General features: G+C 44.8%; 1 protein-coding gene across 1 annotated transcript; it reads right to left on the bottom strand.

Moving 5' to 3' along the window:
• Positions 1-5,137: 5,137 nt before the first annotated feature.
• IDH2 (isocitrate dehydrogenase (NADP(+)) 2) lies at positions 5,138-37,132 on the bottom strand. Its single transcript, XM_066592762.1, has 11 exons — positions 36,892-37,132; positions 24,192-24,283; positions 21,516-21,681; positions 17,345-17,505; positions 17,126-17,269; positions 13,609-13,745; positions 11,772-11,923; positions 10,597-10,709; positions 9,895-9,992; positions 5,731-5,823; positions 5,138-5,485 (listed from the first exon to the last, which is right to left on the bottom strand). The coding sequence occupies exons 1-11, from the start codon at positions 36,998-37,000 to the stop codon at positions 5,398-5,400; spliced, it is 1,353 nt and encodes a 450-aa protein (XP_066448859.1). The 5' UTR covers positions 37,001-37,132; the 3' UTR covers positions 5,138-5,397.
• Positions 37,133-62,651: the final 25,519 nt, after the last annotated feature.

The following is a 62,651-nucleotide window of genomic DNA, read 5'->3' as shown; positions in this document are numbered from 1 at the left end:
ATGCACTGATGCCCAACCATATTTTTCCTGCAAAAGAGGAAGATGAGGATTGGTCAGTGTACGTGGTCAGCCCTCCACAGGCAATGCTCACTGACAGTCCACTCAGGACAAAACGGAAGTGCTTGACCCAACATGGATAGACAGTCATAATAATTCTCAGGGCTGGAGGAAGAGGTGGGCGTTGTGAGGCAGCACAATACTAAGACAGGGAGTAGGGTGTCACAGACAAACATAAGGGCTGCACCATCAGCATCAGCAACTACTTGCAACAGCACCAACATCAGCTCCACAGCCAAGTCTCCTCATAGGACGTGTGCCGCCTGGGCATTCTTTGAAACCGCACATGGTAAGAGCAGTCATCTGTAAGCGCTTAAACCGTTGCAAGAACAAAGAACCTTAACACAACATGTATGAGCAGTCACATGCAATAATGCCACCCGCTGCCTTGGAGAGTCCAACTGGGCTTGAGGGCAAAGAGTTAGCCCTATCCTGCTTCCTCCATCTCCCTCCCTGTTCATGCAGTAGCCTGTCTACTTCAGGCCTCTCCTCCATTGACAATTGGGCTGCAGGCTTCAGAGCCAGGAATGGGAAACAGAGCAGAAGTTGAGAAGCTGTCACCATTACTACTCCTTCATTGCCATCTAACCCCATATTTCAGAGTGCCCCAGGTCAGCAGCCAGTCCTCCATTCCCCAGGCAAAAAAAAAAAAAAAGTTTACACATACACCACCCCAGCCTACAAGCACATAGCCTGAACAAGAAATGCTTTCCACAATGTGATGCTCCATGCTAACCTACATACCAGATGCTCAACTACCATTACTTTGTCCCAAAAGCCATACAAGTGATATGTCCCTGGCATTGAAGAATGCGGTCAGCGGCCGGGCACAATCGGACATATGGTCCAGCAAGCAGGGGTTAATGTCCAGCAGGTGAAGCAGGAAGCTGAAGTGGTAGTCCATATTTCATTGTGCCCCTAATGCTGGGTTCCCACAGGACGGCTTCGCTGCAGAAGTCTTGCTGTTTGGCTGCAGCTTCAAAAGTGAGATTTCCATGGGATAAGCGCAGCTTCAAGACCCATGGCACTTAGCTACGGGTTTTGCACATGCTTTTCGATTGTGGCCACCTCTCCCATAGAGAGGAGCGAGGCCGCAAAAAGGAAAAAACCCACAAAAACCAGACATGCTGCGTCCTGGGAATCTGTGCCGCAGCACCAGCTAATGCTGGTTTTGTCGTAATGAATTGTCTGCTACAAATCTCGTCCACATGGCTGGCCAATCCTGGGATTAGTGGCCGGATGGGGATTTTGCCACTGTGAAATTCTGTGGCAAATCCGCCCTGTGTGAACCCAGTCTAAGAGTTATGGGACATTCATCCGGTCTGTCCCAACCTCACCCCTCTACCTCTTCATACCACCTTTCACATCAGCACAGATCTGTATGTGATGAATTCCAACCTCCATACAGAGGTGTACATAGTAAATGTGAAAATGCGCTAAAATACATATATGTCTAGAGGAGTGCAGCCACATGGCTGAAGGGTTGTTGACAGCTCCACAGGCCCAGGCTAACCCCACACAATCTGCAGCCATGCAAGGTTGTGTGTGACACTGGTAAATAGGAAAAGAAAGCAGTGGAGCGCCTTATGTCACTGTGTGAAGGAATTAGGCTTCCTTATGGATAGCGGGATAGGCGGTGAATGTCCACTGTTGCCAACCTTGTGAAGCAGGGCATGGTAACTAGACTATAGGAGTTGTGCCTTTTAGGCTTTGTTCACACAATCGTATATTAGCTGCCGTTTTCACAGCCAGCCGATACACCACCATCTGATGCATTGGATTCCAGTGCAACAGATCAGACAGGCGATTTTCCACTGCATAAAAGCGCCTGGCCAAGATGGCGCATAGGTGCTTTTATGCCAGCCAGGAAAGTAGTTCAGGAATTAGCTTTCCCAGCCGAAATACGGCTGCTGCCATAGACTCCTACAGGAGCCTATGACAGCTGCTGGAGAAGAGGTGGGAGGGAGTTCAGCAGCATATCTACTAAACTCCCTCTGCCCCTTGCTGGTCGTCTGCAAGTGGAGGGGGAGGAAGCTAGTTGCCAAGCTCCCATCCCACCCCTTTCCATTGCTGGCAGCCAACAAATGTCGGAAGCTTAGCACACTAGCTCCTGCCCAGTCCAGAGAGCTGGCAAGGGGAAGGAAAGGGGGAAGGCAGTTTAGCAGAGCTGAACAGTAGTCTCCTGCCCCACGGCAATCCGGGCTCGGCGTATATGCACCGGGCCATCTGAACTGGCGCACAAACTGCAGATTTGTGTGCCTGTTCATGAGTTCGAGCGCCGGTGAACACATGTAAAAATGCCTATGCATGTGTGAATAAGCCCTTACTCAAAAAATGGATGTAATTAACCCAGTTTTTTGGTAATTACAAACAGCCAATATCAATGCATTTTTCCAGGGACAGGCTCTTCCTCTGAAACTGCTGTGACAAGTACTTTAAAGTTATTTTACACTGTAATTTACCTACTGTCTCACAGAATCCATAGCCCGTCCGAAATGCAGTTGCAGATGGGCCGCGGTTTGGATGGCTTCCATTGACTTCATAGGAAGCAGTCCGTGCGTGGACCACACTGAAATGGAGCATGCTGTGATTTTTTTTTTCTGGACCAAAAGGTCTGCAAATCAAATCCACATGCTTTATTTCAATTTGCGGATGCCCACGTTTCCCTATGTGCGGATTGATTCCACAAATCAGATTCGCCTGTGGACATTAGACCTTATAGGAGTTGTGCCTTTTATGTCCCACTTTACTTTTTTCGAGTGACAATTGGGTCAAACTGATGACAGCTTTTCACCTTGACAAGCTCACCCATGTGATGAACCTGGTTTAGCATCACTTTCTAAAACAATTACCCAGGTTTATATCCAGTGCTTGAAAAGGCGAAGAAACTGGTTGCACCATCTCATCTGTGACGTGCCTAGACTGGAATTCCACGTTGCAGAGGCCAAGCCAACAATTAGAGTACCAAGTGGTGTATAAAGAATTTGCAATGGCAGCCTAGACAGCAAAGTTGCAAATTTCTGCACAAATCCACACTTGCAAACTTAGTCTTTTTACACCATAAACTAGTGTAAAAAGGTTTTATGAATCTCCCTCCCCCATATACTTACTGCAGAAGTAACTCCATTCAGATGAACAGGCCCAGGTTTCAGCAGCAGAACTATGCCACATTTGAATACACCCCTATATGCAGGCATAGATCTATACAGCCATGTTCTGTGAATGATGGCATACCTTTGTTTTCTTTATAAGCCAATATACTTTGTTTTTACAGTTCCTTAAACCCAAGGATACTGATATAACAGAGGTTTCCTCTGACAACTTATAAGCTATCTACAGTGACATAGAAAGTGGTGATCCCAATTATAAGACACTGAATAATATGCAACGTCAGGGTATTGCCTTTCCTTTGTGCATACAGGACAGGCATGTTACTGTCCACATATGGTTCTCCACCCTATTCCAAGGGGACAAGTGCCTTAAATAAAGCACAATGAAATATTTATCATTCCATATTATAAGTAGTTAGCAAATCGAAGAAATATGATTTCCATACATGTTTGAAGATAACAAATTGATACTTGCTGGTATCAAATTGCAGGATTGAGCCATCAGGACTTTCTGAATATTCCCAAAATAGTCAGGGTGAGGGCCCACAGTATCAGTGATATGGTCAAAAACCACACAATTCGTTTGGGGTGGGGGCGTAATCCCTGCTTCAAGTTTCACTACACCACTTTCTGGAGAAAGAACACTTCTCATCAGAACGGCTCTTCTGAAACTTTAATTCGAGAAGGGTTATAAAACTCTAGACATGCCCTATATTCAACTGGACAGTTCTTACTACACTGCGCCAGTTCTGAGACCCAATACTGGTACCACCCCTGGCATCTGTCATTCTCCTGCCCCTATGACGTTAAAGTGTGCAACCCAATGCTGAACTGGAAAGAACCTGAAAATCTAAAGTGAAAGTTGAGCCATTGTGTTCTTTACAAGTCATGGGCAGCATGATCTGTCCAAGAGATCAAGATTTGGCAGTAGAGCTATTTTTTTAATCTACGAGCCAATATATTAAGCTATTTTGCTGAATTGGACTTAAATGAGTTGTCTGCATAATAAAGCGCCTTTTAATAAATCTGTGCTGTAACAGTCAGCCGATACTCACCTCTTCCCCACTGGTGACTGATGATCTGGCAGATGTCACCTCACAGGCTGCAGTCAGCCTGAGCCTGTTGACAAACAAGTTGCTGCAGCCAGTGACAGCGCTCCGCTATGAGTGGTCATTGGCTGTGTATGTAGCATTAAAGTCCTCAAACTTCTATAAATTGCATTCTCACAGGCTGTTATTCAAGCCTATTAGTGTTGGTTGCATACAGGCCCAAGTCTTAATACTTTTTAAAAACATGCAGACAATAGGACTGTAGGCCCAGTTCACAGCATATTTTGAGCATTAATTCTGACAGGTTTTAACTGAGTGCTAAAATTGTGCACAATCTATGGAATCCATTAGGCCAGGCTCTCACAGCCATAAGTAAACCACTGTGGGGTCTTGCAGTGATTTGCAGCTGTGACCCTATGCACTGCCGTGTATGGCAGCGAAGTTGTACTGCGCATGACCACGTACTCACATATGCTGCCATTTTTGTTGCATGGATTCCATGCAGACGGCTTCCATTAAAGTCAATGGAAGCTGTCTGATCTGCAGCCATTCCACAATTGACATGTGGAAAGGCTGCAGATTCAGTGTCATCGCTAGGCAATGACATGGAAAAAGCAGGAGTTAAAAACTGCGCATGTCTGATGGCGAGCCATGCGGATCATCCACAGTACAGATGAAGAAAAAGCAGATATGTGCGGATGGTACTGCTTCCAGGGCTGGATTCCACATGCGGAGTCTGACCTGCCCGTGTGCAGGTGGCTGCACACATTTACCATGGCATGGAGCCAAATCTGCATGCAAATCTGTGGCAGAACTCCAAGGCTCAGCCTTGTATTTCTGCTACAGATCATATATCAGCTCTACATTGGAAGAGGCCATATGAACATTCACTTCTATTCAAACAAAACCATTCTCAACCAATTTACAAGGAGAAGTTTGATGTTTTATTTGCTTTACATGGCACCATTCGGGCAAGATGACATACAAAAGGTGCAGTAACCTGAAGTCAGGCAGTAAACAGGCAACAGACTTGTCCCATTGCTGCAACTGTGCAGGGTGTTAAATACAACCTGCATTAAACAGGTTAAAAAGTTTGTTCCAAAGTCACTCTAAGGTGACTTGCTATATTGAAAAGGTTAAAAATGAGGTAAAACTGTCTGGCCAATGAACTAGTGCAAACTTCATTTCTTTCCCAGTGCTTTGTCCAGGTTGTTCTTGATAGCGTCCAGGAAATCTGTTGTGTTCACAAAGTGCTCGTTGAGTTTGACACTGTAAGAGAAAACATACAGCAGTGAAACAAAGGTTTGACTTAAGGGTGCGTTCACACGTAGCAGATTTGGTGCATATTTCCTGCAGCCGAAACTCTGTGCAGACTTGACACCCACCAGCAGCAGACTTGGTCTCTTCAACTAAAAGTGACGTTTGCTGCGCATCTGTACCAAAATCTGCCACATCTGAACGCACCTTAAATGTTTTTGCAAAAACTTTGATGTCTTAAGTGACCAATCACTTACTTGCTTAAACCATGAATACAGGCAGCCAGATCCTTCGTCATTACACCACTTTCAACAGTCTCAACGCAGACCTTCTCTAGTTTCAAGGAAAAGCTGCAAGAAAGGAACATTTAGTTTAAAAACTGCATTGAGGCAGAAGGAAAAACTTCCTAGAATCTTCAAGTGTCTAGCTGGTTATTGTAGCAGTTTAGCAGCTTTGTATCCTGATGGCCATGAACAGCTGCAGACAAGCTCACAAACTATAGTCGTGTCCCATTTTAGTAAGTCTTAGTTTCTTCATTGCATAGTACATTAGTAATCCTCGGTTTTGATTTCTCATTTTAAAGAGACTCAATTTCTTAAATGAAAACCAGATACAGAAACATTACATTTATCTAATTTTTATTTTCAGATTGTAGATTTGTTTTATTTATTTTTAATTGGTTGAAGATACATGATTATGGGGGTGGCCATCTTGAGCTGCATTTCACAGCACTCAGTGGTATGCTTTACAGCTGTGTCATGGGCAATTCACACAATGGACAGAAGGGGACCCATTGACTTGTATGGGAGACTATTGTAGACTTGCTCTGACCTGTGCAGGGGTGATTTTGCAGGGAGGAGAGTAGATAGTTACAGCTGATCACCTATTGAAGGGTGGATGCTGCCTTATCTACATATAGGTGTTACCATCCTGCCAGTGAGGTTTGAGAGAGGACTGCTGTAAAGCTTCCCCTACAGATCAGGCAGCATCAGAGTATAGGGCTCTGCAGTTAGTGTGAAAAATGCAGGATTAAAGGGGTTGTCTCGCGAAAGCAAGTGGGGTTAAGCACTTCTGTATGGCCATATTAATGCACTTTGTAATATACATCGTGCATTAAAGGGGTTGTCCCGCGCCGAAACGGGGGTTTTTTTTTTTTCAAACCCCCCCCCCCCCCCGTTCGGCGCGAGACAACCCCGATGCAGGGACGTACAGAAAGCTTACCGGAGCGCTTACCTTAATCCCCGCGCTCCGGTGACTTCTATACTTACCTGTGAAGATGGCCGCCGGGAACCTCTTCCTCCGTGGACCGCAGCTCTTCTGTGCGGTCCATTGCCGATTCCAGCCTCCTGATTGGCTGGAATCGGCACGTGACGGGGCGGAGCTACACGGAGCCCCATAGAGAACAGGAGAAGACCTGGACTGCGCAAGCGCGGCTAATTTGGCCATCGGAGGGCGAAAATTAGTCGGCTCCATGGGAACGAGGACGCCAGCAACGGAGCAGGTAAGTAAAAAACTTTTTATAACTTCTGTATGGCTCATAATTAATGCACAATGTATATTACAAAGTGCATTATTATGGCCATACAGAAGTGTATAGACCCACTTGCTGCCGCGGGACAACCCCTTTAAATATGAGCCATACAGAAGTTATTCATTCACTTACCTTCCCTGCGCTGGCGTCCCCATGGCTCCGTCTAATTTCAGCGTCTAATCTCCCGATTAGACGCGCTTGCGCAGAAGGGTCTTCATCTGTTCGGCCTGGCATGAGCTGCATTCTGGCTCCACCCCCTTCTACGCGTCACCACATAGCTTCGCCCCCCGTCATGTGTGCCGATTCCAGCCAATCAGGAGGCTGGAATCGGCACGTGACGGGGCGAAGCTATGCGATGACGCGTAGAAGGGGGCGGAGCCAGAATGCAGCTCATGCCAGGCCGAACAGATGAAGACCCTTCTGCGCAAGCGCGTCTAATCGGGAGATTAGACGCTGAAATTAGACGGAGCCATGGGGACGGGGACGCCAGCGCAGGGAAGGTAAGTGAATACTTTCTGTATGGCTCATATTTAATGCACGATGTATATTACAAAGTGCATTAATATGGCCATACAGAAGTGCTTAACCCCACTTGCTTCACGAGACAACCCCTTTAAGGTTTTTTAAATTTGGATTGTAACACAAGTGTGATTTATATAATAGGTCATTTTCTGATGATGCTTTCTCTTCCAGTTGAATGGGAACCTTTCACCAGAAGTTGAAACCAACGTCATGCCATCTCTGTACGTAACATTAGCATCCAAGTCTGGCGTTTCCTTCACCACCCATATAACGAAAGGGATGAGGAATTGAAACGGTTTCAAATCTTTCAACTATACAGCGATTCTCTGCCCATGTAAATACACCCTCATTTAGGAGAGGTGCATAGATATTGCACAGAACCATTTTTAAGTGTGTATTTACATGGGTTATTTTCCTCTGATAGCAAGAGAATGGGGGGGGGGGGGGGGGGGGACGTAAATCGCAGCATGTTTTATTTCTTGGTTCCAGAATTGACCATTATGCCATAGGGAAGGGGGAACATGACTAAATGCAACTTTCATGCTAGAATGATACCATGTAGAACATGCATTTTTCATGTGCAGCTATGTGTTGCAAGGCACATTGCATGTACAATCACCGATTTAAGTGTGTGAAATCCGTTTAAGTTTCTTACACCAATATTGCACCTGCCTGTGTAAATACAGCTTCATTCAAACGAGACTGGAAAAGTCCTTCACACAAATTATATAGTAAAAAAAAAACTACTCTAGGATTTGTTTAAGAGCTTAAGAGGGCTTTCTATATTTATAGAGGTGCAGTACAACAATTGCAAGTTTATAACCCAATCACAGGAGACCCCCACCGATCTGGAGAACAGTACACCCGTGTCTGGCTCTGTCACTGTGGGCATTAAGAGTGAACAGCTGCAGTCAATGTGAACACTGTGAACACTGATTGCAGCTGTTGCTGGCAAGCGACAGCTGTCAGATGGCTGACACCCTGCAGTGTAGGGAGCAGGATTGCCTTCCAATGCCAATCAATACAAACCCCCAGCACCCAGGATGTAACTATGCTCTGGGGCATGACGGGGTTAAAGGGTAGCTGTCATACAGAGCATGCTGTCCAGTCTGCTGGCATCCTCTTCTGGGAATTACCATTTACAACTTAATTTATGGAGTTAATCCCCGCTTATATTAAGTTTAGGAATCCAGTGGAAGTTCCTACTGAGTGACAGCTGAGCCAAGAATGAGCAAGAACTTACATTACCAGCTACACAGCTACTCGCTCAGCTCTTCTCTACATCATGCTGCACACAAATATGAAAGGAACACGGTCATCTTGAAAATCTCATTTTAATTCTTTTACCTTAATCTGAGCAAGTCTGGATGCACATGAGGAAAAGCAAGTCATGCTTGAAGAACTCAGGCACAGCTTGTATCAGACAGAGCATTGCATTTTGTCTGTGAAAACAGCAGAGTATGGGAAATGGGGCAATTCTCTCTTATTTTATATATTTCCCTGGACAGCAGCTTGATAAATAAGGGGTTGTCCAGTTGTAAAGTGGTCTGTCCTTAGGCCATCAATGTAGAGCTCAGCAGAAGCATGCGGTTCGGGACCTCCACCAATCAGCTGTTCACTGAACCAATGTGCTTAGACAGACCATTTTTGGAGAAAAGTGGACAGCTCCATTCCCACTACAGTGGACAAATTTGGTATTCCAGGCAAAGTTCCTATTCACTAAACCTGCCACTGCAGTGAGGATGGAGCCATCTGCTTCCTGCAAAGTCCCCTCAAGAAATCTCAGCCACACTGTAGAAAAAAATCTGCAGCGTTAGTTGGCTTATTACGGATCTGTAATTCTTTAAATGAGGGTGAAGTCTGCAGATTATCTGTAAGGTGTGGCCACACACTAAGGCCAACCTCACATGGATGTAAACAAAAAACTGTGCAACGTTTGTGCCATGAGGCTTTTTTCGGTGTCCATTTTACTGTACTTTCCACCCACAGTGCATGTTCGTTTCCATGCAGGAAGCAAATGCACCAGTTGAAATGGCCAATTTATTCCAGATTTTTTTCTAACGCAATTCTGCAGAGTTTCATGCATCTCCTTGTGTATTGAGCACCCATTAACTTCTCTGGAGACCTCTGGTGCATAAATATGCAGAAACAGCATGTTTTGTGCAACCAAAAATGTACATGCAAAATATGTGCATGTGAACAAACCCATTGAAAGATTGCGTGCACAATACACAGTGAATGGAACCAAAGGGGTCCATGTGAAGGCAGCCAGAGGGTTCTGATTATTGTGTATAACACTATGGCAACCTTTGACCGCTAAAATTGCAAGTCTTTGTAAAACTACGAGATACATTGGAAAAATCCTTACTCAATCAGTTCTTGACTTCCATCCAGCTTTCCTCTGTGCTCTAAGCCCCGAGTCCATGCAAAGATGCTGGCAATAGGATTTGTACTTGTGGGACGGCCCTTTGTGTAGGAGGGGGAAAAAAAAAATTTAGTTTGTGAAGGTTTTCAGAACTGAAGGATAACTTGTACGTGCGCATCTCATCTAAATCTGTATTTAAGCTATAAGGTTTGCAGCTTTTCCCATATAATAACTAACACTAATCCGAAAGCTTTAAGACAAAGAAATTACCCAGAATTAAAGCTCCCATCTCCCTCCCAGACATATATGCTCATATATAGTATTATGCAAACGTTTTAGCCATGTGCATTTTCAAATACGCTGACTAAGCTTTCTGCAGCAAAATAACCCCAAACCAAAGCCAACGTCGTCAAGAAGCATTGGCAAAAAAAAAGAAAAAAAGAAAAAAGCTGAAAGTGATGAAATGGCCCCACAGAGCCCTGATCTTGACAGCCGGTCTGGGATTACATAAAAGATCTGGCCAAGCCTACATCTACAGATCTGTGGTTAGTTCTGCAAAGTGTTCGGAACTGATGCAGTTTAATGCAAAGGTGGTCACACTAAATATTGATTTGAGGTTTTGTTCATTCACCAAAAGCAAAACAACTTTAAAGCATTCTTTGCAGCGATCACTGTACATCTAATTGTCTTAGTTATGGAAGGCACCTTCTGATGTTCCCGGTAATGACGTGTAACTGTTCCGTGAGCAGCTTCTGCTTCAATGGTTTTTCCATCTGGGCACACTAGGACAGATGTCATTAATCCAAGGGAACCAAATCCTGGAAGAGACAAGTAAACCATATTTAGTACTATGGAATGAAGCATGATTGACCCTTCTATGAGGCACATGAGCCATCAGCCATACAGCATAGATGGTCCCCCTACACATGCATTCAGAAGACAATGTAAAGAAATGGCTCCCTTTGCAGTATAGAGCGATACGTGAAAGGTGGCATCAGCGTGATGAAACTCTTCAGAAGTTAGCAAGTTTCTAGTGAAGATGGTCCTTGTAGCTAAAGCATAGATTTTTTTCCTCTGAATAAAAGGTTCCTGGCAGCCATTTATCAGCCAAAGGCCGCCTGCACACGGGCAGAAATCCCGCTGCGCGATTTCCCGCGGGATCTCCGCCACTGAAAGCCTGCATAGGAGTGCATTACAATATGCACTTCTATGCAGACGGCCACGGTTTGGCCACGCGAAATGTCATGCGGCAAACAAACCGCGGCATGTCCTATTTCTGTGCGGGGCTCGCAGAGCCTCGCACAGAAACGTCACTCACCCGGCCGCCGGCTCCGGTCTGCGCCGGCACATGAAAGAGCCGGGGCCGCCGGGCGCGGGTGAGTATGCGCTGCTCCCTGCAGGGTCTGGGGTCGGGTCCTGCGGCGAGAATTCTCGACGACGGATCCGACCGTCTGCAGGCGGCCAAAACCAATCTACATACTCCTTAACATCCCCTGCAAGTCCACATCACTGGAGAGGATGTGCTACACCGTATGGCCGCTACAGGCAAACACCGCATTGCATACTGCTAAAGCGGGGCCCGGCGATCATTTAAATATTTTATAAAAGTGTCTTTAAGGCCTTTGCCAAGAATATATCGTCTCAAACTATACGTTAAAGTTAGATTCAGTCTCCCAAGTTGAGAAAACTTGACAGCCAAGAGAGCTTCCTCTTAAGAGCAGATCAGCATGGCACACTAGAAAATGCCACTACAGAGATCTTAATTTTTGAGCCATGTTTAATGTGGTTTTCCTAGTTACATTGTCAGATCGTAGTTCTGATCACTGGGAAGCCAAGTGTAGCCATGAACAAATAGATGTTAAGTATAAATGCAATCCTACCTTGAGCAAGGATATCAGATTGGACATCTCCATCATAGTTCTTGCAAGCCCAGACAAAGCCTCCAGAGGACTTGAGAACTTGGGCTACCATGTCATCAATGAGCCTGTGCTCATACCAAATCTTCAGTTTATCGAAATCTGGTTTGTAATGTCTAGAAGAGAAAAGCAGGATTAATTAAACATTAATGGACATACTAAAAACCAAGTGACTATCGGCCTATGTAAACAGGCAGTCATTAGCCTATGAAGAGCTGCCTGTTGGCAAAGAATGGAGCCGAGCAGGCCAAAGATCTCCGGCGCACTGCCTCCATTCAGTGAACGACTACCGCTTTTGTTTAAAAGCGCAGGAGCCCCAGATGTCCCATGTAAAGGTACCTTTAGGTTGGCAAAATCATCCTCCACTTATAGGAACACTAAGGCTAGAAACGATCAATAAATGTAGAAACTGGGGAATCTCGTTCACAGCTTTAGGCTAGTTTTACACAGGCCATTGAGATTTGTCCGCAAGAATACACAGGCTCCATATGGACATGGGAAATTTAAAAAAAAAGATAGGGCATGCTGTGATTTTTTCTTTAATCCCTCATCGCATCAGTCAAAACATTGCTGATGGTAAGAAAACCATTAGTTTCCTAAACTGCTTTTTTTAACTAATGCATCAGGTGAAAATCACGCAGTTTCTTGCTGAGGGCAGGGGTTAATCTCCTGCTGATCTGTTCATTTTTCACAGGGAGACTACTAAAGGGACAAAGTCAAGGAGATGCGGCTTAATGGCGTAGGCCCCCTGCACACAGCCAGATTTCTATTCTGAATTCCACAGCAAATACCTGCCATAGCATGCTATGGAACAGCAGTTTTTCCTGCCCATGAGCAGAAATAAATTGCAGCATGCTTTATTTTTAGGTGGATTCTGTGTGGAAGGCTTCTATTGAAGATAATGGAGGCAGTCTGACCCACAGTCCTTCCACAATCATTGCGGAAAGGCCACGGAATCTCTGCCATCGTCTAGCGACTGTACGGCATAATCTGTACTGCGCAGGGCCGGCACATCTGCAGTACAGAATATGAAGAATTTGGACAGGTACGCAGGGTCGCCGGGTCGGATTCCACTGCAGGATCCCACAATCCAGAATCGGACCTGGTTGTGTGCAGGCGGCCTTATCCTACTGCAGACAGGGCAGAGCAGGGGGCTCCTGCTGCAGCCAGTCTGCCCTACAGCCAGCTGTAGAATGTGAGGAGGAGAGCTACACATATATATTTAGCTTTAACCCTTTCCAATCCACTGACCTCTGAAGACATTATGATTTAAGGCTGCACAGCTCCGATGTTGGAAGACATCCATCGGGAGTTCTCTTACTCTATATTGCCAGCCTCTCTGCTGTCAGAGCCTATCTAACGTGTCACCTCATGCAGTACTGGCTTTAGTCAGCACATAGTGCTGTTTAACGGCAGAAAAAGAGTAAGCCCCCTAGGAAAACCAGAATACAAATTGGATTGGAAAGGGTTAAGTGTAATTACGAAAAAAAGTAAAATGAATGCACAAACAATCCCGCTTGTTATTCAGGATACTAAATGAACACTGAACAGATTGTGTACAGTAGCTTGAAAAAGTTTCCTAGTTGGACATCTAGGTTTGTCACCATCTGTCACCTAGAAGGAAATCCCAGAGGTCCACAGTCCCTCAAACACAAAAGACCATTTCAAAAAGATATTTAATGTGACCTAATTTTTTTCAGAAGGCAGAATAAAAACCCCCACACAGCTTTGTGAGTCATTCAAAGTTTGCAATTTGATACCCAACCAATATGTGGAAGAGTTTGATTCCTTTTGTACGTACTTCTCAAAGATCTCCTGGAAGATGTCCTTGAACCTGCCATCGTAAGCCTTCAGTATGGTGTTCTTTGTGCTCATGTACAGAGGCCATTTCTTCTGAATAGCATACTGGAAGCAGCTGTGTGCGAAGCCAGAAATAGACTGCAAACAAAGCAAAGTTTATATAGCTCAAAGTCAATACAGATTTGATGCTAGAAACTTGATTTGATGACAGTTTTAAGGCACTCCAATTTAGCTTCCTGAAGTTTAAATTTAACAAAATTAAGTTTACCTTAACCCTTTAACGCTATGACGTAAGTTTATGTCCTGGCGGGGTGGTGAAGTTTACGTCCTGGTGCACCAAGTCAGGTGGATGGTGCAGGATCAGAAGCGAGCCCGCACCATTCTGTAGTCAGAGCCAGCTGTGACAGATACCCATCTCCGGTATTGCATGGAAGGTTGGCTAAGAACTTCGATCTTTGCTGGTAACCCCCAACATACTGTGATCTGTTTAGATCACAGCATGTAAAGGGTTCACGGAAGGCTGACAGGTCACCAAGGCAACCGGATGCCAGATACAGATGTCACGGCTTGCCATTGTTCATCAATTCTGGCATTTTTTTTTTTAATCACAGAAGTCCTGCAATGCATTTTCACAGCTGTTAGGCCTCATGTCCACTAGGGCATTCAGGCCTGCGCAGATTCTAAATGCAGAATCCTGCAGCGGGTTTCACCTTTCCTGCATACATGAGGGCTATAAATTAATAATACTCACCTATCTGGACGCTGCAGATTCCTACCCGTCATGGCCAGATCTTTCCTTCTGCATGTGCATGCGCCGTGCCTTTTTTTGAACCACTGCTTTCCTACGGCAGAGCGGAAATTCAGCTGCGTGTGCCGCGGATATGGACGGCTTCCATAGGCTTCAATGGAAGCCTGCGGGAGCCGTCCATGGGGGAAACCACAAAAAAAATTGAGCATGCTGCGGGTGACTTCCCGCACGTGAGATCCGTGTGGATTTGTTAAATCCATTTTCCTAGTGAACATGAGGCCTTAGGGTTTACATCCCCTATAGGGACAAAAATATGTAAAATTTACAATAGCCCTTTTGTGCACTTTGTGTAAAATAATAATTTTACATATTTGGCATCATCGTACCTGTAACGACCTGTACAATAAAATGAACACATTTATCCCACACAAAAATGCTTGTTTTGTTAGTTTTGGGAGGCTAAACAAAATACCGTATATACCGGCGTATAAGACGACCCCCCAACTTTCACCTTATACGCCGGGAATACAGCAGAGCAAAAAAAAAAAAACAAAAAAAAAAAAACATTACTCACCTCCCCCGGCGTTCTGCGGCGCTGTTGCAGGATGTCGCTCCCTCCTGGTCCCCGGCAGAGCATTGCTTTCTGGACGCAGGGCTTGAAATCCCCGCCTCCAGAAAACACACGTGCCTTCAGCCAATCACAGCCATTCAATGATGTCATTGAATGGCTGTGATTGGCTGACGGCGTGTGTTAGTTAATCACAGTATTAGCTTTCTGGAGGCGGGGATTTCAAGCCCTGCGTCCAGAAAGCAATGCTCTGCCGGGGACCAGGAGGGAGCGACAGCCTGCAGCAGCGCCGCAGAACGCCGGGAGAGGTGAGTAATGATTTTTTTTGACACTTTTTTGTATTACCGGCGTATAAGACGACCCCCGACTTCAGAGTAGATTTTTCGGGGTTCAAAAGTAGTCTTATACGCCGGTATATACGGTAAGCATTTTGTTTTTTTTTTATCAGAAAAGATGTATATTCCCCAAACTATTACATGACTAGCTGCAGTTTTTATTGGTAACAAACAAGCCCTCAGAACTCTGAGAATTTTTTTTTTTTTCAAAGAAAAAAAAAAGCGTTATTGTGCAAAAGTAGAAAAACCTTACAATTTTATTGTCAAAATTGTACAAGTCCGTAGGGGGAAAATAAAAATCTCATTTATGCTGCATGATTAGCATTGTCCAAAAATAGTCGTTTGTGTTGGGTTTTCTCCCTTTTCTAATATTTTTTTACAATACATTATATGCACCCAAAAATTGTACCAATAAAAACTACAGATAGCAATGCATAAAACAAGTCCCAATACTGATAGAAATTTTTAAAAAAATTATGGATTTTGAGAAGTAGAGATTAAGATCCCAAAAAACTACCATGCCTTTAAGGCTCAATGTCCCCAGGTAGATCTGATTTGTAGAAGTTCAGCAAATCAAGCCACCCACAGGGATACATGGGTGTTTGCAAGCACAATAAAGCACGCGTGCCGTCTATTTGAATTGCTGACTGACTGCGGATTCTGCAAGAAAGCACGAGTTTGAAAAAAAAAAAAAAAAAGAAAACTCCATTGCACATGTGTGCTGGCCAGCACATCCGCAGTGAAGAAAAAGACCCGCAGAAGGCCCGGACAGGTAGCTAGAAATCCCGTGTCCTCCACTTCAGGCTCCTGCATGCAGAAACCAATCCACCTATGGGCATGAGGCCTAAGGGACTTAAAGGGGTTGTCCCGCGGCAGCAAGTGGGTCTATACACTTCTGTATGGCCATATTAATGCACTTTGTAATGTACATTGTGCATTAATTATGAGCCATACAGAAGTTATAAAAAGTTTTATACTTACCTGCTCCGTTGCTGGCGTCCTCGTCTCCATGGTTGCCGACTAATTTTCGGCCTCCGATGGCCAAATTAGCCGCACTTGCGCAGTCCGGGTCTTCTGCTGTCTTCTATGGGGCCGCTCGTGCAGAATGCCGGCTCCGTGTAGCTCCGCCCCGTCACGTGCCGATTCCAGCCAATCAGGAGGCTGGAATCGGCAATGGACCACACAGAAGAGCTGCGGTCCACGGAGGGAGCAGACCCCGGCGGCCATCTTCAGCAGGTGAGTATGAAGACGCCGGACCGCCGGGATTCAGGTAAGCGCTGTGCGGTTTGTTTTTTTAACCCCTGCATCGGGGGTGTCTCGCGCCACACGGGGGAGGGGGGGGGGGGGTTAAAAAAAAAAAAAACCCGTTTCGGCGCGGGACAACCCCTTTAAGCACAAGTACTCCTGCAAATGACTACAGATATTTTCATCAGTTCGTGCTACAGATTAGTCCAGCACTAATGTTATACTACAGTGGATTACACTACTGTGATGCTGTAGTTGTGGGCTTCTTGTCTTTGTGACCAGTATGACTAATAAATCCTATACTGATATTAGAAGTTGTGCGAACCACCATTCTAAAGATCTGTCTCTTCTCCAACCTCTGCTGTTAGTTACGAGTCATATTTGATATTTAGGAGTACACAACTATAAGGGGATGTTCTACAGGTTGGAAAATACTACAGCTTCTCTGTAGTGGAATTAGCTGTAGGAAAGCCACAGCATTTACAGTACAAGTATTGGGATTGTAGAAGGCCCATTCACATCCTGCAGTGTAAACCGACACATCAATTTATGCTGCAGATTTTCATAAGAGTAAGATCTGCAAAGTGTATATACCTAAAGTCTGTTTCACTTTAGTCCTTACCTCATCGGTATTGTACATTCCCATGCCTACACCGCCTGCAGGAAAGTCAAACACCTCCCATTCCTTAGCAGCCGAGCCATCAGTCGGCTTGAACACCATTGTGAATTTTCCAGCTTTATCAACCACAAAGTCTGAGGCCTTGTACTAAAACAAGAGGAAAGTCGTCAATGAAAGGACAAAGTTGTATCAAGCAGCCATGAACTGAGGAAGTGATCCTACCTGATCCCCATGTGCATGTCTACCAATGGTGATGGGCTGAGTCCATCCAGGAACCAGGCGAGGAATGTTCTTGCAAATAATTGGCTCACGGAAGACTGTTCCACCCAGAATATTCCTGATCGTTCCATTGGGGCTCTTCCACATCTTTTTAAGCTTAAACTCTAATATTCAAGAAAAGACAACATCTTAATACTGGTGACATCTATGCACAAGAGGTTTTGCCACATGAGTTACAAACGCAGCATCCGCCCCTCTCCAGGAGGCCACCACTGCTTATCTATTCAAGAAGCCACAATTTCATGTGAAGTTGGCTTTGAATGTCAAGATGGAGGACAAAAAGTGCTTATGCTTCTGGACTGAGTTCATCATTCAAGTGTTGGAGGATGAACCAGGGTCAGCCTTTTGTCATACACCAGGCATACCACTGGATGGCAGTCTATACCATAGCCCTGCCATTAAAGCCTCACTGGAATCACATCTAGGGAGCCAAGGGAAAAGAACGCTAACATTTTACAGCAGTTCTCTATACCCTTGTGAAATACTCTGCATACACTGCAGACACTGCATACCCTGAGGCTGCCTTCACACGTGCGAGAAAATCATGTAATTTGAGAGAGAAAATGCAGAATTATGAAATCCATAACATTTAATTTGGCTCCATTCCCATGTGTGATTTTGTGATATTTGGAAATCGCTGTATGCCATATCTTTCTGCATTTTGTCATTTTTTTTCTCACCCATGTTTCCCTATGGAGCCTCTGATTTATTGCATAAACTTGCGATGTTTTTTACATTAGCAACACCTGTTGTAGTCTATTCACACAAGTAAAATGCAAAAAAGGCAGCAGTAATGCGAGATTTTGCAGTAAAAAGCATTGCTGATGCTCAGACATCACGTGAGCGAATGTCATATTGCTGCGATTTCCTTGCAGCGCTGTCACGCTCTCCTATGAAGTAAACCAGAGTGAAGGGTGCTCTAAAAGCCACCATGTCAGCGACTGCATATCGAGTATGTGTCATGAGCAAACAGGAGAACCTGAAACTCCTCTGATGGATGTATGAACGCACACCTCAAGGATGAAACAAAACTCATTTTGGACCTTTATATGGGACTATTTGTTCCGAGGTTCTGTTCACATGCGTTGTGTTTTGTTAAAGTGTAATCTACAATACTGCGCTGCAACTGTTGCAGACACCACCACTGCCCACTAGCCTCACTGACTAATGAGGGCCAACACTTTGCCAGAAAAAAAACAAAACAGCAATGCATGCAGTGATATTGTAGCCAGATGTGAAGAAACGTATGACTGCTCCAAAACATGAACTTGGCCATTAACCGCTTAACCCCTTGAGTGGCGGGTTTCCTATGACCCTGTCGTACCCACCAGGGCAGGTTTTTTTAAATGGGCCACTTATTTAATTTCAACTAATTTTCCAGTTGCGTTCCAAGAGCCATAACTTTCATTTTCGGCCATATGAGGGCTTGTTTTTTGCAGGACAAGTTGTACTTTTTGATGGCATCATTTTTGGGTATATATAATGTATTGCATAACTTGTAAAAAAAATTGTAGGGAGATTGGGGGAAAAAATTCTGCCATTGGTTTTTTGGATTTCATTTTAACTGCGTTCAGCTTGCAGAATAAATAATGTGATATCATTCTGAGTCAGCACGATTCCGGTGATACCAAGTTTATACAGTTTTTCTATGTTTTGCTATTTTTGTACATTTAAAACTTTTTTCAAAAGTTTGCTTTTGTGTCGCCACATTCCAAGAGCCGTATTAATTTTATTTTTCCATTGCCAGAGCCTAGAAGGCCGTGTTTGCTGGATGATCTCTAGTCTTCGTTTATCAAATTTTTTGGAACATGTAAAATTTTGATCACTTTTTATTCTATTTTTTTCTACAGGCAAAATTAACAAAATCTGTAATTCTGGCATGAGTTTATTTTTCACTGCATTCTCTGAGCAGTATAAATAATATATTAAAGTAATTCTACAGGCCGGTACAATTATGCCAATACCAAAATGTAGTAGTTTTTTTCTTTCACGACTTTTTCAAACTTTAAAAGTAATGAAAGTTTTAATCACCCTCCTTTTGCCATATCTATAATAAAAAATCTAAATCAAAAGAATGCATATTTGGTATCGTCACGTCCGTAAAAGTCCAATCTATCAAAGTAGTGCATCATTTAACCCGCACGGTGAACGTAGTCCGACAAAAATGAACGCCACAAATGCACTTTCAGTCACCCTATCTCCCAGAAAAAAATGCAATCAAAGGAGATCAAAAAGTCGAATGTATTCCGAATTAGTACCAACGTAAACTACAGGACATCCGGCAAAAAAATGAGCCCTCACTTAACTTCGATGGAAAAATAAAAAAAAAAAGTTATTGTGCGCAGAAGATGCAGCAGAAAATTGTAAAAAATTTAATGTCTTTGGAAAAAAAAAAACACAAGTACTACAGGTTTGGTATCACAGTAATTGCACTGTCCCATAAAATTATTATGCCGTTTGTTGCAGTTTGTGCGCTGTAGAAACAAAAAACACTGAAAGTTGGCAAAATGTTTTCAGTTTACCCCACTTAGAATTTTGTTAAAGTTTTTCAGTACATTAAATAGCACCATTGAAAAATACAACTTGTCCTGCAAAAAACAAGCCCTCATACAGCGACGTCGATGGATAAATAAAGGAGTTACAATTTTTAAATGGGTGGGGGGGGGGGGGGGGGGGAGAAATGGGGAAAAAAGGGGTTAAATAGTGTACTAACTTCCTTCTCAGGGTCATTAGGACGCTGGGATACCACGTGTAATTTTTTTTTTTAACTTTTTACAAATTAAGGGAGACAAGTCTTTTAATTTTTTTTAATTTTGGCCCTTTAGACGACTTCCACAGAGATGCATCAGGACCCCCTGATCACATTCCGGGGGTCTGATGGTGACAGCCCTTTACATGCTGCAGTTACAGACTGCAGCATTCAAAGGGTTAACAGCAGAGATTGAAGGTTTTCTCTGATCTCTGCTGTAAGAGCTGGTGCCTGGCTGTCCTCTGACAGCCAAGCACCAGCTTTCCCTGCCACAGAGACCATCGATGGTCTGTATGGCAACCTTTAAACAAACCAGTGCAGGACTTGGAATATCTTCCTGCTTCTGTTTTTCAAAATCCAGCACTGGTTCTCTGTGGGATTGTGCTCTGCAGCTCCCATAGTGAAACATAGCCGGGAAATCCTCCAGGCTTTACTGCTATGGGCAGTGGAGCTCGTCCGGAAAATTTCAAGGCATGCCACTCAAGGGGTTAAGGGTTTGTACAGAAGAGAATTGGAGGTTGATCCTGCTCCATACAATGTGGGTGCCAGCTGTTTCTTAAAGCCGACAGCTGCCCACAACAGCTCTGATGAGCGTTGCTGGTGATTGGAGCTGTTAACCTATTACGTGCTTCCAATTCTAACAGCAGCATTTAAATGCCCCAATTGATGATCAGGGGGTCTGACAGGCAAACAATACTTTGAGCCAATCTAGGACCCAGGACTGACTGCACCACTTTCTCTTTAGGTGTCACTTATTGCAACAAGTAGAGGTCACTTCCATGCGGTTAATATAAGTGTACTGTCCTTCTATAAACAGTGCAATAAAGGTCTGGGAAGACCTAATCAATGCCAGCTTCTCTTCAGTATCCAAGAATTACAAGTGAGAGGATTTCAACATTTATCCTATGAAAGATACCTTAATCACTTGTTTTTAGAATGCACTGTGAATAGTGAAATCCCCAACTAAGGATGCATTAATGTTACTTACTGGAAAAGTTGTAACCCATGGAGCTTATTTAAATGTAGAGCTACAACACACCCAAATCAGATACTATTAGGGTGTGCTTAAATGAGCGTATTGTTACGAAATTACCTTGCATGCAGCACATACACAATGACATGCGTACTTGCTGCATGCTGACAGTCCCCATACACCATGTTTGCTCCCCCCCCCCCCCATGTGTATTTCACATACTGTGTGCGAGGCACAATTGAAAGTCAATGAGCGTAGTACCGCATATTACGTGTACCAAAACTGCACGAGTAATACATAGTAGCATATGTGCATGTGAGAGCCCTTAGACATAAGAGCATAGTAAAAAGTGAATGGGTGTCTTCACATTCAAACATGTTTTTAGCCAATACCTTCTACTCGAGCCTCATCAGGAGTGATCGTAGCACACTTCACAGCAACACTGTACTTCTTAGTAGCCAGAGCAGAGTCTATGGTAACCTGGTCATTGGTTTGTTCACGATATGGAAGACCAAGGTCGTAGTATTTCAGCTCAACATCAACATTAGACAGGATCAACTGAAAGGAAAAAAAACATTTGTCAAAAGACAACCATCTCAAGTGGATTCCAGCCTAAACCTTAAAGGGGTTCTGTCATTAAAAACAAAAAATTATATACTTACCTATTGCTCCCCAGGCAACCTTACCTCTCCTCTTCTCCTCCCAAATCTTCTCCTGGATCGTCTAGCAGCTTGTGTCACATGACCTGCAGCTACCCGATTTAGCTGGATCCGGTGATGTAACGTACATTGCGCTACATTCTGCTTCCTGCAGGTCAATGTACGCATACGTCACTAGTGACGTAGCGTTCATTGCCCAGGCAGGGAAGTAGTGGGTGTACACCACTGTTGGGCTGCTTGACAGCCAGGTGACGCCCCCACTTCCTCATTGGCTGGGCGCATTGATAGGGGGGTACCGGAAGGCACAGGGGAGAAGGCACAGCAGCGGCAGCGCAGAGGCGCATCAAGGGACAAGGCAGAACAGCGGGCCAGCAGCAAAGGCTCCTGCGACACAGGAGCTTCAGAGTGGGGGTCCTTCAGCGCCAGAGCATCAGGGGAGAAGGCAGAGCAGCGGTACAACAGCGGAGGCTCACAGCGGGGGAACGACACAGCCGGAGCAGTGGACCAATAGCGGAGGCTACAGCACCGCAGGGGAGCATGACAACAGGGGACGGAGAGCAGAGCATCAGCAGGGCAGATCCTTGTCTGCAGGGGGGGGGGGGGGGGGGGGGGGGGAGGATGGAAGAGCCAGGAGCAGGAACTGAGCTCCCTCCCCCTCTCTGCCTCCTCTCCGCCCCTCTGCACTATTTGCAATAGGAGGTGGTGAGACGGGGGCGGAGCTAGGTTGCACCGCTTAGCTCCGCCCCCGCTCCTCCCCTCCCATTGCAAATAGTGGTGAGGGGGCGGCAGCTCAGTTCCTGCTCCTGGCTCTTCCATTCTCGCCCCTGCAGACAAGGACAGCGCGCGCATATGCATATATATATGCATATATATATATATATATATATATATATATATATATATATATATATATATATATATATATATATATATATATATATATATATATATATATATATATATATATATGTATGTATATGTGTTTTATAAATATCTAGTGTGTGTGTGTGTATCTCTATCTGCGTCTCTGCGGCTACCCATCTCTCTGCTTGTGTATATACAAGCATATACATACATATATGTGTGTGTGAGTGTATGTATGTATGTATGTGCGTTTGTATATATGTATATATGCACTTGCATATTTGCCTTGTGAAAAGTTGGTCTGAGTTACTTGGACTGAAATAGTGCTCACTTATGTAAAATCAGCCAAAGATTGTAAGGAAGATCTGGAAGCCCTTGGGAAGTGTTGGGTGTTCAGGGACAGAGGACAGGGAGAAACACTATCAGATTTTGGTGGACTGCAGGCAGGGCTGCACAGCTCCAATCACTGCACTGGATCACTGGATGGGCGGAAGTAGCTTTGTGAGGGCGGAAGTGGTCAGCACAGCAAGGGGTGCTGGGAGATGACCTAGCAGGAGGGGCTGAAGATGTAAACAGAGCATGGAGGTGAGAAATGGAGCCTAGGTAAGTACTACTTCTGAAAAAAACGTTTTGTATGTGTTATTTACCACAGCCTGTGCCGGCAGGGCAGATTTACTGGAGAAAAAAAATACAGATTGTAATGACAGAACCCCTTTAAGATCAGCGTCCGACGACAATCAAAAAGAGCGCAGCTTGTCAGAATAGACTGCTTTTAGGGCAGTTCTTCCAAAACATGTACAGCTATAGCGCTCCCCAGCTTGCTGCGCAAACAGCATGTGTGCTGCGAGTTCTGCCCTATTCACTGCACCCAGTGAACCATGCTGTGCAGAGATCTACTTTGGCATTACTATGCCAGCACAATAATGGTGGCAAAATCCACATCGGTGGTCTTTCCTACAGGCTCTCTGTAAGGGCATATGCTCACACATACATTAAGCAGCAGGTTCTGTGGTGGAACCACCTGTAGAAAGTGGATACGATTTTAGCAACACTCCAAATGTTGTAGGGAAAAACAAAAGTTACCAGTGGCATTAAAATGCAATGTGGATTTTTAACCCCTTAGTGACCAAACCTGTTTGCACCTTAATGACCAACTAATTTCAGTTTTTTTATGGTCATATTCCAGCAGCCATAACTTTAAATTTTCCGATGACAGCCATATCTTTTTTTTTTTTAACCAGCCAAGTTGTCTATTTCAGCGCTGATTCCACACATATGGCTTTCATTGAAGTCAATGGAAGCAGTCTGAACCGCAGCCCACCCACAGCAGATGGGCCACGGAATCCGCATCATGATCACCTAGCAACAGCACGGGACATCTGCAGCACAGAAAAGATGACAAACAGGTACGCGGTGATCAGCAGCCGGGCACAGGGTCAGATTCCACTGCGCTATCCCGGATGCAGAATCCCACCCAGCCATGTGCATTCAGCCTAAGATTTGACATTTGGAGGAGCACCAATATAAAAGCACTCCACACTGTACCTTCTCCTTGATGAACTCCCAGATGATGCGGGTCATCTCATCCCCATCCATCTCCACCACCGGGTTCGCTACCTTGATACGTTTGTCTGCATCTGCAGATTTAATGGAAAAAAAATGGGAGTAAATAGACAGTGAAACATGGTGGAAGCGCAAGTAATGCCAACCAAGGATCTCTTTAATAAGCAGCTGCCAGTCTTTAGTGCAAGTAGAGTCGTAAAGGATTTTCCAGTTTATTAAAAACTTAACTCTTCTAAAACGTTCTATACTGTTTCTTGCAAGTTTCAAGGTCTGTCTTCTGCAAGTGATGGGCAGATTCATGACTTCTTGAGAATGAAGTCTGTACAGGTCCAACACTTCAGGGGTTAATCCAGATGTTTTGGTGCTAGTATACACCATAAGGCTGCACACAGATAACTGTCAGTCAACTACAACTAATTACTTTACGATGGGTCTGCCTGTGTTAGGGCTCACACGAGCGTCTTACTGCATACCACATGCACTGGGTGTGCATAATACGCAGTAACTTTACATTCCTGTCAATGGTGCCTCGCAGTGCACGTGCAAAAAAAAAAAAGCATGAGGCATGATTTTGGTGTGCATTACACACAAATATACATCAAGATAGTGTATGGGGATTTGTCAGCACGCAGTAGTATGCAATGTGGCGTATCGCTGTGCGCTCCCCGCATGGTAAGACACTCATGTGAGAGCCCTTTAGAGAATACAATACATGCTAAAACTAAAAAAGCTGAAACAAGTGAATACCATAACGAAGACATTTCCAGTGGTGATCTGCCTGTTTAAACACTCTGCATGCGCACTAATGCCCTTAGTGGCGACGTCCGCACTCGTGCAGTCGTTTAGACCACTGTCCTCCCGTCTAAATGGCTCTTAACGTGGCACGGATTGAGAAGTCATTCACTTTAAGTGTTTGGTTTGTAGAAAAACTAAAAACCAAGCAACTATCAGCCTGTGTGAACAGGAGTCTGCTTAGTGCTTGAGTCTCCTGTTCACTGTGAATGGAGGTGGGCGGCTAGAACGATCCCAGCTCGCTCTGCCTCCATTGATTTGAAAGCCCATCTCCCCGGTGCAAGAGTCTGCGGCAGTCCATGGGACGGCTGTCAGGTGCTTTTGCATCCAGGACTCGTCTCGTGTAAAGGGACCTTTAAAGTAAAAACTAAAGATGAACCGTTTGACCCCTTTGCAATGGGTTAAGATAAGAGCTTTGGTGCTAGGCCAGTCAAGCTGATATTTGCTGCCTCTACTTATTTGGCCAACAGTCATCCCCTGGACGTCACACAAACCTATGTAGTTGACTTTAGCAATAAAACCAAGAGAATAAAGCTAAAGTAGAAACTGCAGGTGAAGTGAGCAGTTGGATAGTTCTTGGGGATCTCAGAAGGTGGACCAGCTGTAATCTTATAGTCATATCATTCAGCAATATCCATGTTTACAGATGGGCCCATATTGCTAAACCGATGTTTATGTAAATGAGTATTTGAATCTATTAAGTGACTTATCAGTGCCAACAGCACGCCATGTACCATTAGTGCCTGGAACCCGTGTTTGGCATTTAAAGGCTCACAGGTTTTAAAGTTACACCTGAACATTTAAATAGGGCCAATCACTGGAGTTAGTGAGGCTGGCAGCAGGGCTCTGCAGACACCACCTTACTGGCTCTGTCCCAGTTTATCCCCCTACACTCCTTTGCTCAGACAGGCTCTGAGGTCCCGCTCCCTGCAGTCAGTGTGTCAAGTGGGCGGACCATGTCTGAAAGTCCAAATCTCAGTCAAACGCAGTAACCAGATTCTACTGCATTTTCAGCAGTGCTAAAAATGCACCCAATTCACTTCAATGGGCAAAGTCACATTTTAAAACACAGAAACGCATAATAGAACAGTGTTAAAATTGCTGCATTTTAGCACGTCTGGGAAAATCTATTGAAATCAGTGGTAGCGTTTGATAGCATTTAGCGCTGCGCTGAAAACACAGGGTTAAACGGTGGAGAAACGCATAGCCATTCAACTGACCAGCAAGATCAGTCACTACAATGAAGGCAACTGATGACAGTAAGGCCATTTACACACACGGCCGCAGCAAAGCACCGCGATTTCAATTGTGCATTGTATTAACTTATGTTTTTAGCTGCGTTTTCGAATGCAGGTTACGGTGTTAAGACCCATTCACAGGACGTGTGTCAGGCAAACGATGCCCAACACTCGTCCCCCTGTCACTGTGCTCCTGGACAGGAGCTAGCAGAGCTGGCTGGGACACGGAGCGGCCAGCAGGGGGGCGGGGCAGTGCAGGAGATTTCTCTCCTCTCGCTCCCCACCCCTATCCATCGAGATACACAACAGCCGTTCACTACTGAACGGCCACTGTTTAAACTGCACGGTGAGCTTCATCGCTGATAGTTTATGCAGCATAAACAATGGATGATCAGCTCATCGCTCAGTTTAAACAGTGGCCGTTCAGTAGTGAACAGCTGCTGTGTATCTCGATGGAGAGGGGCGGGGAGCGAGAGGAGAGAAATCTCCTGCACTGCCCCACCCCCCTGCTGGCTGCTCTGTGACCCAGCCAGCTCTGCTAGCTTCCATGCAGGAGTGCAGAGACACGGGGACGAGTGTTGGGCATAGTTTGCCTGACACTTGTCCTGAGTAAATGAGCCTTTAAACAGCACTTTTTAGCGCACCTCATCATTGTGATGGGTGATTAGGCGCTTTAAAAAGCACAAAAACAGGCCATAAAAGCAGACAGCGCACAAAAACTGCAGTGTTAGAGACTGCCGCATTTGAGCGCAGGTCTGCGAGGCCCCATTGAAATAAATGTGAGCGTTGTACAGGGACCTTCAAAACACCGCAGTAAGAAGTGCATGTGAGAGCGGGGCCTAAACCTGCTGTGTCATTTTAGGGCCCATCCACAGGTGCATTTTCTGTCAGTGTAGGGATCCACTACAACGCAAGGAACCGTGAAGTGGTTAGTGGGCTCATGTATCTTGGCCAACATCCAACCAATGCCTTGCATTTATTATCTATCGTTCACATGCAGTGTGGCATTAAGACTCCAGGGGGAGCCCAGGGTGGCAGTACCAATGTGGTTCACTGATGGATATGCAGGGCAACCCGACGAATTATCATGGCGTCATTAATAGGTTGCTGGTCTGCATGGTGAACTACATATATCAGAATGGTCTGGCACCCTGTATCCACTATGTATGGGAGTTTACACCAAGCAGTCCCCCCCCTCATTATCAGGAGGCAGTGTGAGTGGTTGTTATATCGGTGTCCTCACAGGTGTTATTGGCTCCTCCATTTGGTAGTCAGCGACCTGCATGGTGAGAGGAGGATGCATCTATATGCACTCCTCACTCAGTAAGTAACGGCCATTTTCTGTGATTGTTTCTAATTCTTGATTTCCCCTTCTGTGATGCTTCTGTCAGTAGTGAGTTTGTGTTTGTGGACTGAAGACACGGTAAAGTAAACTAGTGCATTCAGATGGGTTTTTACATGGGCCAATGTTGCAAGAAAGAAAAAACCCTAAGGGCTATTGCCCACGGATGAATGTCTGTCTTCCGTGTGGCCAAATAACGCAGCTATTTGGTTCGATTCAACCCAATAGCTTTTCTGCCCGTCAGTGCTCACATGTGCGATTCTACCACAGATTTCCGTTGCAGGAAAAAAATTGCAGCATGTTCTATTTCACCGCATTTTTCCACAGCAGAGGTCTCCATTAATATAGTATTAATGAAGATCGCGGAAAAACACACGTTCCACCAGCAGGGACTTTCTGTTTACCACTGCGGTACTTCCACAGCGCAAATTCGTGGGCATATCCTGCTCAGTCCATGAGGCCTTAGTGATGCAACATTGATACAAAGGTGAATGAGGATTCTACAACTGAGGGGCAGGTCTGCCCTACTTGATGCAGACTTTCTGCTGCAGAAACCCCCCAGCAGATCAGCAGCCTATAATACCGATACAAGGCACTAGCAGCGTAAAGTGTAATAATTCCACTAATCAGCACAAGCTCCTACATCTTAAATGATGCATCTATAGACTCCTATTCAGAGTCCCTCATTTTCATGGATGCTGGCAACCCTGGCACAGAAGGAGGCTAGAGGGGTAGCCTCATCTCAGCTTTTCATAGCCAGGATGGAAACCACTGCCATGGCTGACAGCCATCCGACCAGATCCTACAAAGTGCATTGAGAAATCTCTGCAGCTTTCATTGGAGTGAATGGAGGCTATGGAAACATAGTAGCGCACATGACTGCAAGTTACAGGAATTGTAGCGCTGCAATGCTTCCGTAGCTCCCATTCATGTCAAGGAGAACCAAGGAAACCGCTGTGCTAAAGCTCTTGGCTCTTCCAGGATGTCCTATCTTGGACATGAAAGGCAGAGATGGAGTTACCCCTTTAAATCTGGCAGGGCCATCCATCTTGACAGAGCTGTGTTAAAGGGTATGTTTACAGGCAGCAGGAATGCTGAGGAATAGCCACAGTGGACATTTCTGTATCCAAAATCCACATTATTGGTGCAGATTTTGACTTGAAATCAACTGCGAATACAGTGAGGAGATCTGGGGCTCTCCTCACCTCTGGAGTCCCCCCCCCCCCCCACTACAGGCCACCAAATGCTGGGGAGCACTGACAGCCAAAGACCTCGGAGAAGGAAGCACTGTATCTTCTGAAATAAGCTGTGGATACACTAATTGAGTTAAAAGTCCACACCAATGATGCAGATTTTGACTGTTTTTGGATGTGGAGCTGCTGCAGACTGTTCCACTGCGGAGGTTACTCAGGATCTCCACTACATGTAGAATCTGGAGCTTCTCCATTTATGCTGTGGATTTAATCTCAAACTGGGGATGACTAATACATCAGAGACTGCAGGCTACATGTGGATTCTGATGCCTATATACAGGGGATTTCCCACAGCTGAAAATCCACAAGTGAATGAATGAATTATAAGGGCAGAGACTAAGGCCTGTGGCACACAGTCAGGCTTGGGAGCAATTCACTGACAGCACACAACTTTACATTTACTACTGTGCACACAGCTCACCTGTACTTACTGCTCTGTGCTGTTAGTCAGACTAGAGAACAGAGTAGTCAGCCATCCCCCTCCCCCATACACTTCCTAGCAGCTCTAAACCATGCAGCAGTATAGACTCTGGAGTAGCTGCAACCTGCAGTCTACAGAAGGCAAGTCCCTTCTGGCTCCCATCGTTCACCTAAAGGAGATTGCTGGACACTACATCAGTAAGGGCCCCTTTCCACTGGAAAGGAAATCAGGAGTTTTTCGTGCGATTTGAGTGAGTGAAAATGCAGAATTATAAAACTAATGAATTTCATGGTTTAATTCTCATTTGCGCTGTTTTCACTCCTGCGATGCTGCATGGAAGAAAAAAAAAAAAAAAGAACACAAGTCGCAGGATGCCCATTCTTTCTGCAATATCACCCATTGTTTTCAATGGAGTTGGTGGATTCCTCCAGCGATCTTTGCATTTATTTCAATGGGGCTGGCACTGCTGCCCCCGACTCCATTGAAAGCCACAGATTCCTTCAGCCCTATGATGAGGCAGTTTCCATGTGAAAACGCCTCGCACTCAGGGCTTTAGAAGGATTGCGAGAGTGAAATCAGGCTATGAACCACCCAATATCGCTCTTACCAGTGTTTTTTTTCACAATTTTGCTGTTTTTTTTAATGTGAAGTCAATAGGACTTTCTAATGTTAAAAACGCATCCCATGAAAATCACAATGTGTTTTTAACATTAGAAAGTCCTATTGACTCATGTTAAAAAATGCAGCAAGAGCGTGTGAGAAAAATGCAAGTGTGCAGGAGCCCTAATGGCAGCATCACCAGTGACCAACTGCAGCAGTCACACGACCAATGACTGGCACACAAGCGCTGCAGCAGCTTCTGGGACTGGAAGCTCTCTTTTGCATTCCCAGCCCATAAACTGTTTTGCCTTGAGACCCCTTTATCTATATAGACTGGAATGCAGAAGAGAAACGAAGGTTTTCACCCCTGCCTTCTTGACCCACTGCCAGCTGAAGCATAAACTGGCAGGGTGCTGGTCTGGTTAACATGCACCAGTCTTAGATAGCAGAAAGCACATTCTTCAGCTCCAGAGGATGACATTTAATCCGATCACATCCTCAGTCTCTGGTAAGAATAGCTGACTTCAGCAGGTTGGGTAAGCCTTGCAGTAGTCTACAGGATCTGAAGCTTCTCACCTCGACTTGTGGATTTTCATTCTGTATTACATGCATATTTTTTACATGGGGAATGCAGAAACCCCACTGACTTGCATTAGGGGATTCAAACACAAGTTTTTCACACATTTTGGTCTGTATAATGGACTGAAATAACCCATTGAAATGAGTGACATTGCACATATACAGAGTGAATATACCAGTGGTCATGTGACCATTTTCAAGCTTTCTTGCACCCAGATGGCAGGGAGCAGCATGGGAAGCAATCCTCTAGAAGATGTAGGGCACAGGGGTGCAATAAAGTTGGAGCCATTCCTCCTCTACAAATTAATGGGTGGACTATAGGAGGGTGCACAGTAGTGTAGTATATTTAAGGGGCCTAGGGCAGTGATGGGATTGGATTCTGTGGCATGTACTAAGGAAGAGGTAGCAAGTCTGGGGTCTGCAGGGACATGAGAATGTGATTCTGGGATCTGTAGAGTTTGGGGGAATTCTGGGGTCTGCATTGTGCATGGGGTTGATTCAAGAATGCCAACTAACTCAGATTTCCCAAGTGTCAAGAGCGATGTTTTGCTGCTCCTCCTGCTCCACTCCCAGCACACAACACTGGAAGCAGCCCCTTATCTCGGGGGTACAGGTTTGCATCCCCTTCTCATGGCAGTCAAACAGTGGTGACCTGGGAGGAAGCTGGGTGATGTCAGACGGGTAATAAGTTTCAGGTGGAGATTACATGTAGATGCTCTGCAGGACTTCTGATGGTGCTAGCCTGGGTTCTGGCTGGTGTACGGGAACTAGAGGGAGTAGGACCAGACCAGCCAGGATGTTTGCCTGCCAGTACAACACTTGGCCACGGAACCCATATCCTTCTGTTATGGTGGACTGATTTTTCTACTTTTGTTCTACTTTTATTCTGCCTTTTAAACTTAGTCTTCTCCGCTTTTGCTCTTCTTCCCCTTGTTTTTGCCAAGTTTTCATTCTTAAGGCTGGTTTACACAGGCTGATGATCGCTCAAACGAGAGTTTGAGTGACAGCTTTGAGCGACAGCTTTGAGCGATCATTTTGCATAAACTAATAAGTAACTACTCAGATACTTAAGAGCAATTAAGTGTGCAAATGAAGCCTTAGCTGAAAGCAGTTAATAGCCCAAGGGCTCTTATCTGCTTTCAGTTCCTTTGTTCTCCAGGGGGAAACCATGCTATCAGCACTACCCCCAGAGAACTGCTGATAAGGCTAACCAACGATTTTTAGGTTGGACTGAATTTAACAATCAGCTAGGGCACTCATTTAGATGCAACAATTATTGCTAAAGTGATCGCCTTCTAGCAATTATCGCTTCGTGTAAATGGGCGTTTAGTCTTCAGATTGATAAAAAAAAGGGAACAAGCCTAGAAGAGGCCACCTGTGAGTCACTTAATGTCATTGTAGACTCAGTTACTGCTTTACATCACTATTGAGTTCATGTAAGATCCGTAGCATTGTACTTGGCTAGACTACAACTCTCAGGACATCCATACCATTACTCAGATCATGCTGTGTAGGTCCACACTAAAAACTACAATGAGTTGCCAAGAATGTAGTGCTGTACCAAGCATTATTGCCAACCCAAGTCTACACCACAACCGCACAATCTCATTTTAGCCACAGGCACCACCTCATAAAAGGTCCTCCTCCCAGGTTAATGTGTCTGCAGACTGCTGAGAAACAAGTAATCTGTAACAGGTCCCAGTGTGAAGAAAGTCCTGGATGGAACATAACTATGCCAAGGAAGCAAGCCTGACCGCATTCCTGGCTGCCAGGCCAACGTGTGATCCTTGTCTGACCTCCACATCAACCTCCAAGGACAAGTTCATACTAGGCCAGTCTAGATTATTCTGCACTGCAGACTGCAAGGGCTTTTTAGAGTTTGTGACAGTGAGCAGAAGACCCCACAAGAGGAAGAACAGTTGTTACCTTCCAATCTAAATCAGAGCCCATAGTGAGAAGTCCTTAAAGATGACACAGTAGATCACTAAACAGGTCTATTATACTCTATGAACATTTAGTAGCAGCAAAATCTACTAGAGGACTAAGCCTAAGGGAGGTGGTGGGGTCTCATACAAAGTTTTGATTTCAGAATCCATGATCGCCGCCTGCACGGAACATTTGCAGTAAAACTCCAGCATAGAAAGGCATGCATTTGAGGTTTTGTTCACACTAGGGGTTAACCTACGTATTCTGCGAACGGAAGGAAAAAAAATTGCAGCATTCTCTATTTGAGTACAGATTCTGTGCAATTTACTCCAGTAGATTAGCACCAAGATCAATGCTCTTCTATAGGGCTTTTACACAGGCCAATCCAGATTCTAATAGGTGACAAGTGATTGTCATTGGTTGGCGTCACACCGCCTGTACACACCCTGTGATATCAATCCAACCATTTTTAATCTGGAATAAAAGCTACAGTTAGTTGACTAACAAAAATTTGCTCTTTAGTCAATATTTGTCCTCTTACAAGGTACCACAAGTGAGCAAACAAATGTTCTTGCCCAATCAGGCCATTCAAGAGACCCACAAGGATAGGATAGTTGGATTTCAACTGCCCACTCTTGATGGCAAGGTCACAGCAGCCACCAGAGTGGCTCATCTACCTGTTCTACATTCAGAACACTGTCAGAAGATCTAGCTGTCAGCTGAACTAGCGTTCGATCAACAGGTATGGATAGCTTTACTTCTATAGCCCCACCAAGTGTACATGAAGCTTACCGATGGCCAACTGAAGGTTCCTAGAGTGATCCAGCCTGGCCATGGTAATACCAACATCAGCATGACCCAAACCTGAGTAGTGCTCAGTAAGGCGACTCAAATACTAGATCAAGAACAGCCATAAGGTTTTAACACTGGGAACTGAATTTTCCACCACTGAGACAAGTTGTACATACAAAGAGGCCCAACTTGTTCAGTCCATGCATTTGTTATTGCCAGTTGCCACGGCAACATTGTGCTGTCCTGACGGTTCTTAGCAATTGACACAATTCCCATGGGGTCACTGCCAGCTGGTTAGTATTCTGGAGTTACTACAGAAGAGCCCAGCATTAGAGCCAACATTTTAACTAACGCTCCCACACACCCACCAACACAAGTCTAGCCGCCAGACAATTTAATATTTGTTTCCTCCATGGCACAAGTACTCTGCATATATTAGAGAGTCAAGTGTCCAAACTTACAAGTTTCCATAAAGTTTTAAAATAAGCCACTTTTGTCCTTCAGATTTTAGGTCTTCTCACACGTGGGTCACAACAGAACCCCATCCTACTAGGGCATTTGATGGGTACAAAGCACTGATCAGCAGGCAAAAGCCACTTCCCACACTTTAAAGGGGTTCTGACATCAAAAAAAAAATAAAAAATTGTACTCACCTTGCCTGGCCCGATCGCCAGGCATGTCCCCTTCAGCCAGCATCTTCTTCTGTGCCTTTAAAGCAGAGCAGGAGCGGTCAAAAAGACCGCTTCCTGCTCTGGTCCGTCCGTCAGGCACTTCCGAGGTGAACGGACGGACCGCCCACAGCAAGCACGTCACAAGCAGTGCTTGCTGTGGGCGGCCCGTCTGTCCTGCTGAACTCCGAGATTCTGCGCATGCGCAATGGAGACGCGGCCCGTCCTGACTCCTGTCAGAGGGCACCTCTCCACTGCGCATGCGCGCAATCCCGGAGCGGCGCGGCTCGTAGAGGAAGACTGCCTGCCAGGAGATGACCCCCCCTCCCCCCCCCCCGATGTCAAGAACAGAAGAACAGGCAAGTATAAGATTTTTATGCTTTAGCAGCCATTAAACCATGGGTTCCCTGTGTCCATTAGGCAGACCAGGGAACAATGGCTGCTAAAACATAAAAAAATTATTTGTGTCAGAACCCCTTTAATGCTATACTGCAATATATACACACTATACTGGAACAGTGCCCACTAGTTCAACCTCATGACAGAACAAATACCTGATCTAGAAGGGTGTTACCCGATGACAGGTTGACTGATATCCCCTACAGAGTAAACTACCCACCCAATTCCATTTGGTCACAGCAGCCAAGTAGGGATTGTGTAAGCAGCGATGTCACTTCAGGCTCTCATGTAACCTTCATACATTGTATCTCTTTAAATCTCACCACATATGGAATGCAACTTTGCTTTGGATCAGAAACATTTTAGCTACACTAGTAACATCCAATCTCATCTAACATCCACAAGGCTTCTATGAAACCTGCACATTGCATTCGGGGTGCTCAGGAGACACGATTCTAGTCATTTGTGGGAGCTTTAGTCTCTGATCCACAGACACATCCATAAGGCATTCAGGATGATTAAAGCTAGCAGGCTCAGGTCACATCTGAACTTTAACCCCCATCGGCGCACGGTTAGGCCTCAGCACAACCATATGGCAAGTGGCTATGAAGGTCAAATCTATCATGTGACAGTTCTAACTGCAGGACCATCTGACACCATCAAGGACTGGAGCCTCGCTGCACCATATCTGCTCCTGTATACAGCAGTACGGTAACACTTCTACATGACACGGGCTGCCGTTACCAGACCTGCACTCTATAAACTTGGAATACTTTCCAATTGCCGTTTAGTCACGTGCCTTTAGGAAGCAGATGTTACTTTGCATTTGACAGGAAAGACAACAGCTACTAGCGCAGCAACGAGCCGGCAGACCTTGTAAGGCTGCATGAGCTCAGCGATTCGTTATTCTATGAGCATGGCGCCCCAGTTAGAGCCCAGCTTTACTACACTGCAGTACTCAAGTTGTCCTGTCACTCCTGCAGTGTTCTGCAGAGGTGCAAATCAGAAGTCTGGGAAGGCAGCGTGATAACTTCTGTACAGCAGCCCTCACTTATCTTCCCAACAAAGTAGCAGCAGATAACAGCTGGTAACATCTCTAAACTGAGTATATGCTCTTAGTTATGGATATAGTGACCACAAAGTCACCCCAGAAGCCATCCTATGTGCCCTGCAAGAAATAAAGCTATTGAAGAGACCAAACTTGTCACCAACAGTCCAACACCAAGGTGAACAGCTGGAAGTGCACCAGCAGGGCCTCAGCCTCACCCAAGGCAGCCAACCATCTCCAAGACTACAGTACACTATCCCACAAAACGCAAGCCAGAAGCCAAAGACCTCATCTTGGTCAGCGGGCTCCCATGACAGATTCATTCGCCAGCGGGTTCAGTTATTCAGCTCCTATAACATAGCAGAGAACTGGAACCCAAAGTGCTAAGTGTGAATGAGCCCATAAAGCGGTATTCTGGCAATGTTACAAGAGTTGGTAATTTTTTTAAAAATATGGTCAGGCATGTGATACACCCAATGCAGTATTTAACTCTCCAGACCCCTCCACCCCAAAACAGCATAACGTCTCTGGTGAAGATCTCACCACCAGTGCAGAACAGAGATCAGATGACTGCTGCAGCCAATCAGAGGCTGAAGCATCCCATCCAGGTCCCCTGGTGTTATTATGGGTGCCATTATTTTAGAACATGCTTAGGCCTCTGATTGGAAGTCAGGTGACCCCTGTGACACATCTGTGCCGCTCCCATGGGCAGAAGAGGCAAGAATTGCTTTTGTCATTCTACAGCATTTCGTCTCTGGTCATTTAAAGAGTTTTTTTTTATACTTGAAAAACCCCTTTAAGCTAGAAGAGAGTACGTGGACACCAAAGATGATAAAAAAACTGACAGCACACACACACACACACTTCATTTCAGTGACAGCAGCGGGGATAGCGGAACACTTCAGCTACGCTATTCCTGACATTACCATTGAAACGACAGGAGCAGTGGCCAAGCATGCCGCTGCTCCATTGATTTTGCCAGTCTCAGGGAAGATGGGATGCCCATTCTAGTGATCAACAGTGGTCCAAGCTGTCAGACCTCCATGATCAGCTACACATAGGGGATAACTTAAGGTCACTGGAAGATCCCTTTAAGTGCAACTTCCCTCTGGAGGAAACCCTCATCCTTCTCCATCCTTACAGCAGGCATGAGGCTGCTCTATCATTAGCCTGGCTGCAAGTGCCAACAAGCAGCAAGAAAATGTGCCAAGTAGAATATAGGGCACAATATCTGCAGCATGCCCCATTTATAGGGCACAGCCCCAGGTCTGCAGCGTGCCCCATTCAGAGGGCACAGCCCCAGGTCTGCAGGACACAGTCTTGCATTAGTCCTCCCAGCCCCCTATAGATCCCCCCACAGGCGGGGCCTCACTCCCCCCATGTCATGCACGTTTGTAGGTCAGCGTCCCCGCCACCGACTGAAGGTCAGCCAGTCCTTAGCCGACCTCCGTGCCGGTCTGCAGGCCGCCATCCGGCACCCTGCCGCTATTTTAGGACGCTGCAGCCGGCCATGGCCATAAAGGGAAGAATAGAGGCAGCGCTGCGCATCCACAGACAATGGGCGCCGCATCTCCCGCGCTGTCCTGCAGAACCCCCCCCACACACCCGGCCGCGGCGCACTCACAGTTCCTCTGCTGCTGGGTGAGGGCGGGGGCTAGGGCACCGGGATTCTTGCCGAGCACAGCCGCGGAGGACCTGCAGATAGAGGTGACAGCTCGGAGGTAGCCGGCCATGTTTCCGTAGAGTAGTGAGAGCCGGGAAGACGGTGACACAGACGGGGAGGTGTTCCGGAGACACCGCACGGAAGATACTTCGAGCCGCTCTTCACCCCCGAGCCGCCCGGCTTCAAGGGCGCACACGTCAGCATCGCGGCAATTTATAGTAGGGATGACGTCACAGCCGGCAGGAGGGGCGGGGCCACAGCGTGCTCCACTTTTCATTCATTCGTATCCCACGAGCGGCAAGGAACTCTTTCACCGCCGGGCTGTGGAGCCTTAGCCCCGCCCCTTGTGGCTCAGTAACCCTTTTACTGCCGGACAACAGAGGCCCATTCACTTTAAAATACCGCGTTGATGAATGCTGCCACAAAGTATCGGCCTCCCTTACTGCCATATTTATGCCAGTGTTCTGCCCACCCTATGTAATGCATTGCTATAGAAGCTTGCTTCATGCCCTATTTGCATACAGTGATATATAAAAGGCCCCAGACATTCCTGTTTGTGGATTGGCAGACTATAAACCCCTCTAATAATGGATCTATGCTGTCGGCTACCACAGCCTTCCAGTAGGCCGGCTCTGCAGTCCTATGACAGCTGTCTAAAGGAAATTCTGTCTTTGTTGCCCATAGCAACAGCTTTCAGTTCTTACACTGCTGAAGTAAAATGAAAGCTGTGCTGTGATTGGTTGCTATTGGCAACACAGATTTTATCCCAGACAGCACCATAGGTGTGTGGTGCCAGCCTACTTTTCCATGGCCATCCTATATTAGGGGTACAGACTGGCATACAGGTGCCATGCACACGTAACACTGAACCACGTACACCACAATATAGGCCTTTATAGCCTACCGAGCCTCACATTGTGTCAGCGTTATTCATATAAGATGGACAGGACAAGCACTGCTTCCCTCATATTCTGGAAGCTCTTACAATCAGGACCCCAAGATATTACACAGAATTTCTAATTTTGTCTGTTTGTGTTCTACAGTGGGGTCACGGAGGTGGAGCTGTCTGACCTTGGGGCCCCACGGCAGCCATATTGTCTGCCACCGTTAGACTGATGTCTTGTGTGATAAGTGCCCAGGTCCTAGATTTATTAAGGCTGCCTGCACACGACCGGGTCAGATCCCTGAGCAGAACCCAACCCTGTGCCCGTCCGGTGACCCTACGTACCTGTCCGGAATTTTCTTTATCCTGTACTGCAGATGTGCCGGCTGTCGCTAGGCAATGACGCGGAACCTGTGACCTTTCCGCAATGATGATTGCGGAAGGGCTGCGGGTTGGGCAACTTTCATTGACTTCAATGGAAGCCATTCGCACGGAATCCGCCTAAAAATAGTGCATGCTGCGATTTCTACCCCGCAAGTAGATTGATTTCCGTTCATGGGCAGGGAAAAACGGTTTTCCAGTTTATGCTATGGCAGGTATTTGCTGCGGAATCCGGAGGCGGACGGCCGCTCTGGATTCCGCAATGCAAATCCGCTCATCTACAGGCGACCTAAAAGTAGCCATATATAGTAAGAAAGTAGCCTGGAGCCGATGTGTATAGAACAGGAGGTCTCCAGCTGTTGTAAAACCACTTACCCTGGGCAACCTGGTACAGACACTGATGGGCGACCATAGGCAGATGGCTCATTGCAGTCCTGATTGGCTGTGCTTTACGAATTTGCTCAATGTCATGGAATTGAGGAATGACATTTGAGGACATCTACTGTATGACTGTCACCAGAAGTTGCAGTTGTGCCGTCACATATAGCATAAGTGCTGCGTAATTTCCACAGCAGAGTTTTCCAGAGAAAACAATTGGGGCCATAAAAGTGGCACTATTACCAGTTGGGGCCACATAAGGGGAACTATTACTAAGTAGATCCACAGAGGGGACATTATTACATTGTGAGGGCACTGTTACTTTATGGAAGCACAGGGGGTGCACTACTACTTTATGGCGACACACATGCAGAGGGAGCAGTATTACTGCATGGGGATACGATTACTTTGATGGGCTACAGAGAGAGCACTAGCACTGGTAGCAGCAGAATGGGGAAAGCACATGGATACAAATTGGGTCTGGAAGAAATCGTCATGACTGTCTGGGCCAGATGGAGAACAAAGCATAAACTGGACAACTGTAATCAGAGAAGACATCACCTGTGGTTAGTGGAGGTAACTGCACTGTAATCACTATCTGTGTAGAATTGGTATGTGAATATTTGGTGACTGGATTATATAGGGTTATACTAGAGCTGAGCCGCTGTGACTAAACCTGTATTATAAAGGTTGTTATATACACTTTATTTTATTGTATCTTTTTAAGGGGGGGGGGCAATTTTGAGTTTTGCTATGGACCCCTATAAGTTCTATGTATGCCCCTGCATTAGGTCATCATTATGCATCATCCTAGATCTATTTATTTAAAAAAACCTAAAAGCCTTCACCATTGCTGTTAGCAGCCTCTGACTTGTGAAGGACAGAGCAGGACCAGGCAAGTAAAGGTGATAGAACACTCCCAAGGTAAATGTAGCTACCACCTTGATAAGCTGTATGGTTACAGCCTCCAGGCTGCGTAGGTCATCTCCCCTCCCCACTGTATTTATAAGTCACTCCTAGTGAAGACTAGTAGGTAATTATATTCTCAAGGTCGTATCCTTCTCCCACAGTCATAGACAGGCGAGGTGGAGTTAGCAAAAGCAAACTCAAATGTTTGGAAACTTACATGAAACTTTTAGGAAGAGTTGCCCAATTTGTCTCGTGAATAGGTCACCGTGTCTTCAAAGGACAGGTCAAAGCGCAATCCTATACTATTATCCAAAATGTGACCTTCCAGTTTACTCAGTCTCATGTGACACGCTGCTGTCAGAAGTATTACAGCTACTGGCAAATACAGGGGTAGATAAAGGGGAATTTACTAAGAAATTACAGAAAGGACAGACCCAAAGTGAAGTGTATTAAGACTTGGCACGTGTCTGACCAGTCTGAGCTGCAGACTGAAATCTATGCCAGCTACGAGCTGGTGCAGATTTCAGCTATAATTTACGCCAGTAAGTGTGACGAGCCAGTAATGCTACGTCCCTTTTGTTAAGCCCCACCCACTTTTAGTAAAGTGCCAAGCAGGACCCAAAATAGCACCAAAATCACACATTTTTGGAAAGTAGGACTTACCAGAAAACTCAGGTAAAAGAATTTGTGAACTTCCCTCTGTGTTTCATGTATCTGATATTCTTCAGCTTTCAGGGCTTATTCACACATCAGTATTTTTCACCAGTAGTTTGTAAGCTAAATTCGCCCTCGCCATCCATGTGAAAACAGCTTCGCATCACTTCGGGGATGCAGGGAATCCCCCGCCGCGGCTGTCACAGTTGTGGCAGAGGATCGCTGAGTTTTCCCCTTGCTCTCAATGGGGATGCGGACATTCAACTGTGTGCTGTCCGAACTGCGGGGACAGTGCGCACTGCATGAACTATTGCCGTCCGTGCAGACCAGAACAGGACATGCAGCGATTATGTTCTCATGTAGCTTTGGTCCATGTGAAAACTCGCCAATGGGAATAGCTTCATAGGCTATGGGTCGGTGTACTCTCTGTGCAATACACGAAAAGTACAGGGACATAAAATACGCCCATCTAAATAAAGTCTAAAAGCTTATTCACACGAGCATGTTTGGAATCGAATTTGTGCGCACAAAATATGCACGTGCATCGCACAGAGAATGGAACCCATTCTTTTCAATGGTTCATCCTCACTGTTGTTTTTTGAAAAGAAATGTGACATGAGCTATTTTTGTGTGCATTTGCGCACCAAAGGTCCCTGTAGGACATCCGGGTATGCGCAAAACACTGGCACGTAATTTGGCTTTATAGCCATTTAAGTCAGGACAGGGGTGCTTCCTTCGCCCATGTCAACGAGTGGTACCTGCGGAAATGTGCACAGTATTTGTGCAGGCACACATGCAAAAAAACACCCCAGGGCAGTTTCAGATGACCATAAAAGCAACTATAATCGCTGCTATGGAGCATATTTGCGCACAAACTTTTTTTTTTATGGCCCTCCAAACTCTCAATGTCACTGCGTAGGAGTTTGAAAAAAAACGCGGGAAGGTAGGTTGTTCTCGCACACAGTATTAGGGCTTATTCAGACGACCGTAAATCGGCCGAGTATTCACGCCGGCCGATATACGGCATCCCTCTCTCCAGGGGGAGGAGGCTGAAAGAGCCGGGAGCAGTGGTTTGAGCTCCCGCCCCCTCTCTGCCTCCTCTCCACCCCCTCTATGCCCCTCAGCACTATTTGCAATGAGGGGAGGCGGGACAGGTGCGGAGCTAATTCACGGAACTTAGACGTGCCCCCGTCCCGCCTCCTCTCATTGCTCAGAGCACTGCTCCCGGCTTTTCCAGCCTCCTCCCCCTGCAGAGAGAGCCGCCGTATATCGGCTGTCGTGAATACCCAGCCGATATACGGTCGTCTGAATAAGCCCTTAACTACGTGCAGGAAAGATAGGTCATGTCCCATCTTTTCTCGGATGTACTGTTAACGGGCGAGAATACCGCTAGTGAAAACGAAACCATTGAAATCAATAGTTTTGTTTTGTCCTGTTATGCGGCCATGATTTTCACAGCCTGATAGCGGGACTAAAGCACGTTCATGTGTTTAAGCCCTAAGGGTTTCTTCACAAGACCATCTTTGCACATGTTTTGCGCGCAAAAAATATACACGCACAATGTGCAGAGAATAGGACGCTTTGATGTCAATGGATTTGTTCTCATGATCTGCTCTATTTTCCTGCATATTTGCGCATTACGGACCCCATGCAAGTCTATGTGAGGTGCGCAAATATGCAGTCAATATGTGCGCAAATGTCCAATATGCTGCAAAATTCCTTAAAAAAAAGAACACATCTGACCGCATAAGGCTAAAAAGGCCTTTTAATCCACGGAACAGGTGTGTCGCGTACACGTGTGAACTGCCCGTTCTTGTGCAAAAAGTACAGTACTATGCGCAGACACGTGCACAAACCCCATCAACCTCGTTCACTGCGCAAATACCTTACGCTGAGATGAGATTATTTGCGCATATGCTCTTGTGTAGCCACCCTGAAACACATTGGCGCATGCGCAAATACACTTGTCACAACGGAGCGTATTTGTGCATGAACCAATGAAAATGTTTTTTTTAACTGTTCAAACTTTGTGCTATTGCGTGCGAGAAAAAAAAAAGCCGAAAGATATGGCAGGACCTATCTTTTCTAGCATGTAATAATATTGCGCAAGAATCACGCTCCATAAAAAAAGCTCCGTAAGCACGGTCGCATGTTTAAGCCCTAAGGGCTTATTTAGACGACCGTATATCGGCCGTGTTTTCACGCCCGGCCGATATACGGCGTCCCTCTCTGCAGGGGGAGGAGGCTGGAAGAGACGAGAGCAGTGCACTGAACTCCCGCCCCCTGTCCGCCCCTCACCACTATTTGCAATGGGAGAGGGCGGGCGGGGGTGGAGCTAAGTTTCTGAAGCCGCCCTAAGGGTGACTACCCACTACAGTTTTTTTCACTGCGAAATTCTCAGCGTTTTTTTTTCTGCAGGGGTCTATGGGACTTGTAATGTTAAAATCGCGATCGCGCAAAATCGCAATTTACTGCGAAATTGCGATTTTGTGCCATCGCGATTTTAACATTACAAGTCCCATAGACCCCTGCAGAAAAAAAAACGCTGAGAATTTCGCAGTGAAAAAAACTGTAGTGGGTAGTCACCCTTAGGCTGCATTCAGACAACCGTATATTGGCCGGATATTCACGCCGACCGACATACGGAGTCTCTCTCTGCAGGGGGAGGAGGCTGGAAGAGCCGGGAGCAGTGCTCTGAGCTCCCGCCCCCTCTCTGCCTTCTCTCCACCCCCTCTCCGCCCCTCTGCACTATTTGCAATGAGAGGAGGTTCCAGGAATTAGCCCCGCCCCATCCCGGCTCTCCTCATTGAAAATAGTTCTCCGCCCCTCTGCACTATTTGCAATGAGAGGAGGTTCCAGGAATTAGCCAGCCCCCGTCCCGGCTCTCCTCATTGAAAATAGTGCAGGGGGGTGAAGAGGGGGTGGAGAGGGGGCAGGAGCTCAGAGCACTGCTCCTGGCTCTTCCAGCCTCCTCCCCCTGCAGAGAGAGACGTCGTATATCGGCCGGCGTGAATAGCCGGCCGATATACGGTCGTCTGAATGCACCCTTACTTTTGACTTTTTTCATTATAAGTACTGAAACAACATGCAATGTATTTTTCTCAAAAAATTCATCGCAATATAAGAGAAAACGCATCTGTTACGTCCTGGGCTGATATCACAGTCACTGTGTAAATACATCCTCAGGGATGGAAAATTATTCAGCCTCAATCATTTAGTCATCATTTTTAAGGCTCACATATTTTACATAATTAGTGTGTATAATATACATGGGTGTGTGTACAATGCAAATAGCAAATGTGTATAACATAAATAATAAGTGTGTGTGCAATAAACACAATAAGTGTGTGCCTTTTAATGTTAACTTGTGGAAGTTTTTCCTTGTTCATGCCTAATGCCGATCAGCAGTGCCAACAAGGTAGGGTGGGTCTTAAAGGAGTATTCTGGGCATTTACTATTGATGATCTATCCTCAGTATCAATCATCAGTAGTTGATCAGAAGGAGTCCGACGCTCAGGATCCCCACCAATCACCTGATCCATCGGCCTGCTGTCAGTTCCATATCTGGCATCCGAAATCTAAAGTGTAAAATTCCATGGCAAAATCCACAGGATTTGTGCAGATCTTGACTCAAAAACCAGACGCAGGCCTCCTTTCACAACACTGCCACTCAATGTGTGTGTGAATGGACATTGATACATCTGGCTAGATAGATTGCAGACCATCTGACCAAAGAAGAGCAGGGGATCCACCAGCTAAGTGGGCATGATAGTTTATGGTATCAGACATGGAAGTTTATGCAGCTTTTCAAATTGATGTAACTAATCTATGCTGAATAATAATGGCAGCTCAGTTTTGCAGATTTACCCACAAAACTGTGCAGCCATTGTTAGATAATCAATTGACATGCTAAACACTCAATCTGAAAACTGTGCAAACCTCCATATCCCTAACCGTGTGGTTTGCAGCTGCTGCATCACGTAGAACCATAGCTGTATTGTTATATGCAGCATATAACGCTGGACTGACCTGCAGCAGACAATGGCAGCTCTGAGCTCCCAGTAAATCACTAGGAGGCCCTGGGCAGCATACGAGAAAGGGAAGGTTTCCCATATTGTGCCACTGCCGCACATTGGCTTTGTGAGTCTTTTCTGATTTGATAATAGTAGAATCCTTCCAGCAATTCCGCATCAAAATCTGCAGTTAGCAGTGCGGCATTTGCTGCGGACATCAAGGATGCCAACCCCAAATGACCAACACAACCTTCAGGATGGACAGGTGAACAATAGATACCAAAAAAGTTGGATATAAAGTGCAACCTGAGTACACAAAAGTGTATCTGTTTATTGTAAAGGCAGCATATATATGCGTTTCACGTTTAAACGCCTCTGCAGGCATACCATCAGACGGAGAAATTAAGCGAATACACCGTTGTGTATTCATATATGTTCCCAGGTTTTGCCTTATACCCAACTTTTTAACCTTTTTGGTGTCTGTTGTACTAAGGCCTCATATCCACTGGGAAAATCAGGCCCGCCGCGGATTCTCCATGCAGAATCACGCAGCGGGTCCCTCCTTTCCAGGGGACATGAGGCTAAAAATAAGATTAAACTCACCTGTCCGGACGCTGCGGATCTTCTCTCTTCGGCCAGGCGGATGTGCTCGGCACGCCGGCAGCGTGCCGCACGGATGCGCCGGGCACTCCTTTTTTTTTGAACTCCTGCTCTCCCGTGCTACCGTGCCGGAGAGCAGAAATTCAGGTACCGGTGTTCCGCGGATCTGGACAGCTTCCATAGGCCTCAATAGAAGCCTGCGGGAGCCGTCCCCGCGGGAGACCTGCACTAAAATGGAGCATGCTGCGGGTGTTTTCCCGCAGACGCAATCCGCTCCTGAAGGGAAAATGACATCGGCAGGTATTTAACTACCTGCAGGTGTCCAATGCATCCCTATGGGGCGCGGATCACGCTGCGGGAAAAACGCTGCGGCTTTTAAATCACATTTTACCAGTGGACATGAGGCCTAAGCCTGATGCAGGAAATTTCCGGACTTAGTAAATTTCACCCTATCGCTTCATTCACAAGAGTGCATATCGGCCGGCAGTTTTCACGGCCAGCCAATATGCGCTGTGATTTGATGCATTGGATTCCAATGCATCAGATCACATGGGCGTATTTCTGAGACGTAAAAACGCCCGGCCAAGCCAATATAGCACCAGGCGTTTTTACGCTGGGCCCAAAAGATAGTCCTGGAACTATCTTTTGGGCCGGAATATGGTCGGCCGCTGCATGGGTTCCTATGGGAGCGACCTCTGTTCTCCTCCCCCAATGTCATACCACATGGTCAACACTGCCCCAAGACATGCCACATTGTGTTAATGACTGTTTCAATCCACATGGTAGTCCCTCTACTTACTGATCATCATGTTTATTGGTCCATAGGAAACATGTCATTGTTTGAAATTAAAACTGATTGTTCAGAACTCACATTGTTCAGAATTCTCTATCTGTGTGTTGAGTTTTGTATCAGTTCAAGCATTTCTTCACGGTGTGGCATTTACTCTGTGACGCAGTGTATCTTAGCTGACTGGGTCAGGAACGCTATCTTTTCTCCTTAGAGAGAGCACCTGTAAGGTCAGTGAGTGAGTAGACTAATGCTCCTCTGTGTAATATGCAAATAAGGGTGATAGAACAATAACTCTGCAGCGCCACCTATTGGAAGGCAGCTTCCTGCAAGTCAATATGTGCCTTTCAATAGGTGGTGCTGCAGAGGTATTGTTCCATCTCCCTTCTCAGCTGCCTGTTACTGCCATAATGGGGCAATGTGTATTAAATAGATGAGATGTAAATAGATGAATAAGAACATATAGCGAATGGCCCCTATGCGTCAGCTACAGGTGGCAGATGTTTTTACAACTACAGTTTTGGCAAACTTTAACTTGACATTTTAAGTGTTATGTACCATGATTCAGCAAGCTGGAACTTGATGTTTCATTTGCATATGATGTATTAAATATGAAGTTAAAGTATGCTACATCTGAAGGTGTGTGGGGCAGTAGAAGAACAGCTATTTCACTTCTGAAAACTGCTGCAGATAAAAAGTGTGGCAGTTGTGCATGAACCAACCAAAGCCTAGCTTCCATTTTTAAAATTCAGGTCAAACAATGAAGATGAGCAACTGTATGTGTGTGCAAAAAAAGTCATTGTTGTCTCTGCACATCTCATATGAATGAGGGTTGTGCTGCCGACAGTCATGATTCTCTATTCGTGATCAATAATCACATTTATTTGTCCTCCCACTATAATCTGATTGGCCCATGTAGACAATAGATAAATCAGTGTCAATCTCGTTGATCAGCTCTTATGCAGTACTGCAATTGCCCATGTAAAAGGTCTCTTACATGCACTTAACAGACCACCATAATCTTATCAAGTATATTAGGAAAATGTTTCAAGTCTTTTATGCTTAAAACATGTACACTGAGTTATTAGTCTACATGCCTCTCATTGGTTTAAGTGCATTGTAATGACTTAAGTCTTATGTCCACGGGCGGGTCGGATTCCGTGTGTGGAATCCCACCGTGCCCATGGCCGAGGACCATGTGTACCTGTGCGGGCAGGTGGTGGCGTCCGCTCGGACCTCTCTTCTGCCAGGACCTCTGTACTGCAGATGGTCTGCACGGCTCGCTGTCGGACATGCGCAGTACAGATTTTTTTTCAAATCTCCTCCTTTCCTGCGGGATCCGTGGCCCATCCACAGTGCTAGCTGCGGGGGGGGGGGGGGGGGCCCGAATGGGACGGCTTCCATTGACTTCAATGAATGCCGTCTGTGCGGGATCCGCACTAAAAAATGGAGCATGCTGCGATTTGTTTTCCGGACCAAAATCCAATCTGCGTGCTTTAATTCCAGTGCGGACACCCATGTTTCTCTGTCGCCACCTTGAACTGCAGATCGTCAGCGCGGATTCTGTCATTCAATTCCACCTGTGGACATTGGGCCTAATTGAAAAGAAAATCCAATACACATATTACTCAAGCTATCTGCCTCGCAACCTTGGTTTATATCAAACGCCTTTACAGTACATCTTAAAAGCAAATTCTTTGTTATGTATGATAGTGCATGCTAAGTTATCTCTTGACCGGACTGTTGAAACTCCCTTCCCGTTTCCTTGGCCTTCAAGTCAGTAGACTGGCATTGCTCCAGTCCATGGCTCATACACAGTCTCCTGATAGTGAAGTGGCATTGCTACATATGAATTCTTATGCCGAATACTAATTAAAACAGTCTAACCACCCTATTTTTTATCATTTTCAGTTGCCCAATTAGACATAGAATGGAGGTTATCAATAGCACTTCATCTGCCTATCAAATGGATTATAGGGCATACAGAAGTGCAAAAGGGGCACATAGTTAGGCGACTGGTAGTCATTATTCATATGATTAGTGTATTGACATACCTCTGAAACCCTCACCTATTGGTATTTGGAGAATATCTTTCTGCCTTTCCTAACCGGCCGACAAAAAGTGGGGAGGTGGCCACGCATCGGTAGAGCTCTCTCTTTAAGAATCTACAGGGGTTGAACAAGGATATGGAAACACTGTATGAAATCCATGCATTACGTTACATGGGATTATAAATCATATTTCAATAAGACATGTAGAGACCAATTTTAAGTTGAGGTAATATGACAGATGCTGCCGGCAGAAGTGACCATCTGGCCAAGCAACAAGGTTCCATTGGTCAGAGGTTTGGTCATTCAGCTGCTCTTACCAGCCGGCTCCCAAAACCACCTAGAGCAGGGCAAGAGGTGAAGTAAACACAAAAAGTTCTCAGCCAAGCAGTGGTCAAAAGGGCAGCACAGTGCTAATGATTAAAATCCCATGCATTTCTAAGGTGTTTCCATATTTTTGTCCACCCCCTGCAAGTAATTCACTGTCTTAGTTGTTACTATAACCTCCATGCACTTCAGCGGAGAGGGTTTTGCATATGTGCAACTACCTCTCCTATATGTGGCTGTCATAGGGGGTTTCTTAAGTGGGATAGGGTATACGGTATGCTTGACAATGCAGTTGAGCACAATGATATATGGTATATAAAACAATCAGTTTCCTTCATCGATCGAATGCAATGTAAAGGTATCCATATAGGTTTGTTGGAATTGCATTAATGTATGAGTCTGCCTCATTTGCGTTTTTTTTGCCTTTCTCTGGATCAACAAGAGGGGGGGGGGGGGGGAACAGGCTGAACTGGATGGACATTGTCTTCTGTCAGCCTAACATACTATGTTACTATGTCTTGTATTTATTCTTTGTGCTTTCTAGTCATCCACAGTTCTCGGAAGGAAATTGATATTTTCAGTTTTATTATATTTTTCCAGGGATGTCTGGAGGTGATTGTTGTTATCTAAGATAAGCCTGAAATTAAGAGTAATTTTCCTACATGTGCCAACATCACTGTTTCACAAAGTCAGGTCTTCTGAGGACACAGGACTAGCAAGGTACTGAGAAAGGAGCGGGGACAAAGAGCAACATGTTTAAACATTTGACTGGATGCTACTGATCTGGCAAGCAGGATATTGGAATCATTTCCATGAAAATGTCTAGTACACGTAGTAAAATACATGTGACTCGTCATCATAATAAACATTAACGGACTTTGAAATACTCTGGCAATTCTTCACATAGAGACAGTCAAGGATTAATGGTCAATAGACTTTACTTTGGTGACGCAACAGCTGGGTTTTAAATTAATGGAATAATACAAGCCATTGTATCTTTGACTCTAGTAATGGAAGTTGTGAGTTCTCACTTTTAAAATGACACTTTGCATTTCAGAATTGTCTATAATATTAATAACACAGCGTACATAGTATCATCTCAACAACCTCTTTATCATTTGAATCTACCTGTTGCTTCAGGGGAAAATTAATATTACATGCCAGTATTCAAATTAATGACCGACTGCGTAATACGTTACAGAACCATCAGAGCAAGAGCTACTCTTTGTTGGTAGGTTTCTACTTGGAGTCATAGTATGGGGTCCCAAGACCCACTTTTATTATGTCCAAATGGCCTTTTGCACCTTCAGCCAGGCCTTTTACTTGTTTTTATCATCTCTTCTCTTAAAGAGTTTTTTTGAGTTATATATTTTTTATAGTTTTGTGCTCCCCATGCCCAAAACTATATAAAATAAATAAATTCCCTGTAGGCACCGTGGCATCGGACAGGTGACCTCACCCAGGCAGAGGGCATGGTGACATCCTGTAAACCTGTCATGTGGGCTTCTAATGTGGAAGTTCCCCGGAAAGTTTTTGGAACGTCATTAGTGATGTTACTGTCAGGCTTTCTATTGGCTGCAGTGGTCATGTGGGTAAACAACCTGTGAAACCGCCGTAGTGCTTGTAAACAAAAGACCAGAGGACTTAGAGAGCAACGGTGGAGCATCGTGACAGCCAGAGGTAAGTATTGTTTTTTTTTTTACGTATACTACATCTTCCCACTGCCACTAATAACTCAGATGACCCCTTTAACTTTTTAGGCCTTTCTCTTGAACTATCCATAATTGTAACATGCAGTCAAATGTCACAGTTAACAACGCCCCAGGTATTTGATGTGTTTTATCTCAAGCACATCTGATGCAACTCAGAAGCCCTTGATTAGTTGTACCAGGTGTGCTTGAGACAACAACTGATTTACAAATTTGTGCTACTATGACAGATTCTGTTCAGGGGGTTGTTTAATTCCAAGACTGCAATGGTCATTAAAAGTGGCATTTTGTGTTGAATATAAAGAAACCACTTGTTATATTAGTTGTGTTGAGCTATTTAACCACTTAATGGCTGCCCATATGCCTTTTGACAGTGGTTGTTAAGAGACCTTATTCTGAGGGTGAAGTCACATGAACGTATATCGGCTCGGTTTTCACGCCGAGCCGATATACATTGTCCTCGTGTGCAGAGGGGGGGGAGGATGGAAGAGCCAGGAGTAGGAACTGAGCTCCTGCCCCCCTCTCTGCCTCCTCTACGCCCCTCTGCACTATTTGCAATCGGGAGAGGTGGGATGGGGGCAGGGCTAATTCGCGGAACTTAGCCCCGCCCCGCCTCTTCCCATTGCAAATAGTGCAGAGGGGCGGAGAGGAGGCGGAGAGGGGGGCGGGAGCTCAGTTCCTTCTCCTGGCTCTTCCATCCTCCCCCCCCTGCACACGAGGACAACGTCTATCGGCTCGGCGTAAAAACCGAGCCGATATACGTTCGTGTGACTTCACCCTGATCCATACACCTTTTTACAGCACTGCCTCCTACAGCCTGGCACTTGGCTTAACAGCCAGGACCAAAGAAACAACAAAGATCCCTACTGTTTAACACTTTACATGCCACGGTGAATGTGACCATGGCATGAAAAAGAACTGACAGAGAGAGAGCTCCCTATGTCACCCATTGGACCCCCGCAATGTAATCCCATATATGCACCCCATATTGATACAACTTGTCAAAAAATAAGCCCTTAGTTATGTCAACAGAAACATTAAAAAGTTATGGCTCTTTGAATTGAACAATAAAAAAAATTGAAAAAATGGTTGGTCATTAGGGCATAAAATGGGCCTGTCAATAAGACCACCTGCAGACGGCTGGGTTGGATCCCACTTTGAGAATTCTCGCAGCGGGACCCAATCTGAGCCCCTGCAGGGACCAGCGCGGCACTCAGCTCTCCTGCGACTCCAGCTTTTTGATGTGCTGGCTGCCGGCCAGCCGACGCATGCTCAGAGCGGAGCTGTCGGACGGGGAGTGACATTTCTGTGTGGGGCTCGCAGAGCCCCGCACATAAATAGAGCATGCCGCGATTTGTTTTTTGTGCGTAATTTCGCGCAGACAAATCGCGGCCATCTGCCTAGGATTGCATTTTCTAATGGAATCCTATGGCAGCTTCCACGGGCAGAAATTCTGCGGGAAATCCGGCCGCAGAATTTCCGGCCATGTGCAGGGGGCCTAAGGGGTTAAATTGTTCTTGTTTGATTGTTCTTTTGCAAACAGCTAACAGTTTGTAAATTTGATAAATGCATCTAATTGGCAATGAGGGCTGAAAAATGTTGATTGCAACTAAATAAATATGATTGAAGTGTGGAAACAGTGACTGAATAGGAGGATTCCATTGTGGGAAATATCATGTATGTATTTTCCTACAATGGGGATATTTTTTATGAATCATTTTGTAAAATATCTCAATTCTAATAAATACCCTGAAAATTGCCAAAATCTGTGTGTATAATTTTTTTTCTTTTGCACAATGTGTCCTTGACATAATACATTTGTTGCAATATGGGGAATATACAGTATATTGCAGGGGTCCTGCCGAATGGCTGTAGTCATCAGCATCAATGCAATTAACAGCATGAAGGTGGTCATTATAACACACTGAATAATTGACTATCTCACACTGCACGCTGTTAAATAAAGCCTTTCAAGAGGTCTTATTGTTTGCATTATATTGTCATCAATAATGCAATAAGTCTAACCTTTGTATATAAACTGAGGCAGCCACAGAATCTTTTTTGTAATGCAGAGTCATGAATATAAGGGCTTGTGCACACTGCAGAGGCGATTAGTATCAATGGAAAAAATGTCTTCACTAAAGAGAATTAAAAAGCTTTCTCCATTATGACTGTGACTTGATTCCACAAGGACTGATAAACCTAGACAGCATACCCAACTATTACAGTGCAACATTGCCAAAGTTCTGAAGTGTTTTGCAATGCTTTGAAACTTTGTACCAAGTTAACCGCTTCATGACGCGGCCCTTTTTTTTCCCATTTTCGTTTTTTCCTCCCCCCCTTAAAAAAAAATCGTAACTCCTTTACTTATCCATCGCTGTATGAGGGCTTGTTTTTTGCGGGATGAGTTGTATTTTTCAATGGTGATATTTAGTGTACCATATAATGTACTGAAAAACTTTAAAAAAATTCTAAGTGGAGTAAAATGAAAAAAAACCCGACATTCCGCCATCTTTCAGTGCGTCTTGTTTCTACGGCGCACAAACTGCAACAAAAACGACATGATAACTTTATTCTGCGGGTCAGTATGATTGCTACGATACCAAACTTGTATAGTTTTTTTTTATTATACTACTCTTTTTTTCAAAGATATTTAATTTTTTTCAATTATTTTCTGCCGTTATCTTGTGCGCGTAATAACTTTTTTATTTTTCCATTGCGGTAGTTCAGCAATGGCTCATTTTTTGCGGGATGTCCTGTAGTTTCTGATATTACCAATTTGGAATACGTACAACTTTTTGATCGCTTTTTATTGCGTTTTTTTCTGGGATACAGGGTGACTGAAAAAGTGCATTTCTGGTGTTCTCTATTTTTGTTTTCAAACGATGTTCACCTTGCGGGGTAAATAATGTGCTACTTTGATAGATCGGACTTTTATGGACACAACGATACCAAATATGTATTTTTATTTTATTATTTAGACTTTTTAGTTATAGATATAGCAAAAGGGGGGTGATTTAAACTTTTATTACTTTTTTGTTTTTAACAATTAAAAAAACTTTATTGCTCTATTTTTAACTTTACTTTTAAGTCCCCCTGGGGGACTAGAATATGTGATTCTTTGATCGCTCCTGCAGTATGACGTAATGCTATAGCATTACGTCATACTGCATTCTGACTGGCAGTCTATCAAGCCACCCAACGGGGATGGCTTGATAGGCAGTCTCTCAAAGCAGCCCTGGGGCCTTTCAGAAAGCCCCAAGGCAGCCATGACACCTGCATGGCTCCCCCGATCTCATCGCAGGGGGGGGGGGGCGTACGCTGTCAGAATTGACAGCGGCATTTAAAGGGTTAATAGCCGCGATCGGCCGATCGGGGGTATTGCCCACGGGTGTCAGCTGTACGTCCTGGAGCAAGAAGCGGTTAAAGAGACCATACTTTTCATTCAATGGGGAATTTAAGGGGGTCATATTATGTTGGGGGCACAGAAGGGGGTCTTTATTATTATTTGGGGCCACAGAATAAAGCCTCATTTATGCTGGATAAACTATCGGGCAAAGGATGCCCGATGGCATATGCCAGTAAAGCTCGCTCCTGTGCTGTTACACAGGAGCGAGTTTCGCTGGCATCACTCAGAACGTGGCCAGCAGGGAGGCAGGGCAGCTGGGGGAGCGCTCTCCTCCCACCGCCTCCATTCACTCTGAGCAGAAAGTCGTTCAGAACAGCTTACACTGAACAGCTAGTCATTCAGTTTTCTGCATGCAGAAACTGAACGTCTGAACAACTCTCACTCAGTCATTCAGTCTCTGCATGCATTTACACGGGATGACTATCATTCAAACTCCCACTGTAGCGCGGGACTTTGAACAACCTTGAATGATAATCATCCCATGTAAATGGGCCATAAGTCCTCTTACTAAATGGGGACACCCACAGAGTCCTATTACAATGTGGGGCCACAGAAGGGGTCTTACTGTATGGGTCACATGGGGTTCTATTAGTAATTGGCACCACAGAGGGGAGTCACTATCAATAAGTGGGCACATTACTACTATTGGGAGGCACTTGTTTGTAAAATGCACCCATAATACACTTGTTTGAAACTGGCCATGGTATGTATGCATTCTGTGTGTGTTCTTAACCCCGTAAAGACCATAGTGTTTTGGTCTTTAAGGACCTGACACTGTTTAGCGATATGCCCATGTGTTGGTTTTATGGTCCTATTTTTTTTTTACATAAATTTATATTTTATTCTGTATTTTTTTTAAGCTTATTTTTGTAACTTTTTTCAACATCTATGTCCTCCATGACGTTATATAAGACCTTTGGGGGACATTCACATTGTATTTTTTTTTTTTTTTTTCACGCTTTTCCACTGTAACTGGAGCATTCATAGGAGCCCTAGTTACAGTAGTGTGACGGTATTCACTGTGAGATATGATGAGACGTCTGCTAAGACCACGTGATCGCCAGATCCCATGCAGAAAAGGCCGAGGCTTATTGGATCTGTTGTGGGCGGGTGTCAGCTGTAAGAAACAGCCGACACCTGCATTGTATGAAGCGGGATCAACCCGCGATCCCCCTCCATACACACCCCGAACCTGCAGGATGTAAATGTGCCTGCTGTAGTATTAAGGGATTAATATATTGTACTAGAGTAAAATGTGTCAAATTTATTAAGAGACATACAGCTCTTAAGAAATTTGGTGGATAAATACAATCTGCGCCAGGTATGAGTTGGTGTAGACGTGCGCCATAATTTACTCAGTTTTTGGCATAAATTAAAGTAAATCTGCTGTTCCCGCAGGTCACACCGCCAACCACTAAGCTCTGCCCATTTTGTGGAAAAGTGTCAAGCATGGTGTAAAGTTGAAAGGAATAGACCTAGGACAGAAGTGGTGCTGTTTTGGGACAAAAAAAGCAGACCCATTCTTCTAGTACCGAACAACCACTTTAAATAGTCTGGTTAGCAACCAGCTCAGATTGCACTGAACGATTCCCGGCATATTTCATGTGCGTTTTGCTATGTGATGATTTACTATGATACAACTACGTAGGATAGTGTAGATCCTTACTATTCTACCAACAGTTGGAGATGCTCAGATGACACAAGAATTTGTGTGGAAAATGTGTAGGAATGTAAGTTATGTCCTTTTTTGTGCATTGAGACGAAGCTTGGTGGAGACATTGTACTGTATAGTGAAACTTTTAAAACCAAGACTTATTAAAGATCATTTACAGAAGTACAAATTCTGTTGGTGCAATTTTGCAACTACTTTATGACTAAATGTAACGGGTTATGCATAAAACAGTACATGTATAGTATGGGAACAGTATGGTATAGTAAAACAAGTTGAAAAGGTATGCTAGACAGCTTGTCCCTTCCAACTGACTGTTTAGGAGGAATTACATGGCTTGCATTCCAAAACATACATGAAAAGTGTTGGAAAGTTATCCACGTGACCACATGATCGCTCCTGTTCTGTCAGCCAAAAGGGAGGTGCTGATTAGCATACAGCATGCTCCTTTGAAAATACCGCCGAACTGCTGCAGTCGCACTCATTTAAGTAGGGAATCTGATGGATTGACACCTGATAGTCCCATAATAGATTGTATTTAACTCAGCATTAGGCTAACAGATACCTATACCTACACTATAAAAATGAGGGATCTCATTTTCCAAAAAATAAAATCCTCAAATATGATATGAGGGCTGTAAGACTACTTTTTACAGGAATTTGCTGCTTTGCTTCATGTTCTCTACCACCTTTTACTGGATTCCATATGTTACCATACAAACTGTTATGGCCGGTGGCATCCCTTACTTTCTCCTGCTTTTTGGCGTGGCCAGCTCCGTGTCCCCCGTGTTGTCTTTGACAAACGCTGAATCTACTGTCTAGTCTCCTAGTTTCCATAGAGTGTGAGAACACACCCAGACCTCCTCTTAAAAACCAGTGCGCACCCTGTTTTCTAGTCCCCAACCAATCTTGACAGGTGCTATGCTATTTAGGGCTATTCTGATCATCAACAGGTGCCCGAACAATCAGTCTCTTCTGTGCAAAGATGTTAGTTGGTTTCTATCTGATCTCCTGGTAATAGACCCATGCCTGAACCACCCAACTTTCCTGATTTTCTCTATTCCTGATCCCAGCTTGTTTATTGACTATACATTTCTCTATCGGCTGCCCGCCCTGACTCCAGGCCTATTTCTAAACTATGCAAGACATCCACCTGTCCTGCCCCCTAGTCTGTTCCTCAATGATGAAAAAAATCCGCAAGTCCTGATATTGACTTGTTCCTCGACTACTTCTCTGTATAAACCCTCAAACACTGCATTATGGTCTTTCTGTACATGTAATATCAGCTGCCTCTATACAGAGACTATTTCTGGGGAAGTGGTCTAAGGCACCCACAGTAAAGACCAGATCCCAACTGTTGGGGTTAAAGGATGAAAACCAGAGAGCCCCAGGTACAGCCTCCCGACTTAGCTTAAGATCAAATTGGTTAGAAATACAGAGGATCCATGTACGCTGTTGTGACACAATACTACTGTATCCCAGGTGCCTTATGTATGAAGCTATTGTCATTAAGAAGCAATGCATCTATGGGAGGAAAACTCTATAAGTATAGCATCCGATGGAGAATGCTGCAAAGTGACTTAAAAACCCTTACAACATACAATAAAATCCGGCACAGTGCTATGGGTGTCCAGTTATGGTTCTATACAAAACTAAGCTGTAATGCTTCAGTGTGTGTTATACATCAGGGTTTATTCCGTGTTTCCCCAAAAATAAGACCTACCCTGATAATGAGCCCTACCATGATTTGGGTGTGGTGGGTGCTTGAAATATAAGCCCTCCCCTGGAAATAAGCCCTAGCTACACTACATGAAATAAAAAACCTCACCTAGCAGGTGCTGTTTGGGTCCCTTTTGCTGGTCTCCGGTGCTGCAGCAGTCTTCAATATAGTCCTCAGTGCTGAGAGAGCATTCTATTCCTGGTAATGGGGCTTGAATACCCTGCCTCCAGCAAGAGATTGCTGCGATTGGTTCAGCAATACCACCTCAGCAAATCAGAGGCTGCGCTTGATGAACCAATCACATTAAATGACATCATTGAATGGCTGTGATTGGCTAATGTAGCGTTCCTGAACCAATCACAGCAATCTCTTGCTGGAGGAGGGGTATTTAAGCCAAAAATTAATATAAGACAGTGTCTTATTTTTGGGGAAAGCGGTAGTATGTTGACAAAACTACTGTTTATCCCAGGACATAACCATACCTACCAGATAGTGGACAGAGGCTTCTATAGATTTATGTGATCAAGAATCCAGGCATATGGTAACCAAACCTATTATTTATGCCTATTTATTCTGATCACCATATTGACAAGAAGTTGCCACGATTAAGTTGCTTTGTAGGATTATAATTAGTCACAAAACTTTGTAACCCTCAGTAAGATGGTTTACATTTTTTATTGAGTACTTCACTATTAAAAGGGATTACTGACTATACAGTACATGGAATTGTGCCTCAGAAACACTTTACCCCATGTTGCCATTTATCTGAATAGTTCTAATTTCATATCTATCTAATACAACTTCACTGAGATGTAGTGAACAATAGACCTATTGTGTGTGTAGGGTTGTAGGTTGTTGTACCAACTAACACTTGCCTTGCCCTGGATATCTCTACAACAATATTTCATATTGTGATGGAAAAATAACAGTGCTTTACAATGCAGTGAGCTTCTGGCAACAAACAGCCTAGTTTGTATTCATTGCACCAAACTGGTGTGCTTTTTGTGAAGGAGTCTTCGGTTTTCTGCCAAGCTTCTAATGAGTTATTATGTAGTTACAAACAGCCAAGGCGATGTGTGGAGGTTTAACTAGCTGATATGTCTAGGAAATAATACAGCTGATTCACACTTTTTCATGTTTGTATACAAGCCACATTATAAAGAGTGATGTAATTGATTCCAGGCCCTATGTTAGTCGCACTAAATGGTGGCATAGCTTTGACGGTCATGATAGAAGCAATTTCAACTGGGCCCCTGAGTAAGGGCAGTCTACAGCCCCCCCTCTCACCATATGCTAACTCTCCCTTTAATGATTGAGTATAGAGAATGATAGAACTGTGCAAGCCTACAGTTACAGCTGCATAGCCCTCTCTCCACCCTCCCTGCACTCAACTTTATGATTAGTGTACAGAGTAAACTGGAGGTTACAGTCAGGGCAACTCTGGAGTCTGTAGAGGAGTGCAGAATTATGCAGTGTTAACTCTTCTGTTGCCCTCCACCAGGGATCTTAACATTAACCTTTTCACTGCCCTAGACCACCAGGGATCCTTACATTATATCAGGGGTGAGTCTAAACTCTCATGGCCCTGCAGCAAATGTTCAGCTTGAACTTCCCTCTGTGCAACATCTTATTATATTTACCAGCCATAGCCCATCCATCTGCAACTATCAACTGAATCATTGGCCGTGTTCCCTTCTAAGGCTTTATAAAAGGGCAGTTAGGGACCTGAGTAGTGTTCCATCAAAGCCAAGAAATAGAGAACCATAACAGCATAAAGGAAATATTAACATACAGTATACAAATAATTAGCTCTAAAGCAGCCAGATTTACAGGACCACATAGCATCCTGGCAAATAGCATTACATTTCATCCACGTCTAGCATAGTGAAGGCTATTGTCTACATCCCTAGTGATCTAGGGCAATGAAGGGGTTACTTCCAGTATACCTAGTGGTCTATAGAAGATAAAGTGTTCATGTCAGTATTATTGCTGAAATATGGCATTGAAAGAGGTGACATCAATATTCCTGGTGGACTTGGGCAGTGAAGGGTTAATGCAACGATTCCTGGCGGTCTAGGACAATGTTGATAAATCTTCTCCCATGATTTTGCTTTACATGTGATAAGAGCTACACAAGGAGAAAGGAAACCTTGAAGTTCATTGTCTGACTGTAGAGGGGCAGCATTTTGGCAGATATACTGTCTGTTCCTGCATATTCCATATCTCCAGTTTGGGGATTTCACCATTTGCAATGAAAGGATAAAATCTGCAGCAATTCAACAGGTACGGCTTTTGCTACAGGTTTGCTACATAGGTTAAGCAGATTTGGCAGTGGAAAGTTTTGTTTTGTCTAATTATAACTGTAACAATATTGGTTCTTGGGTCTGAAATCCAATGAGAAAAGCAGCCATAGTCAGATATGAACAGGGTTCAGCACACAAGGTTTGGAGATCAGGTGTAGTCAGGTATAAGCAGAGTTCGGTACACAGGTTTGGAGATCATGTGAAGTCAGATAACTATAGGCCCCCTGTCCACGGCAGAGGCGGAATATGGCTAGCGTTATCCACCATGGGGGAGGAGGGGGAAGCACTGACAGGTCTCTGAGATGAGCCTATCTAATAGATAGCCTCACCGCGGAGAATCGCGGCAATCGCAGCATGTTGCGATTTAAATCCCACGAGCGGAGAATCGCTATGATAGTAATCCTATGGAAGGCTTTACAGAGCGTGATCCGCGGGCGATTTATCTCTAGCGGATCATCGCCCATGGACAGGCAGCCATAAGCAGAGCTTAGAGATAAAGCGTAAAGGTGAGCCCAATGCAGTAAACAACCAGAATACTCAGGCACAGGAAGTCCAAGGCTGAGGGTTTAAATAAAGCAGTGGTTCACAAGCAAAATGCAGGTACTGTATTACAATATTGGAATGTAAAGAAGACTTTATAACATATTCTACTGAAAATCTATATATAACTGACTTTTGTTAAAGGCATGGATTTGTCCAAGAGGAAGAAATAACAAGTTCTCACACTGGAAAATGTTATGAGCTTTTACTTCTTTTGAATCTTTGAGATGCTTACTTCATCTAAATTTGGTTGAACGTAGTCGAATTTGCAGATTATCCTAATCTATTACCTGAAAGACATTTTGATGAACATCAAAACCATAATCTTGACTCCAGGTTCATTTTCGTTAGAGCTGCTTTCTTTATATATACTTAATGGAAATGTTACAACCAGAAAATGAAGCAAGCAGCCACACTCTGATGTCCTTACAATATTTTGATTCCTCCATGGAGCCATTTTCCGGCCATTGATTAATATGAGAACTGTCACTTTGTTGTCCTTTTTTGGCAATGACAATATCTATGTTATTGTTTTCTTGTATCTGATTTTCTAGCAAAGTATCTATGTCTACAAAGGCCCATTCATATAGGCGTATGTACGGTCCGTGTGCTGTGTATTTCATGGACAACACACAGACTCATAATAATTTATTAGACTACTAACACAGCCATTTTGAAAAATCAGTCCATGTAAAGATAATTGCTTTATGTCCTATTGGTGTTTATTTTCAGGTGAGAGTACAATAAATTGGACAACACATGGATGGCATCAGTGTACTGTCTGATGGTTTTTGCATCCAAAATTCTCGGACAGCACACAGCCATGTTAATAATGTCTAAGTGACATAAAAGAAGTGGTTAGCAGTGCTTTTAATAATCTGTTTGTCAGGGCTGATTAGAATCGAAAGACTGGAAGTCCCTACAACCAACCCTCTCCACTGTCCCTACCTACTTGCCCCCCTTGGCTAAACCTATGCGACAACTGGGTGGCAGTCCCTACTCTGCACTGAAGGGACAGGGACAGGAGAGACCAACTAACCAGAAGACAGAATAAACAAAATCCAAGACAGAGTTAAGAGAGCCAAATAACCAACAAAGAACTAACAAGTAATCAAGGGAAAGCCAAGAGCAAGGTCAGAGCTAGCCGGGTCAAAAGACTGGAACGAGCAACCTGAGTGGGTGTTAGCTCGAGAACAATTAGCAAACACTGGCAAGGTCTGATAGTGTCTGCGGAGCTCAATATCCAAAACCCCGCCTAGGTCGGGGCGGAACCTGGTGACGCGATGGCCCGTAATGCATGAAGTCTGGCCCTTCTCCGGCCACGCCCCCTAACAGGGGAATTCCAAGCCCGCCCACCGAGGCCCTGCCCAGCAGCGCCGTGGACCCCATGCCCGCCACCAGTCCAGACGCCAACCACTCCAGGCAACCTCCGGGTAACACCACCACGGCCACCGACGACCCCGAGCACGCCGCCACGCCCGCACCATGCACCATCACCGGCAACCGCAGGTCTCCTCCTGACACTGTTATTCTCTATTGACTCAAGATATAATTGCACATACAAGAGACCTAGCTATAGCTGATGATTTACAATTACTATGGGCAGAGATGAGAACTTTAAAGACCCATTTACTCTTTTGACATTGTTTTAATAAATATTTGCATTCTTCATGAAATCACAATGTTGGAGCATCTTTCGTGGAACTGTGTTGTACCGTTTCTCTGTTATTCCCCCTGAAAATATATGAACTGGGCATTACAATGTCCTTATTAATATACCTACGGTAATTGCACATTGTTAGGATGTGTAGGGAAATGGCCCTTTGACAAGAGCGATAACGGAGGAAAAGCACAATTCAGAATCTTAAGTAAAAATGCTTTGCAATTGTTGTTTCATGTGGAATACAACTATTTACTAAAACAGACATGCCACAACAGTTGGCAGCTCCTCTTTAACCCCTTAATGACATGGCCTATTTTGGTGTTGAGGACGCAACGTTTTTGGCGGATTTTCATCTCCATTTTTCAAAAGTCATAACTTTTTTATTTTTCCGTCCACGCGGCCGTATGAGGGCTTGTTTTTTGCGTGACAAACTGTAGTTTTTATCGGTGTCATTTTTGGGTACATAACCTATATTGTTAAACTTTTATTCATTTTTTTTAATAACAGGGAGAGAAAACGCATCAATTCTGCCATAAATGTTTTTTTTTTTTTTACAGCGGTAATTACGCAGCATAAATGACACAATCCATTTTTTCTGCGGGTCGGTACAGTTACAACGATACGAAAATTCATACATTTTTTTCCACTTTTCTGCAATAAAACCCCTTTTTTCGGAAATCTTTTTTTTTTCTAAATCGCTGCATTCAAAGTCCTGCAACTTTTTTATTTGTCTATGAACGGAGCTCTGTGAGGGCTTATTTTTTGCGAGACGAGCTGTAGTTTTCATTGGTACCATTTTGAGGTACATACGTCTTTTTTGATCACTTTTATTGCTTTTTTAGGGAGGCAAAACACTAAAAATTAGCATTTTGCCTCAGTTTTTTAGAGGGTTTTTTTACGCTTTTTTACGTGCGGAGTCAAAAGCATGTGCAACGTATTGTACGCATCGTTATAGACGTGACAATACAAAATATGTGGGATTTTAAAATTTTTTAACCTTTTATTATGCTATTATGACAAAAAGCACAATGCCTTATCGCTTATACAGCGATCACAGCCTATGGCAATACAGCATGCCGGTATCTGGCGTCCTGTTACCATAGCAACCAGCCGGGCTCTCTGCGATTATATCGCGAGAGCCCGGCAACTTCACAAAAGGAGCGCGTTCCCTCTGTGAACCCTTCCCATGCCCCGATCTACATAGATTGCGGGAGGGAAGGGGTTAACAGTGTGTGTGTGTGTGTGGGGGGGGGGGGGCGCATCTCCAATGCACCCCCACTGTTGCAGCGCGAGGCCGGCTATGACTGACAGCCGGCTCCCGCTGTGGGATAGCGCGAGATCACTTATGATCTCGCGCTATCCCCAGGACATAAGTTTACGCCCTGTTGCGGGAAGTAACCCACTGCCAGGACGTAAACCTACGCCCTGGAGCGGGAAGGGGTTGATGTAATGACCATTAATTACAGGTTCTCAAGTATTTCCAGAGCTTTAACTTATGGAAAGTCTTAGGGTACTTGTACCGAGTACTTCCACAGGTGTGCAATCGCACCATCTTTTTGCAGTGTAGCCAGATACCCCACTGCAAATATGTGCACATTTTTATTATACATGGCCATGGTTTAGCGAAATTGTTTTTGATTACACAGCTTTTTAAGGTAACACAAGATGTAAGAACTTATTTCTTCTGTAGAAGCTGTGTGGCCAAAAAATCATCACAAAACTGTGGCA

The sequence above is a fragment of the Eleutherodactylus coqui genome, chromosome 2 (assembly GCF_035609145.1).
Source record: "Eleutherodactylus coqui strain aEleCoq1 chromosome 2, aEleCoq1.hap1, whole genome shotgun sequence".
Classification (NCBI taxonomy): Eukaryota; Metazoa; Chordata; class Amphibia; order Anura; family Eleutherodactylidae; genus Eleutherodactylus; species Eleutherodactylus coqui.
This window is presented reverse-complemented; position numbering and strand designations above follow the sequence as displayed.

Coding starts and splice junctions, on each gene's coding strand:
- IDH2 (XM_066592762.1), bottom strand. CDS start 37,000: ATGGCCGGCTACCTCCGAGCTGTCACCTCTATCTGCAGGTCCTCCGCG. Junction 21,682..24,191: donor GGGAGTTCATCAAGGAGAAG/GTACAGTGTGGA, acceptor TTTTCCTTTCAG/TTGATCCTGTCTAATGTTGA. Junction 13,746..17,125: donor GAATGTACAATACCGATGAG/GTAAGGACTAAA, acceptor CTTTGTTTGCAG/TCTATTTCTGGCTTCGCACA.